This window comes from Cupressus sempervirens, chromosome 3 (assembly GCF_028749045.1).
Source record: "Cupressus sempervirens isolate cs-2001-9-10 chromosome 3, ASM2874904v1, whole genome shotgun sequence".
Lineage (NCBI taxonomy): Eukaryota > Viridiplantae > Streptophyta > Pinopsida > Cupressales > Cupressaceae > Cupressus > Cupressus sempervirens.
In genome coordinates, this window is record NC_143120.1 from 80,076,204 (window position 1) to 80,148,292 (window position 72,089).

The window sequence follows — 72,089 nt, forward strand, 5'->3', positions numbered from 1 at the left end:
CCAAGGAAGCACCTAAGGTAAGGGCAAAGAAGAGGAAAGCACAGAAATAGCTTGTTGCTTAGACCAAAGGCAAGAAGAAACCAAAGCCAAGCCCAAAAAAACCTACCATAAGGGCAAATACAAAGGCTACAACAAAGTTGGAAAAGGAACAAGAAAAGAAGAAAGCCACAGAGCAAGGAAGAATAGTAGAGAAGAAGCAAAGGAGAAAATATGTGGCACCTCCAAAGTCAGATGAAGAAAGGATAGAGTCAAATGACAATGGAAAATTCGGAGTCGTAAGTCACACCACTAAATCTGATCTACAAAACATATGTGACAATATAAGAGATAATGCAGACTTGTCTAGATTGAAAAGTATTGACTTTAATAAGTTAAGTAGAGACGAACAAAACATAGTGGAAGAATCAATATACCCTATGATGGCAAAGTTCAAGAATACCCCAGTTGAACTAGATAATACTATGCCTAAGGAGCTATATTCCATTATAGAAAATAAATGACATTATTGCCTAAATATGGAGAAGGAAATAAGAGAGTCAACATTGGCTCATGTGATTCCTAAACTCACAAAAGGTCAAATAAGTAAGGCAAGTAAGAAGCATGGGAGTAAATTTGCAACCAAATATAGAGCATTTAGTATTTTGCAAAATAAAATTGAAGATGTTGTGAAGAAGTCCACTCTCATGTGGAAAGTAATTTATGGTCTCCAAATAGTTAAAGAAGGACAAGAAGATCCCTTTGAGGGAAGGAATAATGAAGATAATGAAGAAGAAAATGACAAGTAAGAAGAAGGAGAGAAAGAAAAGATAGATGTTGTAGTGGAGAGGGAAAGACAAAAAGATGACATGATACAATAGAAAATAGATCAAAGTGTGCAAGACATACAAATACCACCTCCTACAGATAGTAATTGTAAAGGATTTTCTTGAGATCTCTAGTCAGAACATCAACCCATTGATTGTAGAGGAACTTAGAAAGATCCTTCACTAGACTACTTTGAAATTATAGCTATGTACTAATCAAGTCTTGGTGAGTGTAGAGGAACTTTAGAAAGTTGTAGCTAAGATTACAAAGGAGAAGGTGAATTCACAAGAACCACCTTCACGTACTCCAATAGCTACAAGTGGTCAACTACAAGTGCAGAAAAAGTTGCATCAACTAGGGTTGACACCATAGTCACAGTGACTTCAACTATCAAGGAGCAAGCAAAGGAGCAAATAGAAAATAAGGATACCTTTGTCATCACAACACAAGAGCAAGGTGCACCTCCTCAGATTATAATCACTGATCAAGGTAGAGTTGAAGAGAACAAGGAAGAGAGCCCTAAGGAGAAAGAATAAGAGGCAATTCAAACATTAATAAATTTTCCTACTATAGGGACTCCCACTGGAACAAGATAGAAACCAAGCACTGATGTAGTACCTTTGAAAATATTAGCACCAGGCTTGAGCTCTACCAAGGTAGCAAGGGTGCTACACTATGGGGACCCTACACTTGATGAGGAGATATTCATTCTAAGATATGACTATAAAACTATGCATATAGAGTAGAACAATGAAGGACAAGAGGTACTAGAGAAGAAGAAGAAGAAAGAGATACTTAGGAATGAGTATAGGCAAAGGAAAGCATTGATAGAAATTAAGGACATCTTTCTAGATGCATTCGGCTTGCAAGTACTTGATGAGACAAAGCCCATAATGGAGCAATTATCCAACATAGTGGACCAAGTACAAAATGAAGACCTAGACACCAATGCTAAATTTCTTGAATGGTCTAAAAAGAAATTACAAATGAAGGTAAATGAGAAAATATCTAGTGAGATAGCATTATCATAGGTGGAGCTGGCAAAGAAGGTAGAAAAGGTGAAAGTAGTACTTGAGAATATATTCTCACTGTACTCCAAACTATGTGATTCTTCATACTTCACACAAGAGACTAGCTAGAGGACATTGAGCTTGGAGAGAAATCTTGAAGTATATAGCATGTAACTACCAAAGGATCTAGCTCAAATTGAGAAGCATTTTTCTATAATGCTTCACACACAAAAGGAATTAGTTGTACTTGCAACAGATGAAGCAAAAACCAAGGCTAAGCTAATACAAATCTAGCCTGCCATAACCCCTCACATGGGATTTTTGCACAAAGAAATGGCCTATGCAGAGAATGTCTTGAAGGAAGATCCCAATCTTTCTACATTGGAAGGCCTAGTACACCTTGGAGTAGAGACAACCATCTAGCTTAAAGCACTAGAAACTGCATTAGACAATTGGGATGCTGCTCTAAGAATCATTATGGAGGTAAAAAAATCTTGTTTGGCTAAGTATTCAATTCATTCATAGAACCCTTTGACATAAGTGTCAAAAAGGGGGAGACAATACATTATGGAGATAATAATTTAAGAGACCCAAAGGGGGAGATACCCAAAGGAGAAGATATAATAAATTGGAGGAGATAATAAAATTTTGAGTTTTCAGGAGATAAGGAGATAAAGCCAAAAGGATATAAAAACTATAAGGGAAGATGTGTGAAGGGGGGAGTAGAAATAGAGCAAGTAAAAAAGAAGAAGAATGAAATGGTAAGGCAAAGGATGGAAGCAACATGAGTCAAATTTAGCATAAGGATATTTGGATATAGAAATGGCACATCAGCTCAGTGGGAGTTACACGTTTTTGAGGTATATAGTCTTCTACAAAATTTTGAACAAGCTTTTGAAGTTGTATACATATGCCAAACAAGATATATATTGTACTCATAGCGATTAGATTCATAATGCTTAGTTAAGTGTTTTTGACACTCATGTCAAAGGGGGAGATTGTTGGTGTCAAATTGGTTTTGACAATCGAGTGTCAACACACTTAAGCAATTTCCAAGTTGATGCTGAGTATAATATAGATGTCGAGCTACAGTATGTGCCGAGCCAAAAATTCAATAGGTGCCAAGTTATTCAAGGGCCAAGAAAGTTTCAAGTGCCAAGTGACAATTGATGCCGAGCTAGTATATGTGCCAAGAAAAGTATAGGAGCCGAGCAAGATAGAGTTACTATAGGAGTCGAGTAAGATATAATTTCTATATGTGTCAAGCATTAGCAATCAGTAAGTGCTGAGTAACACGGAATCAACATATGAGTTTGTGCCTCACAAACTTAGATGCAAACCATTTTTGAGCTGAATCAAGATGAACATCAAAGGATCTAAAAGATAAGAGTGAATCTATTACATTCCCTATGTAATCAATATGCAACCAATCAAAAAAATGGAGAGACCATGCAAGCAATCAGGAAATATGGAAAGAATTGAGTAGGAAAAGATGGATGAATCTCGATAATATATTCATACCTAACCCTAAGTCTTGAAACCTTTATAAGGAGGTCAAAACCTCATAATTCTATAGAGAGTAAGAGGTCATGTGGGAATGCATGAGTGAATGCTAGCTAGGTTTTGGAAGGGGTGAGAAGACTTAGAGGAAGAACAACATTTTAGAATTAGTTGGTCATGAACAAAGTATTAGCACTTCAAACAGAGATATATCGGATTAGGAAGGATTAGATCAGATTGAATAGAACAAGGATTTGGAATTAGGAATTGAAGATTGTAAGTCATCAGATCAATACATTCTCAAATACTTTCTAGCCATTTTATTAGGAGAATGAAAATCCTATGAAGATAGGTTGGCTTAACAACTATTTTGTAGAACCTTTAACAAGGTAGTAAATCCTTTAACAGGGTGACATTCCAAGTGAATGTTTGTAAATCCTTTAGATTGGCCACTTTCAATAGGGTGTAAAGCCTTTAACATGGTAGGCCTTTCACAGGGCAGACCATTGTTGATGGTCAAACTTTGTAACCTTAATCAGTTACATATTGTTGTAGTGATAAGTTGTGGGTGTCATCCCCACACCCTAGTTTTACCTTCCCATTTTGGAGGGTTTCTACGTGACCAAATCTTGTGTTATCTATTTTCATGCATGTCTTTATTCTCATTTTAATTAGATGTGTTAGATGCATGTGAATAATCTCACTCCAAATTTTTAGAGGGTAAAGTTTTTTTTTTTACTTCTGATTCACCCCCCCCTCTCAAAAGTAAATCTTCCCACTTGTAAATTCCAATAGGTGGGTGTTGTGTCTACCTATTAAATGGTAGGGTAGAGGCCCCTACTATTCTAAATAAAGGTGAACCAATTTATTTCCATCCATCAGAATGCATCACCATGCATTTTCTGCTATATATATTTTTAAAAATAAATTAAATTGGTCAAGATTTTGACCAATCTTGGTTGGCATTTCGACCAATATTGGTCAAAACTTCAACCAATTCTTTGGTCATGATTATGGAATCCTTTTCCTTATAGTATCCATTTCAACCAAAGATTGGTCAAAATTTTGATCCATCTTGGCTGGCATTTCAACCAAGGTAGGTCTAAATTTTGACCAATTCTTTGGTCATGATTATGGAATCCTTGTCATTTTAGTGACCATTTCAACCAAAGATTGGTCAAAATTTCAACCACTCTTGGCTGGAATTTTTGTCAATTCTTTGGTCATGAGTATGGCATCCTTGTCATTATGGTGTCCATGTCAACCAAAGATTGGTCAAAATGTTGACCAATCCTAGCTGATATTTCAACCAATTCAAGGTGTCATCTAATTTTTGAAGAGAAAATTTTTGGTGTACCACTTGGTCACAACTTTGACCAACATGTGTCAAAATTTTGACAAATTTTTCTCAAAAAATGGGTCAAAATTTACTGCTGGCTTTGTGGCCTAACTGATTTTATTAGATTGATAAGATGAAATGTATGTGAAGGCATTTTGAATCTTGCAAAAAGGGATGTACTGATGTAGGAGCATCCTAGGCTTTCTTGTGATCCTGCATGTTGGGGGTATTTGGCTTTGGAGTTGTGGCCTCGATCACCAAAGTAGTAGTGCTTGGTCATTGTTAAAATTAGTGTTAGCTAAGGTACTAGGTGATCGAAGGGGCTTGGTCACTGAAGAGATCAATAGGTACTATTGATTAGAACTCACTGTTGTGCTCAACATGTATTTGCATGTGTTGGCTTCTCAACATGTGTTGGCTACTTAGTATGTGTTGGCTTCTTAGCATGTGTTGGTTACTCGGTAATACTTGAGAGTTTGCTAACCCTCGATAGAGTGTTGGTGATGACTAGTGTTCTTGGTGCATTTGGCATGTTATCATGATATGGATCGATCTGATATCTTGTGTGGACCTATGAGTGGCCTTGCTTATCTCTCCTATGTACATTTAATCTATGTTGTAAATTTGGAGCTTCTCCTATGTATTTTCGTACAGTTATCATGTGTTAACTATGGGTTAGCACGAGGGTTAACATTTTGTATTTAACATTTGTTATGATCCAACTTGTGGCTTAAATATGCATTTAATGCAAGGGGTTTTATTCAATTTGTAATTGCTACCTAGCTAACTTGTCACTTAGTTGGGTATAAGTAAGGAGTCTTGTAGAGTCTTTAGATATGATCATCCCACTTGGAGAAGGAGATGAAGTGGAGGAGAAAAATTTGAAGAGGTAGTAGTTCTAGCTTGGAAAACAAGGAGATTTCTTGGTGGGCTTGTGAGTACAAGTTGAGATCTTTCTTCGAGGTTTCTACCATAGTGCAGATCTAGACTAGCTGGGATTAGTGTTGTGAATTGGATATTGTAGGATCTTGCAGAACTATTATTATATTTTCTATTGTATTTGGTCGTAACCTGAAAGGCCTTACAACTGGGCATATTTCATGTAAACAATTATTTTATAAATAAAGCTGTGATTTGGTATTAGATCTTGCATTATTGTTATCTTGTGTTGTGTGGTTATTTCTAGGGGCTAGGACATCTCCTTTGGGGATTCTCTTACTTTGCATTGCATCATGTACTAAGGATGATAAAGAATGATGTAATTTTAGAAGTGGGTGAAAAATGAATATTTTTAGGTCTTTGATGTCAGCAAAGTTGAGTTCTTTGCAACTGTCTGAAGAACTCCCTTATGTGGATGTGTAATAAGAAGACATATTTTAAGATATTAATCACATATCTGATACTAATTGAGAAGAAAATATATATTTTCATTTAAAGTGGGAAAAGGCATAGTAATCTAGCAAGGAGATTAATGTCACATCATCTTAGCCTTCAAATACATCATCTACTCATAGTCATATTTACTATTCTGGAGGGGAAAGTATCTCTACTCATAATGTCACATCATCTTAGCCTTCAAATACATTGTTACAATGTTCAAATGTAGGCAATGATGATTATGATAATAATGGATTAAAGGAAAAAGAGGCACAAAGAATACGTCTTGGCTTAATGCAATAGATGTCACAAACTAAATGATGAGTTAATTTCTTAGTTATCTCTCATTCTAGGCATAGAAAAGGTGCAACAAACCACATGGTGGAGTTCCATGTGACCCTCTGCCTCCTCACACAACTTGTTCAGATGCCCCCTATTTTCCTCCCTTTCCTCTTCTAGCCCTCCTATATCTATTTTGCAAAGTAGGGGATGGTGTAGAGAGACACCAAGCTAATAAAGATGTGATTCATAGTCCCCATAGAGCCTATCAGAGTGTTAAGAGAAAAAGTCAAGCAAGTCCTATAATGATGAAGTCTCAGGGATGCCTTACGAATTTCATGGAATAGATTAAAAAAAGGGGGCCCTACTAATAATTCAAACTAAATATCTCATCTTTGACTAAATAGAGGGAGCATGGAGATTAGTCAAAGAACAATGTTATAAATTGATGAAAATTCATAATGATGGTTTTGACTTTTGTTGTCAAATTATTCATCTTGATAAAGTTGGTACTAGAGCATTCATGTTGGATACATCGTTTAAATCAACTGATCTATTTTCAATCTAGATGTTTTCTTTGCCCAGAGTGTCATGTTTCCCTATGAAAGTGTCATTTAAAACCAAGTTCAAGTAGCTGCCATAGGAATAACCTAACTAAGACGTCAAAATGGAGGAAGAGGTTTGATGTGTAATCCCATATGCTTTAAATGATGAGGCCTTTATGTTTTTAAATACCACAACACAACATCCATTAATTTCTTAAGAGACACACCTCTTTGAGGCAAAAAGGTCGTATGTAGGGGCCCATCCAACCAGATGGTAATGAAGTCAACTAAATTTTGACCTAAGGAGTGACCAATTGAAAAGCTAACACATGGCATCCTTCAAAGGAAACATTTTTAGTTCAGGATGTAGAATATGGAGAGTTGCAATGTTGCGAGGAATCAAGAGTTCAAAGGCCTTCAAGTGCAGACATATGATATTACAAATGGTGTGAGATTAGGAAGGAAAAGATTAAGACTTAAGATGCTATGACTATCATGAGATTGAGAGACCAAAGATGCATTGTTATGATCTCATGCCCATCATATGATCATGTGCCTTATAAGATGAAGTTAAGATGTTATGCCCATTGTATGATCAGGAGATGTAAAAGTGAAGACTTACAAAGCTATGCCATGGTCATATGGTCGAGAGAGTGAATGGTGATATTTGCGAACCTATGACAAAGTGTATGGTTGGGAAAGGAAAATATTAAAGTTGTGAAGATACGAGCATAAGATCACAAGTCTAGAAACATGGAGTCAATTGTGAGATCATAGGTAAAGAATTTTAATCTTCTGAAATTACACATAAGGTTGTGTGGGGCCCACCTAGATGAGATGGAAAATGAGAATGCAAATGAGAATGTCTTCAAACTAAGTGCTAATTCAAAGTTGAAATTTTGTTTCAAATTTGAAATATTGTATAGTTAGACTAAATAATTTTTTAAAAATTTCAACTTTTTAAAGCATGTTCATGGTCAAGGACCTTATTTTTAAAATACACACCAAAGGGGCATTTTTTGTCCAAAATGTGGAGTGAAATATACCATTGAAAATGGGAGAAGATGAACTTTATGAATTTGTAGTCAAAATATGTGTAGTTCTTCAATGGAAAAAGTTAATAAGTAGTTTTGTGAAAATGGGGCCATTTTTAGTAGAATGAGTGTTTTCCATCATTGAGCTTTAGATTTAGTTAGAAAGTAGACATAGGAGTTTGTTGGCTCTAGATTTGGGGGAATTTTTTTTGAAGAGTATCATTTTGTCTCTAAATTCATTTGGTAGGTGTATATTTTGCATCTTTTGTAGTTGGTTTATATTTCAAGCATTCTTCAACAACAAGAGGACAAGATTCATTTTATAGTAATAGGAAGATAGTAGAGAGATGTTTTTCATCAGCAAGTGGAGGTTCTTCAAGTGGAAAAATAGAAGCATCATATCGAATCTAGGATTGCTTCCATTCTTTATAGTCTCTTCTCTTCTCTTTCTCTAGGGTGGTTGATGGTTGCTTGTTTTCCAAACTATTGAGTAGGGTTATAGCTATGATCCCACCATTCATGCCCAACATTTATCTCTATATTTGAACAAAATTAATGGAGTTTTACAAATAGTTATAGTCTATTCAGTTATTTCATGAATAAAGAAAATACAGTAATTCAAGTTTATTTTAGTCTAATTCTTGTCTCATATCTTCTTTTTCTATAATGTTTTGTGGTTTCTAAACAAAGACCTTAAACCCAGTTGCAACTCCTTAAAGTTGTATGTCTTAATATATTTTTTTATTGGAACAAAGAGCCAAGTAAATTCTTAATATATTTAACATGGTTTTAGATTTCATAGAAGGATAGGTTGAGTATGAGGTTCAGTCTTGATGCAAATGTCTGATTAAAAAAGTGATAGGAAAGATATGGAGTCTTGATATATGGGATGTATCAATGATATCCAAGGATGTGTATTAGCAATTTATGGAATTTCCTAATAGATAAGGCATAATCAGCTACATGATCTATATCTTTGTTGTTCATAACTTGGTTTTGTCAATAATCAACATATTAATCAAAGTCTTTTCCCTTTTATGTTGAAAAGCTGAAAGGATTTACCATCACTTAACTTATCAAGTTCATAGGTCATGTCATTATCTATTTCATTTCTATGTTGTTTGCATAAGCATAGATGAATTGGAGTTTCAATCTACTTTATCCAAATTCAGATATATGTATAGTACCATATGAAAGAATCTAAGGTTCACCCACCTAGGTTTTGCAGAGCCTAAAGTAGAAGGAGTACAGCCTTATAGTTGGCCCCGGTGTCTGAATATATATGTTGAACATGGTAATTAGCTACCCCTAGACATATTTTGTTTTCATCATTGATTTTTTGAAACATGTAGTTTTAAAACAACAACAGGTTCTATAAGACTATTGGTTGTGTCGAGCATTGATAGGTCAATCTTTTGGTGCAACGACAACCCTGGCCTTTCTAACATTCACCTCTCTAAGTATAAAGTGTTCCATTCATTCTCATAAGAGATGGGTTCATGTGATATGCTACTCATGAAAAATGAGTCAATGACTTTGAATCATGAGCTACATATTTGAATCCTGGTACAAATATAAATATTTGACTTGCCATGGAAAATATCTCCTAGCTATTAATATTATTGTACTTGTGCTCTAATTTATTTAGACAACATAGCTACCATAAAGGTTGTATGAATATAATTATTAACAAGATAATATTTATATTGATGAGATAAAAAATTATATTTATTATTATCATATAATCTTTATATTGATAATATTAACTATTGAGATTGTTAGATTTGAGTAATAAAAATCTTCTCAATCCATTAACACATGCATATGAAAGATTTTCATAAGAGAAGAATAGAAACTAGAGAAATTGCTCTCAAAAAGTAAAATGCACTAAGAAAGAAAGGAGATATTTATAATTACCATCCTTATAAAAAGAGAAACATAAAAGTGAAAAGGTTGACAACCTAAAGAAAAATATCCTAGGTTAGTAATTGTTGACATGAAAGTTTGCACCCTTGCCTAAAGTTTTTACCTAAAGCCAACCTCGTGTAACATTGAAGCCATCTTGAAAGTGTGGGACTATGCAATTAGAGATTGAGTCTTTGGATAATGGAAGCTTCCTTACTGTTAGGGTGCACCTAACTATTTCTTGAGGTGAAAAGGGAGAAATAATGCATGAAAAAAAACTACCTATTCTAATCTAAGAGGGGTGATACACAAAATAGTATTGTTCAATCCTATCTCTACCCAAGGAAGCATAGTTAATCAATATAATCCTTAGATACATAGATTCTATCTTAGCTTTGACTCAATAATCATGCACAAATAAGAAATCAATAAAATAGTATGACGAAGAGACTTTAGTCTATATCATTCAAAGACAAATAGATGCAAGATATAATTGAAGAATGGAGGCAATACATCAATATAAGGAAAAAGATATTGCACAATATATTAATGGAGGAATAAGATACCATTGAGAATTATATTTATTCACAAGCTATAGAATCAGAGAAAAGACCAACCCTGGGAGGGTTTACAAAAATTTCTTTTATAGCTCAAGCATAACTGAGAAAACCCCCACTAGAAGCTAAAGCCAACTATTGTTATTAAATTCCTTGAACAATCACTACTGATTGAAAGAAGATTTGACCAAGTGCATGTCCATAAGTAGAAAATAATATATTTCATAAAATTTTTGACAGAAATAACACTCATAACTACACAATTAGATAAATGGATAACCCAAAGCAATGATTGAATGTCTTCTACATTAAACAAGCATGAAGAACATCAAAGGGTTGTTGTAGAGGCTTCAGAAATTAGTTCACCATTAAAGAAATGCATCAAATAGTGTGTTTTATGCCAAATCAGCCATATCACCAGTCAACTAAAGTCAATCACCAAATCTTGCCACATGGGCGAATGCCTATCAAATATCTTGCCATCTTTTCTTTCTTTCTATTTGTTGACCTAAGCATGCTTTCATTCACGGCATTGCAACCTACATCCACTTATCTCTTTAACTATAGTGACCCATTGACTATCTCATTTTGCGTTGATCACTGCTATGTGGCCTATCTTTTATTTTTTTAATACTAACCATGTGACTAAGCACCCACATAATTTGACCTCTTATATGACTTCAATCACATAGTTTCCACATCTTACTAACATTTGAACTTAACATTTGTGATAGGATGAATGCCCTTAATTCATGAAGTTGTGGCTCTCCACAACTAGATTCCTTTTAGGCCTTTGCCTCTCTAACCATGTGACCACTTCTTTTATTATAATCTATTCAAGACTTCACAAGGTCATTGCTTGTCTTAATAGATTTTCCTTTAACATTGGGACTGAGCGATCACCATATTCTTTCTGTATGCTAACTATTTCATTGAGTCATAGTTTAGATCCATCTTATAATTATTAACCATCTAACTAGGAAAAGAAACATTTTATACATTTTATGGAAATGATCGTTGGGTTGCAACTTCTCTTACTTCTTAGCTAACATAATGACTAGGCAATTTAAAACTTCTTAACCTTTTCGCGTAGTCACGGTCTGAATCTATTGAAGCTTGAAGTTTCCTGAATCAAAAAATATTAAGACCTATGGATATAAGGAAAAGGTCCAAAGTTTTACGTATCTCATTAGAATTGCATGGAAAAATAAATTTGAAAAGTCAAATTTGACCATTGGTCATGTTTGTCACCCTAAAAGTTCAAATTTTGGTGAAGGCAGGGGGGGGGGGGGGGGGGGTGTGGGCGAGGGGGGAAGACAAAAATAGCTAACAATTTTGGCAACTCAAAGGGGATGCTTGGCTACTAAGCATGATATCAATGGTCTTAAGCAATCCATTTGGCTGGAGTCACAAAAAATGAACCCTGTATGCTATTTGAAACCCCACAAAAATATGTTTTCTCTATAATTGCAAAAATTCAAAAATTTCCTATCTCCTATAGAGAAGCCTATGCCCATGAACTTATTAAAAGGAGGAAACTACTCTACTTATATACAAAAAATCTTACCCCACTTTAGAAGCAAATTTTAAGGTGAATTCCATTGACTAGAATTGGCAAAATATTACCATCAAGTCTAGATAGCTTAAAAGTATTGGCCTATTTACAACTGGTGATAACATAAGGACCACTCCACATAGCACCAAACTTGGATTGCGTACCAGGTTTAGCTCTATCTGCATCCCACTTGAGAACAAGGTCTCCCTCTCTAAATTTTTTGGATGTAGCCTTCTTGTCAAAACTTCTTTTGAGCTACTGCTAATGAGCACTAGTAGAATTTTAGTAAATAAATTACTATGTGACTAAAAGTATTAGTCACAAGACTAAAAATGATCAAATTCTAGTAATCTTTTGTAATTTATAATTATAAGTGACTAAATATATGACTAATATGGTCATCAGGTAAAACCAAAAGGTTAGACAAAGATAAGTGACTAAATAAATGATCAAATAAACAACTAAAGAATTGGTATCTAATAATTAGTCACCCAAAAAAATGACTCAATGGATGATTGATATATAATTTTTTTATCATATTAATACATTGTTTAACTTTTTTTTTATAACTTTTATTGCTCATCAATGGAGTTTTTTCCCTATCAATACATTATTATGAGTTAACTTCCTTGAATGCCCTCTCAAGTGATATTGAACTAGAAATGAACTCATGAAAATCACCCCATTATACACTCAAACTCCTCAAAATCTATCTATGAGCTTCTCAAATTTTATTTATAGATTAAAATGTTAAGGTGAGAATTTTTTAGTTATTATAGAACATTTCATCATTCTACAAAAAAATGATTCATTTCTATCATTAACTAATTTTATAGAAAATGTACAATTTGTGTTGAAATTGTTTCCCACTTTTTCCTTGATTTTACTCAGATAAGAGCTTTATATTAGGGCATGGAATCTATCAAAATATAATCAAAGATATTCTATTAGATTTTGAAATCTCTCTCTCTCTCTCTCTCTCTCTCTCTCTCTCTCTCTCTCTCTCTCACACACACACACACACACACACACACACACACACACACACACACACACACACACACACATGTATCCTAATTATCTTCTTCCTAAGATTTTTCTTTCTAAGATCATGGAATATGCATAATTTGTCTAAAACATGTTTGTATTATCCTCGATTGCATGCTAAAATAATATCTTTATAATAAATTATAGACAAAACATTAATATGTTTTTCAAGGCATATCTCTATAAAGAAAAAAACTAGTTGTGATAAGTTATAGACAAAAACTCAAATATGAAAGTACAGGATATAATTTAATTATTGTCACAAGATGTAAACACCTTTTCGGTTGTGGAGAAACATCTTTCAACTTTACCTTTTGGTTGTGAATTTTTTTAAAATTGTAAATGGAATTGAAGGAATGTGTTTTCAAATTCTAAATGGACTATGAAACATAATTGCAAAAGATTAATCTGGTTTCAATTTATGTTAGCATGAAGGAATGCATTTTCAACTCTTAATTTATATTGGAGAGGTTGTTCATACACCATATAGTCTCAAAACATTATAATGTGCCTGGAAATTAAGTTGATTTGAGAAAATTGAATACTTTCAATAAATATGATGTTGTTAATTATCTTCTTATTTTTAAAGGGTGCAAACAACATTAAGGGGTGGTGCCTAATTACTTACTAGATTATGATATAGGTTGCTCACAAAGAAAGTAGTGAGACTACTAATAGTTTACCCTCTAAATTGATTGGAAAATAATGTTGAGCTTAACCACTAAGTGCATATTAAACATTTCTTTCCGTGAAATGTTATGTGTTCTCATCTTGTAATTTCATCATTATATCACACATGATAAACGCATATTGTCTATGTTTTGTTGAATATTAGAGAGATCTACAATCACAAACAATAGGACATATAGATAGTCATTAGAATTTAAATCATTCTTAAAGGTGACCCTTCTATCAATGAAAACAAGACATTAAACCCACAGTCAAGCCTTCTATAACGTGCTTAATGTTTTTCTAAGGAAACAACACATTTAAGAAAATATTGCAACCACTTAAGGAAGAAAGCATAAGTGTATGATTAAGTTGAATATAAGAATGCAAATACTTCCAATTGAGTTGATAATCAAATCTAGATATAAGAACATAAATACTTAATATTAGCTCTATAGATGATACTAAAATTTCAATTTCAATATTATTCCAGAACTTAAATATTTTTTCAATGTCTAATTTGTACATAGATACATATGTATAGATTATTTAATAACATATTTATGAATTATTCAACAATATAAGTACTTTAATTAGTTTATAGTTTTTTCAATAATAATTAATAAATATAGCACCACCATATTTATCATTGATCTTTTCAAATACCTAATATAGAATGGATTGTCAATATCTAATATACTTGTCATTGTACCTTATTTAAAAAATGTAATTGTGGCATTCCCATTTCTAGAATAGGATCTAGTAATAAATAATAATAATGAAATTTAAAAATGAATATATAAATAATAAAAAATTATATATTTCTATAATGATCTACTATGTAATTTTTGAGTCAAACTCATTGACTCGTGTATTTCATAAGTAGTGGTTCATACATACAAATAGTGATATTTTCTGCTAAAATTTGCTATACAAAATATCTCCTAAATATTAATAAAAAATAAAAAATAAAAAATTATTAATCATTATATTATCCATGATAAATTATACAATAATGCAATTAAAAAATAATAAAGATATAAATAATGGTAATAATAATATTAAGATATAAAATTAAATAAGTAAATAATAATGAGAAAAAATTTATAGTATAATGATACAATTCGCACATCAAGCTATTTCTTGTGCGAACTAGTGAAAGGAAAATACCATATCCGCTCGAATTCGACGATAGTAAAAAATGTCATTTGTTTATTTCTATTCAATATGCACGACTTTTTGATATATCGAAGCTCAGTTTATTTTTGCCGAAGAGCGCTCAATTTCATCGACTCACAGGAGACACATAATCAAGAGCAAACCTGCAATATCACGAAGTGTTTGAACCCTCAAACATGAAAGCTATGGAGCTTTACAATATTTACATGGATTTTCATATCAACTGTAGAAATTTCTGAGTAAAATTCCTTAATGCCCAACCCTAAATGCTCGGGAGTTTCTTTGCAATAACTCTAATGTTGCTTGTTAGGGTTCCTTGATTAACTGTGTTCAATCATCCATATCTGATCTTGCGCCTAGAATTGTTACTTGATGCCTGCGGTTATCCGTAGGTGAAGTTCTATTCTCAGATAACCACAAAATGAGGCCTTTTAATATTCTTGCAAATGAATGCAGTCTCACCCCCATCTTTCAGGTGTGTAAAATTAAGATAAGACTTAATATTTTAATAAGCATTTACATAGAAGTGGTATTATTAATGAGATTTTTTTCTTGTAGGCTTCTACACTTTCCTGGTATATTCAAGGAGAAGCAAGTGAAGGCGTGGAAAAACCTAGCGAACACCATTAAAGCAAAAGTGGAAATCATTTTTTTCTAGATCTTGCGCATCTCCGGCTTCACATACAGGTCCAATATTTTATTTAATCATATCCTCAGTGTTATAATCTACTTTCTTGTGTATTGTAACATTTGGTCTAAAGTTGGAGTGATATGTTATGCATTTTATCAGCCCAACAAGTAGCGAGTCCAGGCATTAAAAGAAACACCTACTTGTCTTCAATTTTGCAATCTTGGAGTTGCTACCTTTTTGATGGAGGATAATAGATTGTTTTCCTGTAATAGAGTACAATTAGTGTTACACACAATGGATATGAAGATTTCCCCTATTTTTCCCAATTGAATGGTAAGCACCTAACTTTTGATCTTTTTTCTCTTCCTGAGAATTCTGATGTTTGTTTATTTCTTCAATTCATCGTCCTCTAGAAAGTTGCGTGCCCTATGTCAAAGTGGAGAACATAACAGAAAAAAATTAACAAGGAAAAATGATTGAAAAAAAAATTATAATATAATTGTGTACTTAGAATTGTTGGTTCAAATCCAATTTTAAACAATTTAAGCTTTACAAATACAAACAAAATACATATTTTAAGTAGATACAATCTAATTGATTAAGAGTGTAGAAGGGGAACTTTGTTGGAATTTAATGTGGAGGTTGTCTTGCCCCTAGAGCCAAACACCCACCTACCACCTAACAGATTGTAGAACATTCAAAAAATTTAATGCTGGTAGGTGAGTTTGAAAAATGAGAGGGAAATACATTTTAGGTCAGAAGACAAAAAAGGAATGATCCGATTCATTCAACCAGAGAGAGAAGCAAAAGTTGAAGAGATTAGAAGTTGCAAAGAGAAAAGAAGTGATCAACAGATCCATTTGTTAGAGTGCAGAGACAGAAGGAAGTTCATTTCGTGCCTGCAGATGCACATATTTCTTCTCTGATCATTCTGTAAGTTTATTGTTTGTTGAGTTCGTCCTGTTGAAGCAGTGATTGCTCCAGGCACTATTGTATGCAGCCATTAGAGCAAAAAGTTTAAAGTTTTGAAGTTTGAAGTTGTTTAAAGTTTTAGGGTTATTTTAGGATTTTCTGGTTGAAGCCGAATGCTCTCAGATTTTGTAATGATTTAATCAAAGTTGAATAGAAAGCAAGGAAACATACTAGAATCCATTGTTCTTCTTCTATTCATTGCATTTGAGAAGTTTGTTTGGAAGTTTCAAGCTTTGGTTTTTTGGTTTTAATGGTTGAAAAGTTCACGTTATAGTTCTGTCACTCGATATTGTCTTTGGTCGAAGTCATTCTCTATAGTGGCTACCGAGTTCACTCGGTAATCACACTACCGAGCTCACTCGGCATCCATTAGTGCTGAGTTCACTTGGCTCCTTCTTGTGCCAAGCTCACTCGGAACACTCCTGCCACTCAATTTATTAAGGTGTCGAGTAAAATGGTACTAAAAAATAGTGAGTGTCGAGCAAAAATTTTAAAGTTGTGAATTTATTTATTTTTTATTTTTTCTTACATGGTATTAGAGCTTTGAGGCCCTAGATCCAAAGTGAGTTAGGGAAAAAAATTTTTGGGGTATTTAACATGGCAAGAGATGCAGAAAAGATATGGCAGTAGCCACCACCCTTCAATGGAAAAAATTATGATACATGGTCAAAGAAGATGAAAACCATAATGATTGCAAATGATTTGTGAGAGTTTGTAGTTAATGGGTTCAATGATGTGACAGACCTAGCTTAGTATGTTGCTCTTACCATTAATAAAAAGCCTCACCTAAAAGAGTCAAGGAGAAATGATGCTAAGGCATGAAGTCTTATTGAAGTAGCAATGAAAAAAACAATATTTTCCAAGATTGCAGTAACAAATTATGCAAAGAAAGCATGGGATATCCTTGAGACGAACTTCAAGGGGACTGATAAAGTCTATACAGTAAAGCTACATAATATAAGGAGGGAGTTTGAGAACCTTTAGATGAAGGAAAATGAATCAATTGCAGACTTTAGTTCAAGGACCTTCAATGTGATTAATCAACTGAAATCAAATGGAGAGGACTATAAAGAGTAGAGGATAGTGGAAAAGATATTGAAGAGTTTACCTCATAAATATGCCAATTTGGTCATGACCATAGAAAAGGCAAAAGACCTCACTGTTTTGACAATGGATGAGTTGATGGGTACTCTTCAAACCCATGAGCATTAGATCAATAGATTTGCATCTTCTTCTTCCCAAGAGCAAGCATTCAAGGCTCAATCAAATCCAAGAGGAAGGGGGAGAGGAAGACATGGCTCAGGTAGAAACTCCAAAGGTAGAGGCTGAGGTAATGGAGGACAAAGAAATGTTGTAGTAGTAAGCTTAGGAAGAGCAGATGGAGCAAGTAGCTCACAAAATACTTCAAGATGAGGTAAGAAAAACGACAACTCAAATAGGAGTAATGTAGAATGCTACTACTATCATAAATATGGGCATTATGCAAGTGAATACTGGAAGAAGCAAAATGATCAGTCAGGAAAAGCAAATGTGGTTGATGTGAACATGGAAAGTGGAAACAATGTCACTTCCTTCATCATGTGTAATGTTGGTGAAGAAGGAAGCCCTGAGGTTTGGTACCTCGATAGTGGATGTAGCAACCACATGAGTGGTAATGAAAACTTGTTTTCATTCATTGACAAGAGTTTCAAATCTAAGATTAAAATGGACAACAATGGAACCCTACCATTAGTGGGCAAAGGATCTATTATGGTCTGCACCAAGCAAGGTGAGAAGAAGAAAATACAAAATGTGTATTTTTCCCCTAGTATGAAGCACAATCTGATGAGCATTGGTCAGCTCATTTAAAATGGATACAAAGTGCTCATGGAGAATGACACGTGTGTCATTCATGAAAATGATGAGAAAAAGAACCTACTTGCAGCAGTTCAAATGATAAAGAACATAATGTTTCCCTTGAGGATAGAGACATGTTTCTCATTTCAAGTTGGTGTTGCACCTCCCACACAAATAGCTCTAAGGACTATGAGTGAAGACCCCTCATGGCTATGGCACCTCAGGTATGGTCATCTAGGCTATGTTGGTTTAAATTTATTGTCAAATAAAAGAATGGTAGAAGGTTTGCCATGAATAAAAAATTCATGTGACAAGTGTGAGGCTTGTATTTTGGGTAAGCAACATAGGCTTTCATTTAATTCTAAAAATTCTAGGAGGGCTAGGTATCCATTAGAGTTAGTGTATACTGACCTAGTCAGTCCTATGCAAGTTACTTCCATTGGAGGGAGTACTTATTTTATGACATTTATTGATAATTTCAGTCATAACACATGAGTTTATTTTTTGAAATCTAAATATGAAGCATTTGATAAGATTCTTGAGTTTAAAGCCAAGGCTGAAAGAGAATGTGGATACTATATCAAGGTCCTAAGATTAGATTGAGGAGGGGAGTATGCCTCCAATTCTTTTGTAAATTTTTGCAGGAAACATGGAATAAAGAAAGAGCTCACAGCCAGTTATACACCATAGTAGAATAGAGTGGCTGAAAGAAAGAATATGACCATTGTTGAAATAGCAAGGAGTATAATGAAAGAGAAATGTCTTCCAATTCAATTTTGGAGAGAGGCTATGGCAACAATAGTTTACCTAATTAATAGGTGTCCTACAAAGGTAGTCTATGATAGAATTCCAATAGAAGCATGGTCATGAGAAAGATGGATAGTTGAACACCTAAGGGTTTTTGGATGTGTTGCATATGCACATGTACCTAAAGAGCAAAAGCATAAATTAGATGACAAAGCCGTGAAGTGCATCTTCACAAGGTATAGCTCAGAATCAAAGGCATACCGATTGTATGACCCATTGAACAACAAGATGATTCTCTCAAGAGATGTGAAATTTCTTGAAAATTAATCATGGTATGGACAAACTAATGAGTCACCAAGCACCTCAAGTAAAGTGCCAATTATGAATGGAAAAGATGCTAATGAACAACAAGAAGGAGCAGATAGAAGAAAAGGAAAGCAGCTTCAGTCATTTTCAAGCTCCTCTAGGCATGATCAAGTGTTAGTGCCAAGTAACAATGAAGACTAAGCTAGTCAAAAAAGCAGTAGCAGTGAAGATTTTGATCCCACACTCTCCTCCCTGTTACCAAGAAATACCAAGAGTCTTAGGGAGATATACCAAGATGAAAGGTATGAAGATTATGTTGAGAGTGTTAATTTTTCATTATTGTCTCATAGTGATCCAATATATTTTGAAGAAGTTGTTAAGGAGAAGAAATGGTGTAAAGCCATGGATGAGGAGATATATGCTATAGAGAGGAATGAGACATGAGAGCTAACTGAATTGCCTCCCAAAAAGGAAGTGATTGTAGTAAAATGGGTCTATAAGACAAAATGCAATGCTGAAGGCAAGATTGATAGGCATAAGGCAAGGCTGATAGTCAAGGGTTACAAATAGTAGTATGGTAGAGATTATGATGAGACATATGCCCCGGTTGCAAGAAGGGAAACCATGCGTGTTGTCATAGCAATTGTAGCTCAGCACAAATAGAAGGTATTTCAAATGGATGTGAAGTATGCCTTCCTAAATGGTGTATTGAAGGAAGAAGTCTATGTGGAGCCGTCACCTAGTTATGAAGTTGCAGGTGAAGAACACAAATTATATAGATTGAAGAGAACTCTTTATGGGCTCAAGCAAGCTCCAAGGGCATGGTACAGTAGGACTGACTCATATTTGATGAGTAATGATTTTAGCAAAAGCAGTGGTGAGCCAACTCTCTACATCAAGGCAACAAATGAAAATGTGTTGATTGTTGTCTTGTATGTAGATGATTTAATTTTTACTGGTAATGACAAGGCTCTAGTTTTTGAATTCAAAGAGGTCATGAAAGATGAATTTGAAATGATAGACCTAAGTCTCTTGAAGTACTTTCTAAGCATAGAAGTAAAACAAATGCATAATGGCATTTTCATCTCTCAAGAAAAATATGTAGGGCAGATCTTGGAGAGATTCAAAATGCAAAATAGTAAGCTAGCACCCACACCAACAACAATAGGTCTAAAGTTGAGTAAGGAAAACTCTAGCAAGAGAGTGGATCCAACACTATACAAGAGTATGGTTGGAAGTTTAATGTATTTGACTACAATTCAGCCAGAACTAGTGCATGCAGTAAGTTTGATTTTCAGATTTATGAAAACACAAAAGGATTCCCATTGGCAAGCGGGAAAGAGGATCCTAAGGTATGTGAAAGGTACCAAGGGATTTGAAATTTTGCATACTGTAGAAAATAAATTCAAGTTGGTAGGTTATATAGATAGTGATTGGGCTGGAAGCATAGATGATAGGAAGAACACTTCTGGATACATGTTTCATATGGAAATGGGTGCAATTTCATGGGCATCCAAGAAGCAACCTATCGTTGCTCAATCTATAGTAGAGGCTAAATACATAGCAGCATGTCAAGCTATTTGGTTAAGAAGAATCTTGACAAATTTGAATGAAAGGCAAGAGGACAGAACCACAATTTATTGTGACAACATCTCATCTATTGCATTGTCCAAGAATCCAATCTTCCATGGGAGAAGCAAACATATAGAGATCTGATATCACTTCATCAGAGAGTTGGTGGAGAATGGGGATATCAAGATGAAATTTTGTAAGTTTGAGCAGTAGCTAGTAGACATTTTCACAAAGCCATTAGACATTGAAACTTTTGTAGACCTAAGAGAGTGTCTTGGTGTAGTCGATATGGATCAACAGTGATCCTTGTTTTGTTTGGCTTGGGACAAAGGGGGAGTGTTGGAATTCAATGTGGTGGTTGTCTTGCCCCTAGAGCCAAACACCTAGCTACCACTTGATAGATTGCAGAATGTTCAAAAAATTTAATGCTTGTAGGTGAGTTTGAAAAATGAGAGAGAAATATGTTTTAGGTCAAAAGACAAAAAAGGAATGATCCAATTCATTCGACCAGAGAGAGAAGCAGAAGTTGAAGAGATTAGAAGTTGTAGAGAGAAAAGAAGCGATCAATAGATCTAGTCATCAGAGTGCAGAGACAGAAGGAAGTTCATTTCGTGCCTGCAGATGCACGTATTTCTTCTCTGATCATTCTCTAAATTTATTTTTTGTTGAGTTTGTCCTGTTGAAGTAGTTATTTTTCTAGACACTATTGTATGCAGCCATTAGAGTTGCAAGTTTAAAGTTTTGAAGTTTGAAGTTGCTTAAAGTTTTAGGGTTATTTTCAAGTTTTTTGGTTGAAGTTGAATGCTCCCAGATTTTGTAATGATTTAATCAAAGTTGAATAGAAATAAAGGAGGCATACTAGAATCCATTGTTCTTCTTCTATTCATTTCATTTGAGAAGTTTGTTTGGAAGTTTCAAGCTTTGGTTCTTTGGTTTTAATGGTTGAAAAGTTCACGTTATAGTTATGTCACTCAGTATTGTCTTTGGTAGAAGTCATTCTCTACAGTAGCTACCAAGTTCACTCACTACCTTCTTCTACTGAGCTCCACCCTACAGTGGCTACCGAGTTCACTCAGTAATCACACTATCGAGCTCACTTGACATCCATTGGTACCGAGTTGCCCTTCACGTGCTGAGTTCACTCGGCTCCTTCTTGTGTCAAGCTCACTCGGCACACTCTTGCCACTCAATTTATTAAGGTGCCGAGTAAACTGACACTCGAAAATAGTGAGTGTTGAGAAAAAATTTTAAAGTTGTGAATTTTTTTTTATTTTTTTTTTAATTTTCTCACAAACTTATAACTTAATTATATGTGGATTATAATGTTATTAATTGATGCCCCCTCATCTAATCTTAGAGGATACTCTCCATTTTCATTTTTCCTCTCTTCTTTATTAGTATTTATTTTAAGACTTAATGTTCAAAAGCACTTTTTTTTTTTTTACCTCAGCTCAACATATGTGAGGCCGAGCTTTTCTTGTGAATCTAGTAATTCCTAGTCAAACTTCTGTAGCATCATTTCTCTACCATAAAATAGGAAAATCATTGAAGGAAGGATCAAAATACATGCCTCCATTATTGTTCATTTATCTAGCCAAGTCATTAATTTTGTTAGCACTTTGAATTATGCCCAAGCTATCCTCAACCATTTTACAACTCTTACAAAAGCTATAGATCCTTCCAAGGAATAGTTTTCTATTTCTAAATAACCTATTGCCAAATAAAGTACATTATTTTTTTCACCTATGTTCAAAGGAATGAACTATTGTGTTCCACAAGTTTTCTTTATTTCACCTATCCTAAAATATTGATTAAGTATGGTACCTTGTTAGTCTCCCAAACATCCAGCTAGTGGGGATCCAACAAAAGGCCACCTATGGTCAATTTTTCCAATCATTTTAGCATTGCCAACTAAGTGTTCTATTCATTCTTATAAGAGATGGATTCTTGTGGCAATGAGTTTGGCTCAAAAACTACACAATTGATACATGATAGACATATCACAATTTGACTTGTAGAAAAGTCTTTGATAACTGATAGTAGTTAAATATATTTGTGAACTAAGCTAAATCAAACATGTAAATATATCTTGTCAATAAAAGATAATGGAAAAGATCATTTAGGTTATAGATAAATTTAAAAAATTTAAAATAATACAGAATTGCACATCAAAATTAAAAGTAAATCCAAAATATAAAAGAACTTTACTTCAAATGCTTCTAAATATAAATGCAATTGTGATACACATTGAATGGGGTAAATGAGAAAATAGTTTATCAAGAAATTTTCATAAATTCCCCATTTGTTAGAGATGCCATCAAGAAAGCAGCTTTTTGAATTTTCCATTTATTAGAGACACCATAAAAAAATCATACTTTTGTTGTGGGGCAGATAGTATCTACCAAAGATTTCATTTCAATGGTTTGTATTAGGTGAAAGGGCATAGTATATTTAAATTCTAGTCTCAAAAGGCTCATCCAAAAGGTTTTTAGTTAACAAATACTATCACAAGAATTGGATCCAATAACCATTGGCTCTTCTTCCCTCAGATTTTAGAAGGAAATAACTTTTTGATGCCAAAACACAAAAAGAAATTAAATCAAAGTAGGTGTTTATATATACTTGCAGAGCTTATAGGTGTTCTACTACAAACATTTTAGGAAACTACGATCGAAAAATATTACTTTTAAGAAGCTTAGTAAGCACAAATTCTTCATTTCTTTCGATAAACATTTACAATAATCTTCCTTCATAGAAAGAGTACAAAAACAATGAACTGCCTTAAAGAGGAGTCATTTATTAAAAATATATCAACACAATATCACTTTCACCAAAAGGAAAGAAACTTACAATGACAAGGATTTAATGATATAATATTAGTGTTTGGATTGACTCTATAGTTTGAAAAGCCTAAAGATATATAAGCTATTTGGACAGGTGCATTTGCCACAATATATTTACCAAGATAAAATCGAATATTTAGTATCTTCCAAAAAGAAAACATAGGTATCATGGTTACCAAGAGTAACCATAATGTCTTCTTGGGCTCTTGGTTCTACTTCGGGGATACTTGCAGCATGTAGAAATCTTTCAATTGCATAACCCATAAAAGATTGCAAGCTTGATCACAATATGCAAGTCATATCAAATCCACCACCTCACATCTCTACATCCTAGAAATGTTATATAGCATTCCCTGAATTATAATTCTACAATCAATACTAGTTTTGACATTGTGGCACCACTTGCTTCATACCTTAAAGGAGAGAGCGACTAAAACCTCAAATATAATTGTGGCTGTGGCTATGGTTGTGACTATGACTTTGGTGTTTATACGTGGCAATTTTGTTTTTCTTTTCCAAATTTTCCCACTTTTGTCTCTCTTGTTCACACTTTTTTGTCATTTCAACTAATGTATCCTTCTTAACTTTAATGATCATAAATCACTTCCTAATAATTTTAATATATCATTAACAGTAATATTAAGGTATTGGAATGCTTCCAATTAGATTAGAGATATACTTTGTAGACTTTGGAGCTTCTATTTAAAAGAAAAAAAAAAGAGAAAAAATTAAAATACAAAGAAATTTTCCATGTATTAAAGCCTTTTCAAAACATACTTTGTTTGTTCAGCTACTCTCTCATTATGCTCTTGAGATGTTCTTATAGAGTTTATTTTTTCTCACTTTGTTGTTGCTTGAAGCCTTATTCAACTTTGTAATTGTGATGAAGCACTGAGTCAAAAGGCAGGTTCTATCAATGCCAACATATCAAATTAGTATGAAAATAAGAGGAATCTATGTTTTAACTATTGTTGAATTTATAGACACTAAAGATGTTGGAATATTTATTGCAGTTGACGTTTGTCCCTAGAGCCAAATGCCCACCTACCACCTAACAGATTGTAGAACGATTAGAAAATTTGAATATGGGTAGGTGAGTTTTCAAAATTGGAAATGAGAGGGAATAATTTTTTCTAGTGAGATAAAAAGGAATGATCTGGTTCATTCTATAGTAGTGGAAGAAGTGATTAGAAGTTGTAAAGAAGAGTAGAGAAGGAAGAAGGAAATGAATTTGATCAGCAGATCAAGTTTAAGTGCAGAGACAGAAGGAAGTTTGTGTCGTGCCTGCAGTTGCACATGTTTCCTCCATTATCATTCTATAAGTTACTATTGTTATTTTGACCTATTGAAGCAGTGATTACTACATGTGTTATTGTATGTAGCCATTAGAGCTGCAAGTTTAAAGTTTTATGTTTTTTATCAGTTTGAAGTTTTTAGGGTTATTTTAGGGTTCTTTTGGTTGAAGCCGAATGCTCCCAAATTTGTAATGGTTTTATTCAAAGTTGAATAACAAGCAAACATAAATACTTGAATCTATTATTCTTCCTCTATTTATTTCATTTAATAAGTTCATTGCTAAAAGCTTCTCACTTTGGCTCTCTAATTTTAATCGTGGAAACATTCACATTCAAAATATGGTCTTTGTCTAAGTTATAATTTTTTCAGTTTAAGCCAAGCTTACTCAACATCCATTTGAGTTGAGTTACCCTTTTAGTGCCAAGTTCACTTAGCATCTTCTTGTGTTGAGCTAGCTTGACACCTTCTCCTATCACTCAGCATCTATTAGTGTCAAGCCAAACTGCCACTTGGCACCTTCACATGCCAAGCAAAACTGGCACTCAGAAATAGTTAATGTCGAAAAAATTATTAAAGTTGTGATTTAATATTTTACATGGTATCAAAGTTTTCAAGCCCCACATCCACAATGAGTTAGGGCATTTTTTTTTGGGTTATTTGACATGGCAGGAGATACAGGAAAGATATGGTAGCAGCCACCATCCTAATGGATAGAACTATGATACATGGGCAAAGAAGATGAAAACCATAATGGTTGCAAATAATTTATGGGAGTATGTGATTAATAGATTTAATAATGTGATAGACCCAACTCAGTATGCTGCCCTCACAAATCCATAAAAGACTCAACTCAAATAGTCAAGGAGAAAGGATGCTAAGGCATTAAGTCTTATTGAGGCAACTATGATAGAGACAGTTTTTTCAAAAATTGTAGTAGAAAATTATGAAAAGGAACCATGGGATACTCTTGAGATGAACTTCAAGGGAATTGATAAGGTGAGATTAATAAAGCTATAGATGATCAAAAGAGAGTTTTAGAACCTTCAGATGAGGGGCAATAGACCTATTGTAGAGTTTTTCTCATAAGTCTCCACTTTTATAAACCAGCTCAAGTCAAATTGATAAGAATATGTTGACAAATGAATTGTGGAGAAGATATTGAGGAGTTTACCTCAAAAATATGACAATCTTGTAATGACCATAGAGGAAGCAAATGATCTCACCACATTGACCATGAATGAGTTGATGGGAACTCTTCAAACCCATGAGCACTGGATAAACAGGTCAGCTACTACTTCCTAAGAGCAATCTTTCAAGGCTTAAGAGAATTCAAGAGGTAGGGGGAGAGGAAGAAATGGCTCTGGTAGAGGCTCAAGAAATAGAGGTCATGGAAGGTAAGAAGAACTACAACTCCAATAAGAGCAATGTTGAATGCTACTACTGTCATAAGTATGGGCATTATGCAAGTAAATGTTGGAAGAAACAGGGTGATCAGTCAAAGTAAAATGCTAATGTGGTTGATGTGAACATGGAAAATGCAAACAATCCCACTGCCTTCATCATGTGTATATTGGTGAAGAAGGAAGCCCTGAGGTATGGTACCTGGATAGTAGTTGTAGCAACCACATGAGTGGTAATAAAATTTTATTCTCTTTCATTGATAAAACTTTTAAGTCTGAAATTAAGATGGGAAATAATGAAACTATTCCCATAGTGGGCAAAGGATCTATTATGGTCCACACCAAGTAAGGTGAGAAGAAGGAAATACAAAATGTATATTTTACCCTTGGTATGAAGCAAAACTTGATGAGTGTTGGACAACTCATTCAAAATGGATATAAAGTGCTGATGGAAAATGATAAATGCGTCATTCATGAGAAGGATGGGAGTATTAGATTACTGGTAGCAATCCAAATGACAAAGAACCAGATGTTCCTGTTGAGAATAGAGAGATTTTTCTCTTCTCAAGTTAATGCTGCACCTCCCAAGCATGCATGTACAATAGTACACTAGCAATCAGCTTTTAGGAGCATGATTGCAGAGCCCTCAAAGCTTTGGCATCTTAGGTATGTAAATCTTGGCCTTGCTGGATGAAATCAGTTGTCCAAGAAAAGAATGGTAGAAGGTTTTCCAAGCATTGCAAATTTATATGACAAGTGTGAGGCTTGCATACTAGGTACGCAACATAGGCTTCCCTTTAATTCTAAAAATTCTAGAAGGGTTAGAGCACCATTAGAGTTGGTGCATTCTAATTTGGTAGGCCTTATGCAAACTACTTCTATTTGGGGGAGTACTTATTTTATGACATTCATAGATGATTTCAGTCATAGGACATGCGTGTATTTTTTAAAGAATAAATCTGAAGCATTTGACAAGTTTTTTGAATTTAAAGCCCTAGCTGAAAAGGAATATGGACACTATATTAAAGTCTTTAGATTAGATAGAGGAGGGGAGTATACCTCCAATATGTTTGCAAATTGTAGCAAGAAAAATGGCATAAGAAAAGAGCTTATAGCCAGTTATACTCCACAGAAAAATGGAGTGGTTTAGAGGAAAAAGAGGACCATTGTTGAAATGACAAGAAGTATGATGAAAGAAAAAGGGCCCGCAACTAGATATTGGGGAGAAGCTATAGCAATAGTAGTATACTTGATCAATAGGTGTCCTACAAAATTAGTTCATGATAAAATACCTCTTGAGGCTTTGTCAAGGGGAAGATGGATAGTATAGCACTTGAGAGTGTTTGGATGTGTAGCATATACACATGTGCCTAAGGAATAAAGGAAAAAGCTAGATGAAAAAGGTGTGAAGTACATCTTCATAGGTTACAACTTAGAATCAAAGGCCTATAGGCTATATGATCTAATTGATAAGAAGATCATCATTTCAAGAGATGTAGAATTTTTGGAAAATCAATCATGGGATAGCTCGGTAGATGAATCCTCAAGGAGTTCAAGTAAAGTTCCTACTTTGAAGAGGAAGAAGATGGCATTGATGATCAGCAAGAAGATGGAGCAACAAACATAGAATGAAAACAAAGGCAAAAAGGGAAGCAACCCTTAACATGCCGAGCAACAGCTCCAAGCACTTCAAGACAGCCCCGAGCTAATGTGCAAAATAGTAGTAGTAGTAATATTGATAATTCAGATCCCACTCTCACCTCCCTATTTCCAAGAAAGACCAAGAGTTTAAGGGAGATATACCAAGATGAAAGGTATGACGAAGATTATGATGAGAGTGTAAATTTTGCATTATTTTCTCATAGTGATCCAATTTATTTTGTCAAAGTTGTAAATGAAGAGAAATGGTGTAATACCATGGATGAAGAGATAGATGCTATTGAAAGAAATGAGACATGGGAGTTAACTACATTGCCTCCTAAGAAAAAAGTAATTGGAGTGAAATGGGTTTACAAGATGAAGTGCAATGTTGAAGGAAAAATAGATAGGCATAAGGCATGTTTAGTGGTCAAGGGGTACAAGTAGCAATATGATAGAGATTATGGTGAGACATATGCCCTAGTTGCAAGAATGGAAAATGTGTGTGCTATCATAGAAATTGCAGCCCAGCAAAAATGGAAGGTATATCAAATGGATGTGAAGTCCGTCTTCCTAAATGGTGTATTGAAAGAAGAAGTATATGTGGAGAAACCACCTAGTTATGAAGTTATAGGTGAAGAGAACAAAGTGTGTAGATTGAGGAGAGCTCTTTATGGACTCAAGCAAGCTCCATGGGCATGGTATAGCAAGATTGACCCATATTTGATAAGCAATGGTTTTAGCAAAAAAAATGGTGAGCCCACACTTTACATGAAGGAAGAAAATGGTAATGTGTTGATTGTTGTCTTGTATGTAGATGTTTTAATTTTCATTGAAAATGATAATTTCTTAATTGATGAGTTTAAAGAGGCCATGAAAAATGAATTTGAAATGATAGACCTAGGTCTCTTGAAGTACTTTCTAGGCATAGAAGTAAAACAAATGCATGATGGCATCTTCATCTCTTAAAAAAAGTATGCAAGGCAGATCTTGGAGAGATTCAAAATAAAAAACAATAAGACAACCCCAACACCAACAATAGTAGGTCTAAAGTTAAGTAAGGAAGATTGCAGCAAAACTATGAATTGAACACTATACAAGAGTATGGTTGGAAGTTTGATTTATTTGATTGCAACTTAGCCAGACATAATGCATGCAGTAAGTCTAATTTCAAGATTTATGGAAACACCAAAGGATTCCCATTGGCAAGAAGAAAAGAGGATCCTAAGGTATTTGAATGGTATCAAGGGATTTGGAATTTTGTATACTATAATAAATGATTTCAAATTGGTTGGTTATACAGATAGTGATTGGGCTAGAAGTCTAGTTGATAGGAAGAGCACTTTCAGATACATGTTTCATATGGGATCGGGTGCAATTTCATGGGTATTCAAGAAGCAATCTATTGTTTTTCAATCTATGGTAGAGGCTGAATATAGAGCAGTAAATGCAACAGCATGCCAAGCTATTTGGCTAAGGAGGATCTTGATAGATTTGAATGAAAGGCAAGAGGATGGAACAACAATTTATTGTGACAACATCTCATCAATTGCATTTTCCAAGAATCCATTCTTCCATGGGAGAAGCAAGCATATAGAGATTAGATATCACTTCATCATAGAGTTGGTGGAGAATAGGGATATCAAGATAAAATTTTGCAAGTCTAAACAACAACTAGCAGACATTTTTACCAAGCCATCAAGCATTGAAAGTTTTGTACACCGAAGAGTGTCTTGGTGTAGTTGATTTGTATCAGTAGTGATCTTTTTCTATTTAGCTTGGGATAAAGGGGGAGTGTTGGAATATTCATTGCAGTTGAGATTTGCCTCTAGAGCCAAATGCCCACCTGCCACCTAACGAATTGCAGAATGATTAGAAAAATTGAATATAGGTAGGTCAATTTTCAAAACTAGAAATGAGAGGGAAACATTTTTGCTAGTAAGACAAAAAGGAATGATCTAGTTTATTCAATAGTAGTGGAAGAAGTGATCAGAAGTTGTAGAGAAGAGTAGAGAAGGAAGAAGGAAAGGAAATCAATTAGCAGATAAGTTTAAGTGCAGAGACAAAAATAAGTTTGTGTCATGTCTGCAGTTGCACGTGTTTCCTCCATTTTTTTTTTGTAAGTTGCTATTGCTATTTTGACCTTTTGAAGCAGTGATTGCTCCAGGTGTTATTGTATGCATCCATTAGAGCTGTAAGTTTAAAGTTTAAAGTTCTTTATTAGTTTGAAGTTTTTAGGGTTATTTTAGAGTTTTTCTGGTTGAAGCTGAATGCTCCCAGATTTGTAATGGTTTTATTCAAAGTTGAATAACAAGAAAGCAATCATACTTGAATCTATTATTCTTCCTCTATTTATTGCATTTAAGAAGTTCATTGTTGAAAGCTTCTCACTCTAGCACTCTAGTTTTAATAGTCGAAACATTCATGTTGAAAACATTGTCTTTGTCTAAATTATAATTTTTTTAGTTTAAGCTGAGCTTACTCAGCATCCATTTGAGTTGAGTTGCCCTTTGAGTGCTAAGTTCACTAAACATCTTCTTGTGCCGAGCTAGCTCGGCACCTGCTCCTTTCACTTGGCATCTATTAGTGTCGAGCAAAACTGCCACTTGGCACCTTCACGTGCTGAGCAAAATTGGCACTTGGCAATAGTTAGTGCTGGAAAAATTATTAAAGTTGTGATTCAATATTTCACAAAAGAATGCCCATTTGATCTTCTTGTATGATTTATATATAACAATTAGAAAACAACTTGTTAATCTAAACTTGATGTACTTAAAGATCACACATAAAAACATATAGGCTATCGTAACATCTTCATCCATCATAGGTGGTGGCCACTAGAACTTCCGTGATTTTGTATGAATACCACAATGAAAGGAATGTTCACACTTGATATAAGGGTCTTGACAAAAATATGTTTAAATAGCATTGCCAATTAACAACCTAACCAACATCAGCTTGACATAAGTGGTTGGTGCAAGAGCACCTTGTCAAGATTCAGTTATGACTATGAGTTATAGAATCCAACTTGAGTATATGCTCAATCTTATGTATTAATGATCAATGCATCATATAAATGATTATGTAGGGAGCACAAAATTTGTAAAATCAGAAAGAATATGAAGAGTTATTTAACAAAATAAATGTAACAGCCAAAGATTATTCTAAAGGGCTGAAAATTTTATATGTTTTGACAGAAAAGAAGGAGGAAAATATGAACTTGTTATGTACCTTTTGGTTGTGGCATATTTTATTACATGCAACTAATGAGATTCTATCAATGGTTTAATCCATTTGAGTATGTGGTTATTGGGTTTGAAGATTAATATTCCTCAATACATTTTGTTGTAGAATTGGTTCTTTATGTCAATTTAATAAAACTGATTCAGTTCATGGTTTTCATATCATCAATTACTGTCTTGGGAATTTGTTTTCGGTTTTGACAGCAACTCTGTTTTGTGTGGATAGCAAAATCAAATTTTAATTGGTTATTCAAAGTTTCAAATTGAAATTCATGTTGGAAAAACATTGGTTCCAGAAGCTTATTTGATAGTATGGTATAGAGTATAGAATCAGTTATGGCCTCAAGATAATATTATTGATTTCTTTATTAATAAAATCCCAAATCGATTATCTTCGTTACTTGTCTGCAGAGTTTGTGTCTGAAAAAAAATCTGGGTGATGGCTTCATAAAAATTCCAACTTTAGAATGACCATAAGAAGTATGGTATCAGTCTCTTAAACAAAATTTTGTTTTAAAAAAAAAAATCTGATTTTATTGAATTGATTCTTTATTCCCATTTCCTTATGAATGCAGATTTGAGTTTTACCGTAACTTAAAATGGTTTTGGGTTTTATGGAAATGTTTTGCATTAGAAACATAAAGCAAATTTGGAGCAGAAAATTCAGATTTTAATAGTGGTTTTTCTAATCGATTTTAATGGAATTACATTGCAAGTTTGGGAGTCCAAGTTGAACTTAGAATTAAAGCTCTATTTTAAGGGCTTGGAATTAGTTTGAAACAAGTAAGAATTGGATTGAATAATTTATGAGTTGCATGTATCAGTTTTTGCAGGGATTGATTGATTCAATGGAAAAGTTTCCCATACATCTTATTTGCATTACATAGCAGCAACATGTCTTATTAAAAACAACCCAAAGGCTGATTCAATAATTGGTAGAAAATAGAATGGGTGGTAAGTAACAAAATATGATAGGGTTTATTGAGCTGTGAAACTAATTCTTTTCATGCCCGAAATGCTCAAGATTCATTTTAATGTGAAATGTAATTTATCATTAATGCTTGTGACTTATGTTTTCGGGTAAAATGAGGTGCAATTTCAATATCATTTGAATTTCATTGTTGCATGGACTCTTTCATAGTTTTAAAGATTAGAAATTGTTAATGGGTTCCTTCTGAGTAAAGGCTGAATTTGATAGTGCTCAATAATGTCATGGTTTGATTTTCTATTCTGTCAAGTTTTGAATTCGATGTTTTTTATTACAAAGATCCCAAGCAGTATGGGATATCAGAGAACCTTCAAGATAAACACTAGTGATATCATGAATATTACTACAGTGTACGAGACTGACTGGGATAATGGTTTCTCTAGCCACTACTGTGTATTAGACTGATTGGGATAATGGTTTCTCTAGCTGGATTTGTAATATGACTGAAGTTAAATATTAATGACTTCATTGAAAAGAGCATGTGATTTGAGATGATGCTTTGATTTTGACAGTAGCTATGGTTGAAAGTTGTAAATTGTGAATTCTTCTTACTCCTCCACCTCAGTTGTGCTTCTACAATATTTATCATCTATGATCGAATTTCTGTTTTAACATATTATCAAATATATTTGATTGCCTCCAAAGTTCAAACAAATTTAGAAATATAACTTGGACATCCAAAATCCCACTTCATCAAAATTATTGCAGTAGAATTTAGTAGGTGACCTACCCTTGTCTTCACTAGTGAAAGTTTTTTTTAAAAATGTTTTCTTTAGTGCTGATAATTGTAAGGAAATTCAGGTGCGAAAAAAGCTTCCTACGCTAATTTCATAAGGAAAGTATGATGCAAATCCTATTAAAATCTTCTACACTTACAAATTCAATATCATGTAAACAACAATATTGCAGTCAACCATGCATACAGAAAATAGACAGAGAAAGAAACACATAAAATAAAGATTTTCCAGTGGGGAAAAACCTTTCGGTAAAACAACCCCACCCCTTTAGAACCTGCACAATGTATTATCTTCAACACAAGGTTACACTACACTTGCAATGCAAGTTCAACATCAACAATAGAAGACTCCAGTAGCTACTCGTAGTACCAACAATACACCTTTTTTGCATAACATCTCTTCGCAACCCTAAAAATGCTTATAACATGCACTTCACTTTAGGGCTACTCGCAAAGGTAAACCCTAAAAGTTCTTATAACATGCACTTATGCTTATGCCACATGTCTTCACCTATCACTGAATCTTCCTAACATAGCTCTTATGTGTCATAGGAATTCGTCATAACCATTTTAGTCATGATCTCCTTATACACAATTCAAGATGTCGATACATCAACATTATTTGCAAGAAATATATTTTACAAAACAAATAATAAGAATAGGAATTATACAAGGTTGACACACCTTATTCCTAACAATAATACAATGAAAGAACCATCCCAGTTATACACTATCCAAAAAAGGATTATTGCAAGTTCACACATTAGAATAGTAATCAGAATAGTGTATAGCTCATAGAAACCTATAGAATTCTGCCAGATGCCTGTACCATACCGTTAAATATCTCTATAAGCCTCCAAGATGCTTCTAGAACACCGCCAATTACCTGGAGCAACATTCCATACATTTGTAGGTGTCTTGAAGCAATCTTCCAAGCATGCATGCTGAATGTAATTTATCATTAAAAATTGAAATCATTTTTGGTGCCATGTTATTTCTTTTGAACCCATTTTTCATGTATAATTAGAGGTTGGTTGATGCCCACTACTTACAGATGATTTCTTTCTATTTTAGTTTTTGACAAGTGATGGCTAATTTTCTAGGGTGAGGAATCCATTACAACACTCAATTCACTATATCTTTTTATTTGCTATTGTTTTCAACCTTCAATATAGGATAAAAAAAATATTCTTTGTTTTTTATATCTATGTTTAATGTATTTTTTTTATTTCTATGGATAATTTTATAGATTGGGGGAAATTCAAAGAGTAGATAGATTGCATGATATTATATTGTATGTTTCAGCAAGGGAGTGAAAGAAGTGCACCAATCCCACAACTTATGCTTCAAGAAATTTATGGCTTCTTGCAGAGCAAACGTGGATTGGGTCTACTTGGAAAAAGGCATACAACTCAATATATTTCTTTGGATTATGAGCCCAGTTGTAGGAAAAGACCAAATCCATCCAAGACACTACTTTACCCAACATCACAGTTTGTATATTTTGTTGGAGTGTCAAATCAAGGCCAAACAAAGGCTAGCTAGACAATGCACTGGTGTCTTGTCTTGGTTTTTCCTTTGTGAATGAGCATTCAGCCACATTAGTTGAATCTTGTCCCATTTAACCTCACAAAATAAAATATTAAATAAGGGGACCTACAAACTTAAAATTTGAATAATTCCAAACACTTTTTGGCAATGACACCTGAGATGGGTGGTATTAAAATCATGAATCCACTAATGAATTGATTGTAAAGGAGGCAAGCAGTATGGTCTTTGTATTTTGCCAGGTTTGGTTCTCCACATCCTTATCAAAAGAAATGTTTACCATCACAAGAAAAAGTGTAGCTAAAGTTCCTATAATCTTGATAAGAAGCAAACACAAAAACACAATACTTGAAGAGAAAAGGCTGTGTGCTTGTAAAAGAAATGGCTTACATGAGCAATCTGAGTCAGGGGACTTCCTTGGGGAAGTCTATTTTAGTAGTGTGGAAGTCTATTTTGGTAGTAGGGAAAACCTGTTGTAATAGTGAGGAGAACCAAGAGCATGACTATTGCTGAAACTCCAAAGCCCACATCTCTGCCAACCTTGTTTTGTATCCAAACAATGAAAGTGAGGGAAATGAGTTCTCCTATAGAGAAGCTCAGATATGCTAAGTTGAAGTAGGTAGACATTTTTTTTCTCTCCTTTGCATCTCTTCCATCAAATTGATCACCACCATGGGACACAATGTTAGGCTTCACACATCTGCTAACCAAAGCAATCAAATACAATCCAAGGAATAGTACCAGTTCTTGTGAGCTCTTGGGCCCCTCAAAATTCATGCCTTCTGAATACAACCATGTTGCACTAGCTCAGTTTCAACCATGGAACATGAGCTTGTATTGCAATCACTATATACCCTTGCACCAACTCATGAAAACCATTTCAATCAGATTAATATTCCCCAAGCAAAAACCTCAAAATATATGTTATTTGCAATTAATAACCTTCCACCTCAATCTAAATGACATATACTCTTCTAATTCCCTGCTAAAATTTTATATCAGTCCATTCATTTGTATGAAGATGAGTTGAGTACTTTCCTTTTATTTGAAATGATGGGATAGTCATTTAGTCATCGGTAAAAATTGATTTTCTACATATGAAATAAGGATGATGATGTTGGATCACTTCCTTTTATCCTTGACTTTTCCCAAACAAAACACATTTTATGTATTCTTTCCTAAGTACATTATGGACTTGCACAAGTCCATGTTTGGTAACCTATGCTTGATAGATGATTTTTAACCTTGTCATTTGAGTACCTAAACATTCAAGAGTCAATACTCTATTGCCTTCTTCTAAACATTATGCATGTATTTTCAGTGTTATGGGAAACTCTTTTCTTAGCCATAATACTACTAAGAGTTTTATACTGATTTATAAGATCCTTGCACCATGGTTTACATTGTGTGGAAGCTGTGTACAAATTTTGGTAGAAGCTTTTAAGAAGACATAGTATTAGAAAATTAAATTATTAATTAATGTGGCTTGTACTTTTCAATCCTAGTTACTTATCAGCTAGCCAAATTCAAAGAATGCTTAGCAATAAGCATCTTGTTTATCCTTCAAAGGATAACACCTAATATTTAGCAATATTTTTTTCTAACATCAAATGGAGCAATTTTCATAAGTGTATTTTTAAATTTTCATGTTTAGATGGTTGTCAAGTTTCGTGAACTATGGACACAATTTTATGAGCCTCACTTAATATGCAAGTAACAGAGGATGGGTTGAAGTAGGTAAGAAGTTTAAATAAGAATTGTAAAATCACAAAACATTAGCTATGTGACCACTCTGGTGTTTTAGTATAAATTCAAATTTTCAAAATATAATTTAATGTTACTTTGGAGAATGCATTTGAATTCATAGTTTATGGCTCATTTATCAAAATTTCTTCCTTGTTTAGAAGCAATAGCACCTTCTAATGATATGGTGTATAGTGGTCATCCTCTTGGCCCAGATTTACAAGGCTTTGAAATGATGTCAAATGATGTATTTCTTTTGTTACTATTTATGATCGCTTGTGTAATATTTTTCATTTATTTTTTGAATAGATTGTAGGCTAAAATAGTTTTCTTTTGTTGATCCTTAACTATATTGCAAGTAATTAAAATAATTCAACCTTTATTGATTCTTAATTGGATCTCAGGTTAAGATGATGATGATGAAAGATCAATTGTTTTGATCGAATTTATGTTCTTTTCTACAAAAGTATGTTCTGGTTGGTCATTATAGTCAAAGATAAATTTTGTGTTCAAATTTCCTTGGGTACACTAGAGCTTTCTTCTATGGGCTAGAACACACTTTGTGCAACCCCATCAATGGGATGTAGCATAACTTTTGGTAGTAGCAATTTAGGCCTAACATTCAATATGGTATGCTAACTTGATTAGAGATGTTGTTTACTATCTCTTGATTTTTTCTATATTTGAATTATTCTTGATAATAGAATTTTGGTTTATACTTAATCTCTTTCAAGGAAATACCAAGTACCTGTTGATGTTGTTAATCCATTAATGAAGAAAGAGGTGAATTATTTTGTACATCACCAATCCTATATTGAGGTATGTTCACACATGTCAGGAAATAATAACTCAAAGAATGGAAATGAATGATGATAGAGTATTCTAGTTGGCTCCCAAATATGTATTTATAGTCTTTTTGTATCTAATTACAATATATTTCAATTTTGATAGGTCATTATTATTGGTATTAAGATTTCTTTGATAATTTTTTGCATTATTCTTTAAAGGGTACTAGCTCAATGGAAGAGCACCTACTTTACAAGTAGGAGGATGGTGGTTCAATTCCATCGTGTCCTAATATGAATAAATTGATGATTAAATAAATGACAAAATAAATAATCAAATAAAATACCAAATAAATGACTAAATCAACAATCAAATAAACTACCAAATCAACTACCAAACAAATGACTAAATCACCAACCAAATTAACTACCAAATAAATGATTAGTTAAACTACCAAATAAATGACCAAATACACAACCAGATAGAAACAATCAATGATCAAATAAACTAACAAGTAACAACAATAAATGATCAAATAAATTACCATTTAATAACAATAAATGACCAAATCAATGATTAAAATAGTTTAGTCATAAATTTGGTTGGGAGATAATCAACTACTACTAGTCACATCATCTGAATTAGTCATATACCTACAATTTTTAGTAGTTTATTTAGTAATATATTGTTGGTTTTTTACTAGTGGAGCGTCAAGTGCATGCATAGTCTATTGTCTCTTTTCTTCTAATTTAATCAGTTCTGATAACTTGATTGTCATGGGATCATTCTCTTCTAGCTCCAACTATTGAATCATCCCAAGAGAGGGGAACTCAAGTGAAATAGGAAGCTTGACTTCCCTTCAATATACCAACATGAAAGTTGAGTTCCTAATTTCTCTCTTGGGTGTAATTTTATCATCCCAAAGGGCAGTTCGTAGCTTGGCATGCCAACACCTCTGTTTATCTTCAATTGTTGTCTTCATGATTCTTATGAAGTTCTTGTTGGAGGATTCGACCAAGACATTCTCTTGGGGATAGTAATTTGAGAAACTACTCAAATATGTCCTATGTTCTAGAGCCTAAGAGCATATATGAGCCCCAACAAAAGATTTGGCACTATCTAATATGATAGTTGATGGAACACCAAATCTAGTTAGAATTCCATCAAAGTATTCAACCACTAAAGTTTTCATTGCATCTTTCAAAGCCACTACCTCTATCCATCTTGTGAAGTAATTTGTAGCTGCCAATATCCACTTGTGACCATAACTAGATGCTGGGTTTATTGGATGAATGAAATATAAAATCCATTGATAAAAGGGTAGTCAACTTGAATAGGGTGGAGAGGAAGGGTGGCTAATCTTTACTTTCCAGAGAAGAAAGCACATTTCTCACATTTCCTAATCCACTTATAGAAGTTGATGAAAGCTCAACCCCACACCTCCCAAGAATCACCTGCATGCAAATACCTGTTACAGAAAGAGAGAAGAAAAAGCTATGGAGGCAAGAATTGCAAGATCCATAGATGAGACATTCTTGATGAGAAAAAAGAGAGATTGATATTATCAAAAGTGAATGAATTAATTTACAAAGAGATCAATCCTTATAAAAGGAGATCGAAATTTGAAAATGGTAACGTAAAGCCTAAAAAAGCTAGATTGTACATTATAATTAATAAAATATTAATTATATGCACCTACGAGATAGCTTAAGAAAACTAGAGTAATAGACAATTTATTTAATAAAATCAAAGTGATTTAATTAATAAGTGAAAACAACTAATTACTCTAACACCCCCCTTAAGTGAAGCTCAAGAGGAAAGCTAACCTAGCACAACTATGAAAGCAAAAAAGTGGGTCCAGACAATAAGGCCTGATCAGGTACCCAATACAAGGAAATCTCTATAAATAAGAGAAATAAAGAAAACCACATGGGAAAAACCCTACTCCAAAAAGAAATAGAAAAGAATGTTTCAGAAGAAAGAACAAAGAGAGATCATGAAGAGAACCACTGAAGCATGAAAAGCCACAAAACTTTGTTAAAAGGTGCTGATTTGTAGAACCTCCGCGAAAATAGAAGGCACGAACAGAGCATGTCTCTATGGTAGATGATCCATCTCACTGAAATGCATAGGTAGCCAGCCACTACAATTGCCTAGTATGTAGGATTAGGTATACATAGCTCACACTAATGAGCCATCGAACCAAGGAAGCATTAGAACCAACAATATAACCCCCCTTAATGCAGACAGGGTGAGATGATAGGCAATTGAAAAGATGGGCCAAAAATCTCCTACAACACAAGAGCCAAACAAATCGAGAGTGAGGTACAAACAACTATAAAGGTATGTGTCATCAACACATCATGGGGCTAATGTCATGGAAGGGACACTCAGTTGACAAAGGAAGAGGGCCTAAATGGAAATCAACTATCCCCCCCATGACACTTTATAAAATAGTGCGAGTACAATGAATCACAATGATGAAAAGGACCCCAAAATGCAAGAGTGGCACTTTATCTTAGTGCATTTGCATAAAGATGCTTACAATGAATATCAAAAATGATAAAAAAAATATAAGACTAGTACAATAGAAAGTACAAGAGAAAACAAAGCATCTAAAGCAATAAAATCAATCTCCAGACCTGAAATAGCTAGGATATCCACCAACATGCAAAAAAATAGAATCATGAATAAAATGTTTCTAGAGAAAAATTTGGAATAGAAACCAACACCACTAAAAAGAGCACAGAAAGAGCTTTCTAGCGATATAAAGAAGTCCAAAATTGGTGATTGGATGCTCAAGATACACCTCTCAGAGTGCAAAATAGAACATCTTACTTTGACTACCAAAATAGGCAACCAAACTACATCAAAAGTCCAAATAACTAGCACCATCATGATGGGCTTGGAAAGAGCTTTTCAACGATATAAGATTCGTCAAAAAATACCTTCGTATGACAAAGATACGGCCAAAAAACTACAGATAGCTTTTAAGACAAAACAAATTATAGAAATGATGGTTTGAAAGCCATCAAATTTCAGCCCATAGATGGATGATGTCAGCACCTATGGCTGTCAAACTTGTGTGAGTACCTTGCTGATGTCACTGCTTTGTCAGTACTTTGCTGATGTAGCATCCTTTTTTGGAACATTTAAAAGGTTTTTTTTTAAAACAAAAACAAAAAACTTTGAAGAATTTTTGTTTAAAAAAAGCATATCCTTTTTTTTTATAAAAAATCATGAGCCCTTTTTTTATAACGCCTTTTGGTTTTATGATTTTTTTTAATCCTTTCCTCAAAAAGCGTGCCCAAATCTGGTAGCAAAATTTTGCCTCAAATTTCAACTGTGTCCAAATTGGACAAATTTTATGTGGAAATAGAGGTTTTTGGGTGCTACGAATCCAATAGTGAGGTCTGTTTGGGCTCAAAAAGCATCGAAAAAAATTATCTCCCCCAAATCCAATACAAAATGATTTTGAAAACTAAAACCCTCTGAAATAAAAAAAGGTACAGTTCTAAAAGCCAAGAAAAATCTCTCATAAATTAAATAGGGGCATGAAGATTTGGAGCTCTAATACCATATAGAAGTTGATGAAAGCTCAACCCCACATCTCCCAAAAATCAACTGCATGCAAACACCTGTTATAGAAAGAGAGAAGAAAAAGCTATGGGGGCAGGAATTGCAAGATCCATAGATGAGACATTCTTGATGAGAAAAAAGAGAGATTGCTATTATCAAAAGTGAATGAATTAATTTACAAAGAGATCAATTCTTATAAAAGGAGATTGAAACCCAAAAAGGGTAACCTAAAGCCTAAAAAAGCTAGGTTACACATTATAATTAATAAAATATTAATTATATGCACCTACAAGATAGGTTAAGAAAACTAGAGTAATAGACAACTTATTTAACCAAATCAAAGTGATTTAATTAATAAGTGAAAACAACTAATTACTCTAACATGTGATAGACATTGAATATGTTTGGCCAATAATAATCAGGCCTCATTATTTTCATTGTAGTGATCCTCACCTATAAATGACCACCATTAGCATCATCATGGAACTCTTTCAGTAGTCTAATGATCTTACCAATCTGTATAAATCTCAATTGGACCCCATTAGAATCCTTTCTGAACAATATTCCATCCACCAAGACATAGGGAATAGCTTGTAATCTGAATTGTCTTCTCTTGGCTCTGTCTACACCTTGGGGATATCTTTCTTCTACCAAGAAGTTAGTCATGTCATGCAACCAATCAGTCTAATCTTCATTCTCCACTAGTTTCTCACCTTGAATCAAGATGGAATCCTCTTCACATGTTTAAAAAGATGAAGCTATCTACTCACACAATAACTTGTCTCTAACAAGTTTGGTGATCTTGATATCAATGTCATAGTTCATGACTCTAGTAATCAATCCAACTCTCTTTTTATTGATATCTTTGTTGAACAAGAACTAATTCACTCTGGCATGTGGAACCAAAAGTTGGATCTTTTTATGAGATAGGAGATCTCTAAACTTTTTTAGAGCCCTTATAAAAATAAGAATCTATTTCTCTACATAGTTGTATCTTCCCTCATAAACTTTAAGCCACTTGCTAAAGAAAGCAATGGGCTATTCAAAATTCTCATCATTCAACTATGTTATAACAACTAATATACTTGAATCTCCTTCATGAGAGTAGAGGATTAAATCCCTATCAAAGTTGGGGTTGACAAGAGTGGGAACTGACGCAATTGATTACTTGATCTCTTCGAAGTTGGTCTTCCCTTCTTTAGTCCAAGTAAACATCAGATTCTTCTTCAACATTGTTGTGAGAGGTTTCACCATCGAAGCAAGATCAAGGATGAATCTTGTTATGAAGTTGATCCTACCAAGAAAGCTTTGAAATCCCTTTTTATGGTTGGGAAGTGGGAGAGTGAGAATTTCTTCTACCCTCTCTAGATCTATTGTTAGCCCATTTCTTCACACAATGTGTTCTAGGAGCTTTCCTTGACCACTGTTAAACACACAATTCTTGGGATTTAGGGAAACACCATACTCTCTACATCTGATGAATACCTATCTCAAATGATCAAAATGATCTACTGCATATTTTGAGAAGATAGTTATATCATCAAGGTAAACTACCACAAAATTTTCTAGCACATCTTTGAAGGCCATCTCCATTGCTTTCTAAAATGTTGCACTTGTAGTGGTTAGTTCAAATGGCATCTTACAATAAGAATAGGTACCCCACTTGGTGTTGGATAAAATTATTCAATTTTGTGTTGTCTTTGATGTTACAAAAATGTCATATTAATTATTAGTTAGAGTCTACATAGCTCAGAAGTTTAGCAAAGCATATTACATAGTCTACTGCACATTTCTATAGGTTACACTGTGAAGATAGTTTCTACTGAGCTCACTTAGGTGCTAAAGGCTTCTATGGTAGAGATCAATTTCTAATAAGCTAGCAAGGTCAATGAAGGAAAGTTTGTTCTTACCGAGTTCACTCAGTTTCCAAAGGATTTTGCAGAGCTTACAATGTTTACCGAGCTTCACTTGGTTAACACTAGAAATCATTTTTGGAGCAATGTTTACTGAGTAGGGTCGACCAATGAAGGATTTCATTGTTTTGGAAAATAAAGATTATTTTTTTAATGTAATATTTGTAGCCAACTTGTGCATGGTTTATTGGTAAACCTAACAATGTGTTTTGTAACCTTTAATAGGGTTGGCTCCTAATAGGGCTCACTTTAGAAGAGTGAAAATTGGTGTCTAGTTACTTGGTGGTTTTTCCCATATTGGGTTTCCATGTTAAATATGGTGTCTCTTATGTTCTTGTTATTTACTTTTGCATGAATGTTAATAATTTTGAATGCTTAAGGATCAGTAATAAGTTAATCTACTAAGTTACAACATTTAAATGTGTGGCTACCAAGTGACAGTAGTAAATAAATATCTAAGAAATCTAAGGGATCTATGGATTTATTTTTGTGGTAACTAATTCACCCCCCCCCCCCCCCCCCAGTTACTCCATCTATAATTTCAACAATTGGTATCAGAGCTTTTGGTGCTTGCAAGATGGATTTCAAGGATCTACGCTAAAGATTAGGATGTCTTACAAGAGAGAAATTCCAAGGCTCAATAGGGATAACTTTTCAGCATGGCAAGGTCTCATGAGATTCCATCTGGCTTCCATTGGAGATACAAGACTAAAATATCTAGATGAAACATATATAACTCATTCTGGTACATTATCTACAAATAAAATTTCTAAGAAGAAGACTCACAATATCATGATGATAGATATTGCATCTACCCTAAGCTATGAATAATTTGATGATATCAAGGATTGCAAAACTGGTTTTGAAATGTGGAACAAGATGAAAGATATCTATGGAGGTGATGATAATGTAAAAAGAGTCAAAGTAGAATGTTTGAGAGGTTAATTTGATTAGATAAGGATGATAGAGGATGAAAACATTGCAAAATATGTTGAAAGAGTCAAAGCAAGTGTTAGTGCAATCAAAGCTTCTGGAGGAGAAATCAAGGAGGAAACCATTATAAGTATATTTCTTAGAACATTACTTCCTATTTATGCAATCAAATTTTCTACAACTCAAGAAAGAAGATGTGAAGTAAATCATAAGATAAATCTAGAGGCCATAGTTGGAAGATTGACTACATTTGAGCTAGATAACTATGATAACTATGTTCCAACTACCAAGAACATTGAATTGGAATTTGAATCCAAGCTTTCACTCAAGGAGAAAGGAAAGAAGATAAAGGATTCTCAGTCAGAAAGTGAAGAAGAATCAGAATAGAGTTCAGACAATGATCTTGAGGTGGTTGAAAATCTACTATCAAGGAAATATTCAAGAGGCAAAGGGAAATAAAAAGGTAAGGTTTCTCTAATCTATTTTCTTTGTGAAGAAATTGGACATATTGCTATTAGGTTCCCAAATAAATAGAACAAGGATGAGAAGAGCAATGGAAAGAAATACTTCAAATCATTCAAGGACACAAGTAAGAAAAAATGTTTTATGGCTAAGAATTCTAATGATTATGATGAAGAAGAAGATAAAATGGTTTACATTGCTATGAAAGATGAGTCTAATAATGAAGAGGAAATGGCACTTATTTCTCATGTGAGGAAAAATGATACATGGATCATAGATAGTGGTTGTTCTCATCATATGATTGGTGATAAAAATAATTTTGAACATTTGGAAGACTATGATGGTGGCAATGTGAGGTTTCGCAGTAATGAACCATGTTACATAAAAGAAAGAGGAAGAATCTCACTAACCAAAGAACTTGTATGTGATAATTCATATTGGGTAGAAGGACTAATATACAATTTTTTGAGTGTGGCATAGCTACTCAATAATGGATTCAAAGTGGAATTCATGCATCAAAAAGCAAGACTGTTGGATGACAAAGGAAAGCTGATTGGATCGGACACTCAAACAAAAGGTAACTTGTTTTATCTTGAACTTGGTGAATATTCATGTTTTATTGCTCAAGTTGAAGAAAGTTGGTTATGGAATAGAAGGTTGTGTCATGTAAAATTTGATAACTTGGGGAAAATAACAAAATTCAAAAAAGTAAGAGGCATTTCTAACATAAAGAAACTTGAGGTTGGTCTATGTAAGAATTGTCAAATTGGCAAGATGGGAAAGACTAGCTTTAAAAGTATGAACTATCAGTCTAAAGAAGTTTTAGAAGTTGTGCATACTGATTTGTGTGGACCTATTAGAATTGATAGCTATACCAATGAAAAGTTCTTCATTCTTTTTGTTGATGATTATTCAAGAATGATGACTATCATGTACTTGAGAGAGAAATAAGAAGCATTTGAAAATTTCAAATGGTATTTGGCTAGAGTTGAGAAGAAAATAGGCAAAAGACTAAAATGTTTAAGATTAGATAGAGGTATTGAATTCATCTCCTATGAATTCAATAAATTTTGCATTGAAAGAGGGATCGAAAGATAAGTATCAGCCCCTGGAACTCCCTAGCAAAATGGAATAGCTAGAAGAAGAAATAGTTCTATAATGGACTATGCAAGAACCCTAATGATTGAAAAGAGAATCGCTATCAAATACTAGAAGGAAGTTATCATCATATAGATGTTTGAATTTGTCTACTCACAAATTCATAGAAAGTACACATGTGAAAGTTGATGAGTTTGTAGAAAGAACTGAAGAAGAAAGCAAAAGGGAACTAGAAGACTGCAAGAGATTTGTTTTTGTTGAACTTGATACAATGCCAGATACACCTATTAATTAGGAATCTTCTACTCCTGAGACTTTAGTAACCGAGATGCAGAAAGTTCAAACCAAGCTACAGGAACTTGAGTCACATTTTGATGCTACTAAGCCAATGCCTACCGAGTCTGAAGGACCCAAGTAGCAGACAGAATAGCTAGAACTTAAAGGTGAAGTGTAAGAGGATGAGAATGAAAAGCATTCAAAAGGCAAGGAACCTATATTAGCTAAGTATGTCAAGAGACATCATGCACCAAATTAGATCATTGGAGATAAATCTGAAGGAACTATGACAAGAAGTTGAAAGGTATTTGTTTACTTGTTGATTTTGAACCTAGAAATGTCAAAGATGCATTAGAAAATGAATGTTGGATTGAGACTATGAATGAAGAAATAGAGTAGATAGAGAAAAAAAAATGGACTCTTGTACCCAGGCCTAATGACAAAAATGTGATTGGAACTAAGTGGGTATTCATAAATAAGATGAATGAAGATGGAAAGGTGTAAGGGAACAAAGCTAGACTAGTATGTAAAGGATATTCTCAAGAAGAAGGTATAGACTATGGAGAGACTTTTGCTCCTATTGCAAGAATGGAAAGTGTTAGGACCCTACTTGCATATGCTACATACAAAGGATTTAAGGTTTATCAGATGGATGTGAAGTCAAAATTTCTCAACGATATACTAGATGAAGAAGTTTACATTGAGTAACCTAAAGGTTTTGTTGATCCAGACAAGAAGGACATGGTCTGCAAACTACACAAAGAATCATATGGTTTGAAACAAGCTCCTAGAGAATGGTATGAATGATTGCATAACTATCTTATTCAGATTGGTTTTCAAAGAACTAATGATAATAGTAGCTTATATATCAAGGAAGGACCAAATAATAAGATTTTTTTGACAAAAAATTTGTAGATGATACTTTGTTCACAGGAAATGATGATCTTTGCGAAGAATTTTCAAAAGAAATGAATAAGGAATTTGAAATTTCAATGTTTGGTGAGATCAAATTCTTTTTTGGTCTTCAAATTTAACAGGATAAGAATGGGATCTACATCACTCAATCTAAATACATCAAGGAGATACTAAAAATGTTTGGTATGGAAGATTACAAACTAGTTGGGACTCCCATGTGTACTAGATTGAAACTTACTAAGGATGATGAATCAAAGGAGGTAGATCAGACATTTTATAGATCTATGATTGGAAAGTTGCAACACATAGTGCATACAAGACCTGATATTGCCCTTGTAGTTGGTATTGTAGCAAGATTTTCAGCAAAACCAAAAGAAAATCACATGATGGAAATCAAAAGAATCATGAGATATTTGAAAGGAGCTAAAGATTATGGATTATGGTAAAAATTAGAAGGTGATCTAGATTTGAAAGTGTTTACTGATGCAGATTGGGTAGGAAATGTTGATAACAGAAAAAGTACAAGTGGAGGAGCTTTCTTTCTTTGAAAGTGGTTGGTTTTTTGGACAAGTAAAAATCAAAATTATACATCCCAATCCATAGTAGAAGTCGAGTATGTTGCGACAACAATAAACTATTCTAACATTGTTTGGTTCAAATAATTATTGGAAGGTATGAAGGAAGAAATCAAGGAACCTATTGTTATGGTTTGTGACAATACAAGTACAATTAACATATCCAAAAATCTAGTGATGCATTCAAAAAAAAGCACATTGCAATAAAGTATCACTTTGTCAAAGAATTTGTACAGGACAAGGAGATCAAATTGGAATATGTCCATACAAAGGAACAAAATGATAACATATTCACAAAGCCTTTACCTAAGGATTCATTTTTTTAATCTATGTGGTAAGTTAGGGGTCATTCTCCTATCTGAAGCTCACTAAAATGAAGTTTTAGCGATGCATCAACAGGTATCAAATTGAAGATCTTGTTAGTTAATGTAAAATAATAGTGAAAATATTGCATATGAATCAATACATAAGGTACATTACTATTAATTTGGTTTGTGTTGTCTTTAGCATGTGTTCTCATATCTTTCTAAAATTTGAATTTGTTTTGTATAGAAGTTATGTAATTTCTTCATAGAGGGAGATTATTTTATTTGAGGAATTTGTGGAATGAAATGTAAGAGGGAGAAGATTAATGTTTTCAAATTTCATTCTGCTATGACATGTTGTGTTGCCATCAATGCCAAAGAGGGAGATTGTTGGATATAATTATTCAATTGTGTGTTGTCTTTGATGTTACACAAATGTCATATAAGTTATCAGTTGGAATCTGCTAAGCTCAAAAGGTTATTAAAGCATATTATAGATTCTACGGAGTGTTTCTGGAGGTTACACTATGAAGATAGTTTGTACTGAGCTCACTCAGGCACTGAAGGCTTTTGAGCTAGAAAGATTAGCAAAGGAAAGTTAGTTCTTACCAAGTTCACTTAGTCTCCAAAGGATTTTGTAGAGTTTACAATGTTTATTGAGCTTCACTTGGTTAACATTGGAAACCATTTTTGGAGTAGTGTTTACTGAGCAGGGTCGACTAACGAAGGATTTCATTATTTTGGGAAATAAAGTTTAATTTCTTAATATAATATTTGTATCCGAAAGATGTATGGTTTATTGGTAAATGTAACTTGTAAATGAGCCAACTTGACAATTTGTAATGTATAAATAAAAGGTCAAGTTATGGATTCTAATTGAAAAGGAATGAGCATGCAATGAGTTGATTGTGTGAAGAATAAGTGTAAGTGAATTTTGAAGAAGGATTAGATATCCTTGAGGAGAAGTAGAGTTGTATTCAATTAAGTAGAGATCTGTATCAACAAATTTTAGTTGCATCTCATTTCATGTCACTTATTGTTACTTTCTCACTATTGTAACAGTAATTCCTAAATCTCTTAACAGAGTTGGTCTAATAACCATTTTGCAAATGCTCTAACAAGGTGGACAATTCTATTGAATTGTTCTAAATGTCCTCTAGCAAGGCCACTCCTAGTAGGGTGATTAAATCCTCTAATAGGATCCCACGTAACAGTGTGTTAGGGTTGGCTCCTAATAGGGCTCATTTTAGAAGAGTGAAAATTAGTAGCTAGTTACTTGGTGGTTTTTCCCATATTGGGGTTTCACGTTAAATTTGGTGTCTCTTGTGTTCTTGTTATTTAATTTTGCATGCATGTTAATAATTATGAATTCTTAAAGATCAATAACATGTTAATCTACTAAGTTACAACATTTCCTTGCATGGATACCAAATGACAATAGTAACTAGATATTTAAGACATCTAAGGGATCTGTGGATTTATTTTTTTGGTAACTGATTCACCACCGCTCTCAGTTACTCCATTTATAATTCCAACACTTGGTAGTCAATGTTGTGTTGTACTTGTCTAACTCTTGGACTAACACTTGATTATATCCTAAAAAAAAATCTAAGAAAGAAAACCTTTCCGAGCCACTAACCTTGGATAAAATATGTTCCATAGAAGGAAGGCAATGGTGATCTTTAAGAGAACCCTTATTAAAGTCCCTAAAATCTACACATAGTTTAATTTCTCCACTTTTCTTCATAATAGGAGAAATATTAGCCACTTATGAGGAGTGCCTGATAGGGAAAATAATGTTAGCCTCTATGAGCTTTTACAATTCTTTTATCATTAATGGTTCAATCTTGGTATTAACTTGCCTTTGTTTCTACCTAATATGATTAGCATCATGGTTTAAATATATGGTATGCTGAAATAAAATTGGGTCAAAATAGTTTAAGTCATCATATGTCCAAGAAATAAAATCATTGAACTCTTGACATAATTTAATGAGGACTTCTTTTTCAATATTAGTGCATACCTTTCCAAAGTTGGGAGTCTTTCTATTAGCAATAGTGATAGGTGTGTAATCATTCTTCCCAATGGTCAAGTTTGAGCCTTTCCCTCTTACTTGATCATCATAGTTGAAAATGCCTTCCAAAGTGACCAGACCTTTAGGCAATTTGTTGGAGCCTAGGTTCATGATCTAGTCCCCATGCTAGATTTGCAACTTGGAATGGTTTCTAGCAAAGAATTCTACTTCATTTTTTAGAAAGTTGACAATTTTCACATCAGAATCAAACACTTCCAAATTTGCACAATTGTTTGGGACAACAAGCCTTAAAAAAATTCTGATTTGTTGCTTCTTTTCATCAGCAAAATTATCTAGTATATCATAATGAATACCAATGGCTGCAATCCTATTAGCATGTTTATTTTAATTTCTTGGGATAGTCTAAATACTAAAAGCCTAAAATCCTTCAAGTAGATCACATACTCTATGCTTGTATGATTTGAGAAGGCTGTTCTTTGTGGCATTTTGATTTTCGATTTGATTAACAACCAAATCATAGTCCTCAAATACCTTAAAGAGCTTGATGCCTCTTCTTTTTACAAGTTGGGGACCTTGGATCAGAGCTTCATACTCTATTACATTATTGGTGCAGCTAAATTGGAGTCTATAAGAAAAATAGTATTTCTCCAATTTGAGGGAAATGAGCATGACACCACCACCTAAGCCATTTTTTTTTTCTTGATCCATCAAAAAATATATTGCACAATCCACTTGAATTTTCTTTTATTTTCATAATATTGGAAATAGGGACATTCTCCTCAAATATGCAATATGCTCCAAGATCTATCTCCCTGACTTCTTGTATGGGCTCAAATTGATAAGTAGTAGCACATTCATCCAGAATATAATTACGAACTTCTACTAAGGAACTAACATGATCATGGGCTATGCATCATTCATCTTCCTCCCAAATTATGAAATTTATATTTATGGGGCTAGGAGTATAGGTCTTTATATGATTAAGGGCTAGAGGATCAATGCTTATGGAAGCTTTTTTTTCATATCTTGTTCTAAAAGACATGTAGGACTTGTTTGATCCAATATCTCTACCTATTTAAGTAGATAAATCCCTAGAAAGGCAGATGGAAAAGTGTGGCTTGACCTTAGCTACTAATATGTCTTGTGTGGTAGTATAACTAGGTCAAGCATGCAATGCCATTTCTACATTTTTTAAGATTCCTACTATTTTGATAGAACTACTATCCAACTAGAGTACATCCCTAAGCATTGGCTCATATTTAATACCAAGGAGGTTAGCTATACACCTAGGCATTACAGAGCTAATAGCCCCTAAATCAATCATGTAATTATGGACTAGCTTGTCTCCTATGATCAAAGAGACATAAAAATGAGGAGGTCTATTTTCTTACTTTCTTCTCCTTCTTTTGTTGGCTGCACTAGGCTTGTTGCATTTTCCTCTTTGTATGACTGATCTTCCACTTCTATGCCTTCTAACTCTTGTTGCATTAATTTCTTCTATGATGGTATAGCAACAACAAAATCCCATATGGAGATATTAACAATAGTCCTCTTCATTTGTTCTATAATGTTGAGAGGAGTACTAACTAATTTGGTTGGAGCCTTGAGAGCTATAGGGAATTATGACTAAAAGCACAAGTAGTTTGAGGTTCAGTAGACTTCTTGTTTTCCATATCTTGCCTCTATTGAGGAGAAACATTCGATTGTGCATTCATCATTGGTATATGAGAAGAAATACCTCAAGTTTAAGATTGATTTGGAGAAGAAATTATAGTATCCTTAGTAGCTCTTATATTACTTCTAGTATTGTGAGCTATAGCATCATGATTGGTATGGCAATGTTCTTCTAGTTGATGGTTCATGAAAGAATAATCACCTTGCTACTATACATGAGAAGCATTAGTAGATTGACAAGGACTAAATTTTTATTCTACTACTTGATCTTGTGTGAAAAATGCATGAGATGATTATGCTCTTTCACATGTACAATATCTATAGGTGTAGTTACAAGAATGATAAAAGTCATGTTCTAGAGCAAGGTTTGTTTGAGGAATTAATGCCCTATTTGGATTTGTGTTGGCATTTGTAGTAGGGATATTACCAATTAAATTTTTTTGATTGTATGGAACATAACCCTGTCCTTGATTTGGTGGTCTATTAAATGTGGGGTTTTCAAAATGAGGTTGGGGAGACCTATTATTTTGAGCTTGTTGTCTCTTAATGGTTACTAAATCATTGATCATATTTTGACCCACTAAGAAGTTGTTCTCCACCTTCTTTTCCTAATATTACAACTTCTTGTCTATATTTTACATCATCATTTGCATCATGGATTTGATCTTATCTACTACATTAGAATATGTGGAACCTATTAGGGATACAACAAGAGATTGACTTGTAGAGCTAGTAGGGATAGGGGCTACCATAGGTTGATGATTAGGCATGTCTAGGAAGAAAGGTATTGGAGGGCTTGGGGATAATTTGCCTCCTTGAATTAGGATAGTCTCTACCCTTATAGAAATTTCATATGTAGCTAGTGAAGTGTCCCCTCCCATAGTTTGCACTGTGGTAGAAATATCACTATTAAAATATCTAAGGTAATGCAAGAAAGAATTTCTAGGAGTAGGCTTTACTGTAGTAGGTATTTTATCCCATGTCTTTTGAAATCTATAATTGAAGTTCATCAGTTATTCATGGGCCTCCCTTAATGCTAGTTAGTTACTCTAAGAGTGATCAATAATCACTCTTGTCCTCAAAATGCTTGCAAAGCCTTTTACCTAACTCATCCTACTTAGTGATTTAATTATTTGGTAATCCTCATACCACTATAAGGCCTTTCCTTTAAAATATGAAGCTAACAATCTAAAAATAACATCACCCTCTACAATACCATGGATATTTGAATTTTTTTGAATGCATTCTATAGGAGAGATGAAAGTTTCATGGGTAAAATTAGGTATACTTTTAAGAGAAGATACTGGGATATCATGTCTTTGGGCAGGAGTGAGAGGAATTTCACCATTGAAGGTGGAAGAAACTTGATTACTAGATTGTGCCATGTGGAATAATGATCTTTTAAAATGACCAGATGGTATCCAGGGCTATGACCTATCAACAAGAGAAGTACAGGTAGATCTTGCAAGTGTATATATTACTTCTATAGTCCTAGTTTATGATAGAGATAATCTATTTCTCTTCTAGAATTCAAAAATGAAAGCTCAATATATTGAAAGTTACCTCTAGAAGATGCCCTTGTATTAGGTCTAGACATGAATAATAGAAATTTTGTTCTGAAACCAAAATACATAGAAGTAGAGTAGAGTTGTCAAGTGCTTGAAAGTAAGCCTCTTGAAGGCCTAGAATGCTAAGAAAAACACTATCTTATCAAAATAATTTTGAATTTATTCTTTTGACACCATAGAACCAGTAGACTTTAGAATGGTTCAATATGACTCGCACTAGGCATGCCAAAAACTATTGACAAGAAAGTTTGTACCCTTCCCTAAAGTTTTTACCTAAAGGAAAGCTCATGTAACATGGAAATAATCTTGAAAGTGTGGGACCTTTCAATTAGAGATTGAGTCCCTAGAGAAGGTCAACTTCCCTACTATCAGGGTGCACCTAACTATTTCTTGAGAGAAAAAGGGAGACAAAATGCATGAAAGAAAACTACCTATTCTAATCTAAGAGGGGTGATACACCAAGTTGTATTGTTCAATCCTATATCTATCGAAGGAAGCATAATTCATCAATCTAATCCTTAGATATATAGATTTTATCTTAGATTTGACTCTATAGTCATTCATATAACAAAAATCAATAAAATGGTATAAGGAAGAGACTTCACTCTATAACATTCAAAGAAAAATAGAAATGACATATAATTGAAGAATGAACATAATAGATCAATATAAGGAAAAAAATGTTGAATGATATATTAATGGAAGAAGAAGATACAGTTGAGAATTTTAGAAGTATGAATTCTATTGATATTCCTATGGGGGGGTATTGTAGATATGTTACTATGATGATATGTTACATTCATGACTAAGTTTGTCATTGATGTCAACATAGTAGTTTTATGTGGTATCTGACAAAAGAACAAAGAAAAGATCAAGTTAGTATGGATGAACAGTTGAGTATTCTCACTATCTAAGGTTATGGGAGATACTTTTGAGTAGCTAGTATATGTAGTTAATGTCAGGTGAAGAAATGTTAAGTCTGGAAGAAGTTATGTAACTTTTGGTGATGTTTGTTCTAAGATAGAGTTTACAAAGGCATGTTCTAGTAAACCTTTTATATCTCTTAGTAGAATTGTTATTCTAAGAATCAAGGTTGAGGATATGTAGAAGACATGTTGATGATGACATGGTCAAGATAAATTGTCATAATATTGCATGTATGGAAAGTTATTCAAGTTGCAAGGTGGAAGATTAATGTTATCGCTAAGTGTAATGTGTTCATAATGTGGTCCTATAATAATTAATTGAGAAGGTGTAATTTAGCCAACTCAAGGAATTTTTTTATGGACTCAGTATAAAGGGAGGACATTTTTCTTGATCATAATAAATGCAGATGATATAAAGAATTAATTTGTAAGCACCACAAAGAGTAGAATGCGAGGTTGAGTAGAGCAGAGAAAAAGTGAAGAAAACTTCATTGCCAAGGATTTATTGACTGATCCAAGGTTTGATATTTGGATCAAGGTTTGTAACTTGGTCTACAAGGTCTAATAATGTTTGGTTTGGTTGATAGAATAGAGAAAATAGGAACTTAATAGTAGATTACTTGTTTGGGTAGTGAGCTCTACTTGTAATTGAAATTGCATGTTTGGGTAGAGGACTCTTCTTGCATGTATTATCCTCTAACAAGGAATATTTATAGTAGTACATCATCTTGTGAGCATCATTCCTACTGGGGTTTTCCCTCTAATCAAGGATTTCCCTAGTTAACATATCTGGTGTTAATTTTCTATGTGCATCTTGTTATGGGTGTTGTTTACTTTGGTTGAATGGATAAGATTGTTTAAGGATAATAAATGTTAATTGATTCCCCCCCCCCATCTTAATTATCTTGGTGAACTATTGTTTCTAACAATTGGTATCAGAGCATCAAGTCCTGAAAAAGTTTAACAACTTTGGGAGATCCACAGCAAGCATGTTTAGGAAAAATAGTCCTAAGTCAGGCAAAGGAAATTTTGACACCTAAATGGTGGAAATTCTTGGTGAATTATCAAAATTGAGTAAGGAACAGAATACTGAGTTTTCAAATACAAAATCCTTTTGTCATATATAGAAGAAAAAAAGTTCAAGAAAAGATAGATCCAAATTAGAAGAAGACATAAAGATAAAGGAAGGTATTCATCTACTTACAAAGAGAGAACCAGAAGGTACGCAAATTTTTATTTGTTGGACATGTAAAGAGTTTTGTCATTTTTTGTCCAAATGTCCTAAGAGATTAAGGAAAACTAGAAAGAGTTTACTTTTTGATCAAGTTGAAGAATTTAAAGCAAGTATGGAAAGATTATTTAATGACTATGATAATGAGCTTAGATTGATTAATGAAAAGAAAACTAAATAGAGGAGACAACTTTGGTGACTATTATGGAAAGTAAAAATGTGAGAGTTGATGATAAATTCATAATACAAGAAAGAATAGTTTATTACAATTCAAATGATGATGTTGTTACTAAACCAAGCAATGATGAAGTATTCTTTGAGACTAACAATGATTTTTAGAATGAAGGAGAGTTAAGATAGGAAAAAAGCTTACAACCTTCAATAAAGCCTAGATTTGAGATAATAACTCCTACTTCAGGAAAGAATGTGATAAAGAATCACCCATCAAAGAAGATCATCAAAGGAAAAGATAAAGGTGTGATGGTAAGATGGAAAGTCAATGAAGAACTATGTTTAATATCTCAAGTTGAACCTAAGAATGCATAAGAAGCATGTAAATATGATCATTGGAAACAAGCTATGGTTGAAGAATTTGATAAGATAGTAAATAATGAGACATGGGAATTGGTTCCTAGACTAGCAAACAAGAATGTGATAGGAATTAAATGGGTATTCAAGAACAAAATGAATGAACAAGGAGAAGTTGTAAGAAACAAAGGAAGATTGGTATGTAAAGGTTACTCACAACAAGAAGGAATAGAATATGATGAGATCTATGTTCCTATGGCTAGAATAGAAGTAGTAAGATTATTCTTAGCATATGCAACATATAAGAAATTCAATGTTTATCAGATGAATGTCATGTCAACATTTTTAAATGGAGAACTTGAAGAAGAGGTATACAGTGAACAACTTGAAGGTTGTCCTTTAACACATGACAAGGACATAGTATATTGATTGAAGAAAGCATTGTATAGCTTGAAGAAAGAACCCAAAACCTAGTATGCAAGGTTGGATAAGCATTTGACAAAGCTTGGATATAGAAAAGGTATGGTAGATAGTAATCTCTATTAGAAAGAAATTGACGATGGACTATTGGTTTTGGTAATATTTGTTGATGATATCATTTTTGGAGGAAATGATCAAGAAAGTGAAATTTTGTAAAAGAAAAGAAAAAAGAATTTTAAATTATTATGATATGAGAAATGAGATATTTTCTAGGATTGTAGAGTGTATAGAATAAGGAAGGAATCTTTATTTCTCAAACAAAGTACTTGAAGGATTTTCTGAAAAGGTTTGGTTTGGAAACATGTAAACCTTTTGGAACACCTATGGTAATTGGACACAAGTTATCTACAAAGGATAAGACACTTACTATTGAGCAAAAGAAGTATAGATATATTATTAGAGGTTTGTAATATCTAACTCACAAAAGGTTGGATATAGCAAATGCATTTGCAATTTTTGCAAGATTTCAAGTTTATCCCAAAGAAGCACATTAGGCAGTAGTCAAAAGGATATTTAGATATATAAAAGGAACACCATAGTTTGAATTATGGCATGAAAGATCTAATGATTTCACATTGAATTCTTATACCAATGCTGATTAGGCAGGCAATATGGATGACAGAAAGAGCACTAGTGGTGGAGCCTTCGTTCTTTGAGGAAGATTGGTTTTTTGGCAAAGAAAGAAGTAGGATTGTACCTCACAATGTATAGTAGAAGAAAAATATGTTACAATAGAAAAAAATTGTAATCAAGTTGTTTGGATGAAGCAGATGTTGAAGGATATAAGGATAGAATTCAATGAACCTGTTGTCATACATTGTGACAGTACAAGCAAAATAAACATGTCTAAGAATCTAGTGTTGCATTCAAAGACTAAGCACATTTCTATCAAGTATCACATGTTGAGAGAGAAAGTCTTAGAAAAGGAAATTAGATTGGAGTATGTGAGCACTAAAGTAGATTCCTGATATATTCACTAAGCCTCTTCCCAAAGAGACTTTTGAGTATTTACAAGGTATGCTAGGGGTTATGCCCCTTCCTACATTAGACTAGAAGATGTAAGAGTGAATCATTAGAGTGTAACAGAGCACCATTTTTTTACCTCGATTGAATGCTAATGCTTCATATATGGGGGATTATCTATGAAGGATAGAGTCATCAAGGACTTTTTTGGATGTTGTTTTTGAACAGTGTCTTTGGAGACTTGAGCTAATAAGAATCAATTGTTGTAGAGTTTAATGGATGCTAAAATCTTTGACATTGATGTGAATGGGGGAGAAGATTAGAATGAAAAATAAGTTGGGGAGAAGATTAGCATGAAAAATAGTTTGGGAGAATGATTGATAAAGAGGATTTGAAAAGAGAGGTTAATAGTATTTAACTATTGGTATTTTTGAACTAAATTTTTTTCATCTATGTTTCCATCAATGCCAAAGTGGGAGATTTTTGAAAGAATGAATGTTGATGATATTCCTAGGGGGGAGTATTGTAGATATGTTACTATGATGATATGCTACATTCATGACTGAGTTTTTCATTGATGTCAACATAGCAATTTATTGTGGTATTTGATAGAAGAACAATAGAACGATCAAGTTAGTATGGATGGCTAGTTGATTATTCTCACTATTTGAGGTTATGAGAGATACTTCTAAGTATCTAGTATATGTAGTTAAAGTTGGGTGAAGAAATGTTAAGTTTGGAAGAAGTTATGTAAGTTTTGGTGATGTCTATTTTGAGATAGAGTTTATAGAGGTACGTTTTGGTAAACTTGTTATATCTATTAGAAAAAAATTTATTTTGAGAATCAAGGTTGAGGATGTGTAGAAGTCAAGCTCACTTGTCATAATATTGCATGTACAAAAAATTATTCAAGTTACAAGGTGGAAGATTAATGTTATCACTAAGTGTAATGTCTTCTTAATGTGTTACTATAATAATTAATTGAGAAGGTGTAATAGTTGACTCAGGGAATTGTTTTATGGACTCGATATAAAGGAATGACATTTTACATTATCATAATATATGTGGATGATACAAAGAAGTAATTTGTAAGCAACACAAAGAGTGAAATGTGAAGTTGAGCAGAGTAGAGCGGATGTAAAGGAAACTTCATTGTCGAGGTTTTATTTAGTGATTTGAGATTTGATATTTGGATCTTTGGTTCATGAATTGGTCTAAAAGGTCTAACAATGATTGGTTTGGTTGAAAAAATAGAGGAAAAATGAACTTAATAGTAGATTACTTGTCTAGGCAGTGAGCTCTTCTTGTAATTGAAATTGCATGTTTGGGCAATGGGCTCTTCTTGGATATATTATACTACAAATCCTAATATGGTTGGAATCCCCTAATAGGATTCAAAGTCTCCTAACAAGGACTCTATGTACTAAATGTTGTAATAGACTCCTAATAGGGTCCATCCTCTAACAAGGCATATTTATATTAGTACATCATCTTGTGGGCATCATTCCCACCATGGCTTTGCCTCTGATCAAGGGTTTCCTTAATCAACATATCTTGTGTAATTTTTCTATGCACATCTTGTTATGATTTTTGTTTACTTTGGTTGAATGGACAAGATTGTTTAAGGATAATAAATGTTTTAATTGTTAGATAATTGATTCACCCCTCCTCTCTATTATCTTGGTGGACTATTGTTTCTAATAGAGAATTATATTGATTCATAAGAAAAAGGGGAATTATAGTTTCAAAGAATAGAATACTACTGATATAGAATTAGAGAAAAGAATGACCCTTGGAGGGTTAACAAAACTTTCTTGTATAGCTCAAGCATAACTAAGAAAAATTCCACTAGAAGCCAAAGCCAAATAATGCCATTAATTTCCCAAAGAAAAATCATGGTGATCCAAAGAAGATTTGATCAAGTGTGTGTTCATATATAGAAAATCATATCTTTCATACAATTTCTGATAGAAATGATGCTCGTAATTGCATGGTTACATAAATGGATAACCTAGAGAAAAAATTTAATTCCCTTTATATCAAATAGGCATGGATAACATCAAAGGGTAGTTTTAGATGCTTTAAAAATTAGTTCACCATTAAAGAAATGCATCAGAAAGTGTGTTTTATGCCGAATCAACCATTTCATCAGTCAAATAAAGTCAATCATTAAATCATGCCATGTAGCCCAATGCCCATCAAATATCTTGCCATATTTTATGTCTTTCTATTTTTTGATATAGGTATTCTTTCATTTGTGGCATCGCATCCTACATTCACTAATCCCTTTAATTGTAGTGACCCAATGACTGCCTCATTTTTTGTTGCTTGCTACTTTGCAGTCTACCTCCTATTTTTTTCTACTAAACATGCGATTGAGCACCCATAGGATTTGACCTCCTATATGACTTCAATCACGTGGTCATGAAATCTTACTAACATTTTAATTTATCATTTGTGACTGCATGAATGCCCTTAATTCATGAAGTCATGGATTGACACACCTTGGTGCATTTTAGGCCTTTACCTTTGTGACCATGTGACCATTTATTTTCTTATAATCTATTCAAGACTTCCTAGGATTGCAGCTTGTCTTAATTGATTTTCCTTTAACATTGTGACTAAGTGATCACCATATTTTTCCTTTACGTTAACTATTTTACTAGTTCATGTTTTGAATCCATCTCATAATTATTAACCATGTGACTGAGCATACATACATCTTATACATTTTACAGTGATGATTGTTGGGTCACAATTTACTCCTCTTACTACTTAGCTAACATCATGAATGCACAATTTAACACTTCTTTACCTTTTTACATGGTTGAGCTCTAAGTCCATTGAAGCTTGAAGCTACCTATGAACACATGACTTACTATGGAATTGACTGCATGACACATTCATGGCTTTCCTAACAATTAAGTGCTAATTACTTGTGACCAAATGATGAAAGGTATTCCCATGGTCATGACTTGAACCATTCACAAGGTAAAGCTATATAATAAGAAAATATTAAGAACTAGGGATATAAGGAAAAGGTCAAATTTTTATGTATCCCAATAGACTTGCATTGCAAAATAAATTTGAATAGTTAAATTTGACTTTTGGTCATATCTGTCACCCTAAAAGTTCAAATTTTGGTGGGGTGGGGGGGCACAAAATGACTAACAATAATTAATTAAAAGAATTAATTATTATATGCCTGAATATTTTCTTAAGTAACCTAGAGGTAATAAGAGAATATCTTATTACTCAAACATCCCACATAAGATAACAATAGGGAGTAGCTAAAATTCTAGAAACTACTACTATAAGTAAAATTGGGTCCTGGCAAAAAGGCTTGATGTAGCACCCAGTTAGAACCAAATCTTTGTAAATAGGAGAATTAGAGAAAATCATATGAGGAAATACCTACTACAAGAAGAGATGGAAAGAAAGCTAAAAGAACTAGGGAAGGATGAAAGAAGCCTCCAAACTAGAGAATATCACATAAGATAGGAAATGAAAGGAAACACATGACTTAGAACACCATTAAAGCATGAAGAAGTTGTAATTTTTTTTTGAAAAGGAATTGTTGATCTTAACAATCTCCACTAAAATAGAATGTGACTAGATCGAGTAGACTATAATCTACATGAGTGCCCTAAAATGATACTACTTGAATAAAGAGACACACAAAGGAAAAAAAATAAAATCAAACATATAGATGGCATAAAACACCAAAGACTTAAAGAGCTAATCAATCAAACATGAAATGGTGCAAGAAAAGTAGCAATAAAAAGAAAAGTGTTGATATGGTAAATAATGTATCTCATCAAAATGCATAGGTACCTAGCCCCTACATCCACTTAGTACATATAAACAAATAATGAATACATACCTCACTCCATCAGACCAAGGAAGCATAAGAATCAATAGGAGAAACTCTGAAATGTAGACAACGGTGAGGTGATAGGAAATTGGAAAAGTGAGCTAATAAAAATTGCATATCAAGGAACCATAATCAAGATGAATAAAATAATATAGATGCATGTAATAAGGTGGTCATTCTTAGACAAATCATGAGGCTAATTTCATGGAAGAAACACTTACTCAACAAAGGTAGATGATTAATAAAGGAAAAACATCAACAACCCATGACACTTCATTAGAGTAACACATGTACAATAAGGCACAAGATATGATAGATAGAAAGTATATAATAATCTATATGAGTTTTCTTAGATGACACTACTTGAATGAGAAGGAAAAAAAAGGTGAAGTAACTAAAGCACAAATATAGAAGGAATATGGAACTTTATCTCAGTGAGTTTGCAAGAATGCATACAATAGATGTTTATAATGAATAGAAGAGACAAAAGGCTAATAAAATGAATAGTATAGCCCAAGACAAGTCATTTGAAGTAACAAAAATGATCCCAAAACCTAAAATAATTAAAATATCCAACATAATGTAAAAACATAAAGAACTAAATAAGATGTACCTAGAGCACAATTTGCAAAAACAAGTAACATTATTGGAAAGAGCATAGAAAAACCTTTCATATGATATAAAGAATTCCCAAAATGGAGATCAGATGCTCATGATATGTTTCCAAAAGTACAAAAAATGATCCCTAACATTGATAGATAAACAAGTCATTGAAAAATCATCAAATAAAAAAAAAACCTATGCCATCACAATCGACTTGAAACTAGGTTTTTGATAATATCTTATTTGTAGAAAATGGAGTTTGAATGCTTGAGATACCAGTTAAAAACAATCAATGGGTTCAAATTGAGCCACTAGGACTCAAAAGTGTGTTGATATAAGCATTGATATTAACCTATGACAAGCCTAACTTATATGCTCAAATCGGACTAAGGAAAAAAAAAATCTTGATAATAATCCCCTTATGCTAGATTAAAAAATCCATATGAAAAAAAGAATATTCTCTTATCAAAAAAAAGACCAAGTATTGCAAACATGTCGCTACATAATAATCCTCTCCCAAGGAGGGGTAGGTTGTGTGTACATAAAGGGTGTTTGGCATTGACTCAACATGTGCGTGAGATTAAAGATGGGGCCACGAGGCCCATCCCAAGGCTTGTGCATCATAAGTCTTGTTTGGGGAGAAAACATGGGGGAACCACATGGGCCTATGTGCCTCAAAAATATTCATGCATGGGTATAGAGGATATCAAAAGGGTTTGATTGATTAAACCTTGCATTGACATGCATAGCGCAAAAATGTGCCTATAAACATGCCACAAAATATGTAGTGTGGGGCTCATGGAAATAGTTAATGCTAACCATCAAGAAAGGTTAGAGCACAAGGCATTGTTGAGCTAGATATGTTAGGCACAAATTCCATGGAATTTATGCATATGCTTCAAACCTCCAAATTGGAATTTTCCCAAGACAAATGAGGAAACATACATAATGGGAAGGAGGGCTTGTAGGTGCACTGATCTTAATGTGTCCCCTTAATAAAAATGTGCCTCCACTTTTCCAAACAAAAAATTAAATGCATAAATTTTGAGACATGCAAAAAAAATTGTGATTATTTATTTGTTAAATAAAATACACATCTTAGGATTTGTGCATAGGCCATATGACCTCAGAGTAAAATAATGTTTCCTTAGTGTCCAATTGTATTCAAACTTGACATATTTTATATGAGAATGGGGGGTTTTAGTGCTATAAACTCAACATGCATTCTCATTTGAGCCCAACGTGACCAAAAAGAAAGGTCATGTAGATCTAATAAAAAATACCTTTAAAAACTAAAACCTTCAAGAACTCAAATTTTCTTCAAGGTCAGAAAAAATCTTCAAGAAAATTGGATTAGATTACATGTTCGAATTGAGAATTAAAAATCTTCTCAATGCATAAACACAAGCATGAAAAAGCTTGTGACAAGAGAAGAATGGAAACTAGACAAATTACTTAATGGTCAATAGATTTACAATTACCATCCTAATAATAGGAGAAAGGTAAAATGTAAAAAATCAATTTTTTAAAGTAAAGTATCCTAGGTTGTATCATAACATTTAATTATAAAATAATTGTTATATGCCTAAAGATTATCTTATGTAAACTAAAAGTTATAAGAGAATAGCTTATTACTCAAACAAATAATATATAATTATATTTTTAGTATAATTATTATTGTTATATTTATTGAGATAATATAATTATATAATTAATTAACATGTAACTAAATATATGACATATTCAAGAAAGAGTGTACAACACAATGGTAAGTTGTTAGCCTCTCATATAATAAGTGTTGAGTTGAAGTCTAATCAAACTTAATATATAATAATAGTTTATTTGAATAAATTTAACTAAAACTTCAACCTTTCACCTATGTTTTATATATATGGGTGTGTGTAGACCAATAAATTCATTGCTTGAGATTTGAAGATAGAAACTATAAAAAATAATGTGATATTAGTCATGGTTTCAAATTTCTTCTCTATCAAATAAAATTCAATATTTTTGTATTTAAGAGTACTTGTGAGAATGAATATTATGAGCATTCAAATATTTGGAATAACTAAAGAGGGTTGAATTAGTTATGCCCAGGTCTAGATGTACAAATCAAACACTTCAACAAAGTTCACCCAATAACTCACTCAATAAATCTATTCACTATAATTCAACTTATTCATTCTATCATTGCTCTTTGTTCTATATGTGCCAAATTGCATAAAATTATTGTTGGGTTTTTAAAATTACCAAGCAACAAAATACCTAACACTAGTTCAGAAGAAAACAACAAGTCTAACAGTTAGCTACTTCCTATATTTAGTATTAATTTATTTAGGTCTTGACCATCTTAAATAGAATCTCAGAGATTCTCTACTCTTTTGTCTCTGCAAGACCAATTTGGGTGCACCTTAGGGATGAAATGGCTATGATACTTGATATTTTTTTCACTCTTCATTCATAAACTAATATTATTCTCTTTTATCTATCTACTATAGAAAATAATAGTCATAATTCTTCTTGGTTTTACAAATAATTCTTGGTTATAATAAGTAACTATAATAGACATATATTTATTACAAACAAGTGTTGACTAGCAATTAAACTCTTCATACAATAAAGTAAATATTTATTTGATTTTAAGCTTTATGCCTCATGCAACCCCATGATTTTTTCAATATGCAACTAAATAAATGATTAGCTTCCTATCTAATGGTATTCAAATTCTAACCTAATTAATTTTCTTACAATCAATTATATCAACAATTAACCCTAAACTCCATTCTTATGAATATCCTTCTTATATGATTGAAAATCCTACCAATTTATTGAAGTAATTAGTTAATTCCTTGAATTAAAAGTAGTAGAAATTCGATATACAACCTATCCTAGCTGTGTTAAATTGCATAAGCCTTACTCATACAATCCCAACATAATTAACATATAACAATGGAGACAAAATTTAGAGAAAAAAATATGGTAGAACACTCCTTTTGTATTAATTTTCCTTGAAAATCATACAATACTAATGTAATACTCAAAAAAACTTCAAGACCTAACAACTTACTATTCAATGTTCACTTGTATTCTCAGATTTGCAGGTGAATACATCACAAAATTGACACCAAGATTGACTAGACTAAATGAAAATAGTATAATACTAAAAATTTCATGGTTTTCGAACCTCAACTCCACATCTTGGAAATACTTTTATAGGAATGATTGCAACAAGCTTCAAATGGGAGGATACTTTTCAAAAATCAATAGGAAAGAAAATACAAAGATATTATCATTTGGTTACAATATAAAACATTCTTTGTACTTGGATCAAAACTTTTGATGCAGTTGCAAAACTAGTAGGTGACATTATCAACAAGTATCTCTTTAGCAAACTTGGTTTTTCTTTAGCTCCTGTCACCATCCATGCCTTCCCTCTTTTCCTTGTTCCTTTAACTACATCATAACTACACCTTTTTATTTTTCTATTCATTATCACCAAATGGTAGGGCTTTGATGTCTGCAATGATTTCCCATATAGCAATATATGTATCTACATCTAGCCAAGCGACATTTCTAACTACATCCAACTCATCTAAGTATTTGATCCACTTGGCCTCTATTATTGCCTTGACTTCAATAGCTACTATGGACATTTCTACATCTATCCTATAAATTATATCAATCATATCATAAATTGTGGTAATACTTGCCTCATTGTTGCAACAGGCTAAAAATCTAGGATGATCAAGAATATCATCGAGAGAAGTTGACCACTCTACTTAATCTTTCATCTTTCCATCATTATCCAACATTATAGGCAGCAAAGTGGGTGTATCTACAATGATTGTCTTCATCTTATTCTAGATTAGCTACATTTTGCCACCAAAGAAACCATTTAGATCCTTTACTTTATTGATCATTTTTTTGGTGTTTATAACAGTTATCTTTGGAAAGTCTTTCTTTTGTGCCATCATGTGTACCAAGATATCAAATAATGGAGTATATGGCCCCCATGTAGTGAAAAGTGGAGATAATAGAGCAATAACCTTTGAACACCTATGTTTTGCTCCTTTTAATGCAAGATAGCTACTGTGCACATTATGAGAGGTTATTTTTAATGCATTTATTTTGGGGATTAGAAAGCTTTTGATTTTTCTTATTTCTATATCCTTTCTTTCTTGCAAATATCCCTCATCAATCTCCATTGCATGGCCTAATGTCTCCCCTATTTTAGGTGCCTGGCCTTCTATTTGCACACCTTTGACATGGATTTTTGTAGCAGTTCTAACCATTTTCTTCAATGCTGTGACCTCCATTTGTAGTTTGATGTTCTTTTCTTCCAATATATATATTTTGTTCATCTCCTCCTCATAACTCCTAGTTTTGATGAATCTTTCATAAGCTCCTTCTAGCTGAGCCTTCAGAGTATCCATTTTATTCTTTCCCATTAGTGCTACTAAAGTGTGCATCCCATATATCTTATCACTAAAAGTAGAGTATACATTCCAAAAGATAACATTCCCTCTAGGGGACTCTTTGATCTCTATTAGGGTAGGCTTGTCATGCTCTAGAGCTAAACTCCATATTTCCATTATTTGAGCATCTATATTATATCTTGACCCTCTTAACTCTCCATACTGATTCTCATCTTCAAATGAAATTTCCCTCTCTTGTCTTCTAATTTGATCAAACAAAAAAGATGAACTAATATCCCATCTTGGGAAAAAAATCATACCACTCTTGTCATCAAGTCTCTTGCTTCTTTAACAATGATGGATTCATTGGGAGGATCATATTCTTGTAGTTTCTATAGTAATCTAGCAACCACTTTGTCAAAATCACCTAGCTTCATTTGCATAGATAATTCATTATGATTTATTTTAACAATAAACTTTTAAATTCATTAGGATTGATGAAGTTATCATCAATCATAAATTCATGAGCTTCAATGATTTTATCATCAATCATTTGAGCTTCCAGCTATAGTTTCTTTGCTCTATGCTCATCTTCTGATGCTTTAGATACTAAAAACCTCCTTTTGATATCATCAAAATATTTTCTTACCATCTTTTTCTATTCTTACAAGAAGGGCTACTACTTCTATCTTTATGTCCTCATCAGATCTACTACTGCTAGTAAAATCTCCTCTAGCACTTGTGCTCATTGATAGATTAGGTCAAATGTTTAGGGCACTAAAAGCTATCTCTATTCTAGAAAATTCTCTAGATTATCTAAGCTCATTCTCAATTGCTTCAAGTCTCCCAAGTAATGTTTCCTTAGTGAAATATTTGGTACAAGAGATCAAAATTGTATCATTTGAACTACCTACTTAAATGGTGGTGTTAAACTTTACAATATCTTCTAGATCACCTCATCATCTTCCTTGGTTCCTCCTTGAGATTGTATACTTACAATAATTTATGATATTCTCCCTACATATGTTCTTATAGATTCATCTTTAATCATTTTAGCATCTTGAAATGCACAAATCCATCCTTGTAGTCTTATTTTCTTAGAATGTACATCACCTTCAAAACTATTTTTGAAAGCTTTCTAGATCTTATGAGAAGTATCAAGTGTTTCTACTTGATTGTAATCTATTTCACAAAGTGTAAACAATAGTAGTTCTCTAGCTCTCATGTTGCACATGAAAAGTTCTCTCTCTTCCTTAGTACAAGTTTCCAGCACACTTTTAGCAATAATTATCTTTTTCAATTTTTTCAAGATCTAATATCTTAGACCCATACATAGTAGATGCATCTTCATCTTTTCCTTCTAGCTATCATAATTTGTTCCATCAAACTTTGGACTATCCTTCCTGAATATGTTAGCCATGCATCTCCCAAAGTTATTAAACTTTGTCTTCAAGTACTTGCTACTTTGATTCCAATTATTAGAAATAATAGTGCACCAAGATAACTGAGGAGGTAGGGAGTGAATCAAATATCTAATTAAAAAATTTATCAACATTAATTAATCTTAAAAATTCAATCAAATTAAACAAAAACCATAACAAGATGCATATACACAATTACACTAGATTTTTTAACTAGGGAAACCCTTGGTTAAAGGGAAAACCCCGGTGGTAATGATGCCCACAAAGATCCACTGATATATGTATTCCTTGTTAGAGGATGGACCCTGTTAGGAGTCTATAAACATTCTCATGACATAAGAGTCCATAGTAGGAGACTCCAACCCTATTAAGGGTTGTGCCAATCCTTTTAGGAATTGTAGAAGGAAGAAGGACACACTATCCAAATAAGTTCTGGTTCAAGACCACTAAACTTCACTGTCCAATTGATCTTTCAATTATTCCTTGTAGAATAATTGTTTCTATTATGTTTTTTCCTCTTTCCTCTATCTTATCAACCATACCAATCACTATTACACCTTGTAGACTAGGTCACAAACCTCAGATCCAAATATCAAACCTCAGATCTCAAAATAAAACCTCAGCAACAAAGTTTTCCTTAGTTTCACTCAGCTTTGATTATCCTCACATATCAAATTTTTTCTCTTTTGTTTGCTCTTCATTCTTCATGAAATCATCCATAAATAATAGAGGGAAATGTCCTTCCTTTATACCAAATCTATAAAACAATTCCTTTGAGTCAACTAATACACCTTCTCGATTAATTTTTATAGGATCTCATTAAGAACACATTATACTTAGTGATAACATCAATTTATCACCTTGTAACTTGAATAACTTTCCATATCTATAATATTATGATGAGAAATCTTAGCCACATCATCTCTAACATATATTCTACACACCTTTAACCTTTCTTCTCAAAATAACAACTCTACTATGAGATATAACAAGTTTACCATAAAATGTTTCTATAAACTCTATCTCAGAACAATCTTCACCAAAACTTTCATAACTTCTTCCAGACTTAATATCTTTTTTACCCAAAATTAGCTACATATGATAGACATTTATTATCATCTCCCATCAAACTTTCTAGTGAAAAAAATCAATGATCTATCCATACCAACTTGATCTTTATTGATGTTCTTTTGTTAGATACTACGAAAAATTGTTATGTTGACATCAATGAAAAACATAGTCATGAATGTAACATATCATCAAAAAAATGATCTAATAATGTTTCTATAATACTCCCTTATAGGACTATCATCAAAATTCATGCTTCCAATAGCTAATTAATCAAAATTCTCCACACATTTATTCAATTTGGACCAATAGTCTTCCTCGGGATAGAATCCCTTAAAGGATGGATTTTCTTTTCTCATCTCTTGTTCAAAACTAACAATGTCTCTATATTTTACCATCCTTTATCTACAAGCATATTCATTCAACCTATCAACAATTACATCTTCTTATCACATAGGTTTTGTGGAAGAGAAATTGTACCCTCTGATGTTCTTTAGGGCATGTTTGACTATATTGAATGGGACATAAGTTCTGGCTTGCCTAGTTGGTAGTTTATAATTTCTTAAAAATGCATCTATATCCTTTATGGAATTTTTACCTATTTTAGAGTCTCCAAGATTAGATCACCTACACAAAAAGGTTCCTTTCTTAACACATTTTCCCAAGTATTCTCTATTCCAATAAATCAATTGCCAAGTTCCTTCTATAAACCCTAGTCTCTCAGGGACATACTTGGGTAAGATATGGGGTGGATGAGGGCACCCAAAAAAACTTATAATAGTATATTATTCAAACAAGAAAAAATTTCCCTATTCATGTGTTAATTGATTTCCAACATCATAGCACATTTTAGGTTTAACAAACTTTTTGACACTCCAAGGGATTCTTTCTACTAATAACCCTATCATTTTTGAAACTATATAAACAAAATCATTATAAAAAGAAATGAAATTATAATATGGGTAGAACATTTCCATACCCTTGTCCATATTTATGCAAGTAACCTTTTTCCCCATTCTTTAATAGACTCAAAGAAACTCTAATCAAATATATCAACATTCTTGAACAAGATCAGATGTATGATCAAGGAGTAGTGATGGAATTAAAATTCACCAATTATCCTTGTTGAACAAAAATGATCTCCTAATGGATTATATCAATGATATACTCCACAAAATCATACTCAACATTATGATTTGGGCCTTGGATATTCAAAGCTATGACATAATGTGTTCGTAGAGCATTCATGGTTCCATCTAAATCTAGGGCTTTGTTGATTCCAAATATAGTATTATGAAAATACCTTTGGAAGAATTCAAGGGACATAATGCTTTCAACCTTTTTTCTCTTTGGAATGTCTCCAATGTCCTTCTTTGATGAAGGAATATGTTTGGTCATCACCCTACCCATGTAGAAGTTCTTATGATTCTTGAAATTTTCATTCAATTTCTCTTTCTCAATTGATAGTGACATAGATCCTCCCAAGTAGAATGCTTCTATGAATGTTTCTTTATCCAAGGATGGGAAAATTCTTCTATCCTTTATATTGAATGACTTGTTAACAATATTGTAGCACTTGATTAATGCATTCATCAGGTCCATATTTACAAATACTTTTGACATAATTAACTTGCCCAAGTTTCTTACCCAAGGGTTACAAACTAGAACCTTTCCTATTCCATTCTTGTAGAAATACCAAAACAAATCATATTCATTTCTTTTAGGAACCTTAACATCTTTGCAAAGTAAATATGGGTCTTTGAAACCATGGTCATCTCCATTTTGGGCATTGGATGAATGAGGTAAGATATGTATCCATTCTTCTACAAATGTGCTAAGGAATTTTGGCTATGCAATTGGATCTTCCATCACTACTTGTGTAACTAGTTCTCCTTCTCTCTGATCCATTTCTACAAGAAATTCTATCAACTCTATAAACTAAATGCTAAAAAATCACTAGAAATCACTCTGCAACTCAAAATTCACTTAGAAAACTTAAGCAATTATGAAAATGGTAATGAACATTTCCTTGTCTTTCAGACTTTATTTTTTTCTACAATGGGAGCTGGGCATTAATGGTATTTAAGATCAACACACTTGAAAACCTATCAATTCTTGAAAAGCTTCCAAAATATATGTTTTTTTATATTTCATACTTCCAACTCATGTTCTTTTTATCCAGCTTACACGTGGCTATTCAAACTACTTTCATGACTTAAAAATAATTGTTGTGACTATGCAAACAAGGTTACACTTGTAATATTTTGCAACCTCACATCTTATCTCTTCAAATATTGAGTCTAGCTTGCAATGTTGCAATTACCTTCATTCACTCCTCCACAACCATCAAACAAGATGTTCATTCTAACTGTGTGATGTTGTGCCAAGCATTTTTCTTTAACACTTTCCTCATCTCGAAACATTGTAGCTTAATATCTTGACTATCTATGGAACCATGTGAGACTGCAATAAAAAAAATTAAGTGCAATGATTCCTTTGTTCATAGCTTTGCATAATTATTTCTTTACCTTTACCCTTGACTCGCGAAGATGCACTCACTATTTTGTTTAATTGTTATCCTTATTTGTATATTTGTCACTTGAATTTTAACTATTATGTAAACCCTTGTGAACTTGTACTAGTCTTTAACCTTAACTATTCTGAACTTATCTTCACATGTTAGCAACATCAATTTGGTAACTGCAGTTAAACCTTGCAATAGTGTGATCCATAGAATTCACCAATTTGCGACCTTTACTCTGAGTCATTCATTAACTCAAGTGACATTGTTATATTATGAATCTTAACTGAATGATCACTTGATCTCTCCATCACAACTTAATTTATCACTTGGCATCAAACATTTATGAGCTAGTGATAAACATTTCTTCTAACTATTGGGCATCTTTCATAGTTTTGCAAATTAGAATTCACCTTCATAACTTAACCATGCAATCATGCAAAAAGGAATTTCCTTCACTTCCTTCCTTTTATCTTGATTTCATGGCTTAAACCTTTAACTTGGAAAATTACTATGCAAAGGCATGGTCATAAGCTTTCACAGCCTCACTCCATTAACCTGAGGCTTCTTTAACTCACTTGCAAACTTGCACTAACTATTAACTCTTAACCATCATTTCTTTTTGCATCCTTGTAGCTTAGTCTTCATAGTTTATGTGATCCCCTATGATACTGCACTAACAGTCTACTAACTATTTCCTTCTATTCACATAGTCACAAGTTAATATATCCTTAACACTTTATGACTCATGACCTTGCAATGACTATTTGAACTTACCCTTTTCCCTTGATCGCAACATCACCACTTGAATTTCCTTAAATCAAAAAATGGCTTTCGATCATGCACTCCTCCTTGTTTCACTCATTCAACATTGATGTTATCATTAGCCATTACGAAGTTGTACTAAGCTTAGAATAGACTATTTCTCTTGTTTGCAACCCTAGAAGTGGTTAGTGAGCAAGGTAGAGTGATGTTGCAATCATAGAGACTTTGCAACATCACAACTTATAAGACATAAGAAATCATGAAATATAAAGGCAATTATTGGCTTAAAACATACGGATAAAAATATAGCATAAAAGGTTTTCACATATCCCTCTTTTGAAATGAAGAATTATTTCCAATGAACTTAAATGACCTTACAAGACAAGATTTTGACCAAGGGTTTTTTCATGAGGGTTCACAAAATTTTTAGAAACCCTAAGCATTTTAGACATAGTTCTTCTTGATTTTCATAGAATTTTCATAAAAACTAGGTAGGTGAAAATGCATGCCATGACTTATCACAGTCAACAATAAACTTAAATTTAAAAATAGTGGGTAGCATAAACATACAACAAAAATCCATAGAATTTTTAGCACAAAGATTTAATGGGCTTCAACCCAATTTGGGTAAAACCATGAATAACATAGTATCACTTTTCACTCTTCTAAAGTGAGATCTTTTAGAAGTCAACATTGTTAAAAGGATGCATAACACACTATTAGGTATGACCCTGTTAAAGGATTTAATCAACCTATTAGGAGTGACTGTGTTAGAGGACTTAAGAACATTATATTAGTATGTCACATTGATTAAAGGATTTATAAATGATTGTTTGGTCAACCTTATGTGAAGGATTTTACAACTGCCACAATGGTT